Source organism: Suricata suricatta, chromosome 2, assembly GCF_006229205.1.
Source record: "Suricata suricatta isolate VVHF042 chromosome 2, meerkat_22Aug2017_6uvM2_HiC, whole genome shotgun sequence".
Lineage (NCBI taxonomy): Eukaryota > Metazoa > Chordata > Mammalia > Carnivora > Herpestidae > Suricata > Suricata suricatta.
The window spans coordinates 50,059,137-50,123,854 of NC_043701.1; the positions used below are offsets into that span (position 1 = coordinate 50,059,137).

The following is a 64,718-nucleotide window of genomic DNA, read 5'->3' on the forward strand; positions in this document are numbered from 1 at the left end:
CATTCCCCCACCTGCCTGCTGTCCCCCACCTACCCACTGTCTCCCTCCACCTACTCACTGTCCCCCCACCTGCCTGCTGTCCCCCCACCCACCTGCTGTCTCTCCCCACCTGTCTGCCATCTCCCCCACCTGCCCAGCGTCCCCCCACCTACCCACCGTCCTGCCCACCTGCCCTTTAGAGAGTGTGCCAGAGCTGGCTCAGGACCACCAGAACCTCCAAAAGGATCACCCACAGGGCCAGACTAGGCCATGAGCTCAAAGGGCAAGAGAACTTGCAAAAAGTGGGTGCCTGACAAATGCAGGCTGTGCAAGTGGCGTCAAAGGTCCAGTGAACACGATTAAGGCAGAGTACTGATGCCAGATTGCCAGAGGTGTATCTGCAAAGGAGGGAGGGAGTGCTGAGGGAGAGGGTGGTTGGGAGAGAGGAAGGGGTTCTACTCACGTTCTCTGCACCCCTCCCTTTCTCTCCATTGCAGACACACCCGTCTCGGGATTCCAGTACATCTGTCCTTTCTCATCCAACAGTTCTTCCAGAGTCTTCCATACACCGAATTGGCCGATGGCCACAGTCAGGACTGAGTCCAGCTCCCGGCCACCAGACATTTCTGCTGTGTGTTCTGTGCTCTGCTTCAAGCTCAGCATGGCCAGCACGAAACTCCTCGTGGTTGGGGAACCCTGGCTACCACCCTCCTTTTTCCTATAGTCAGCCCCCTTAGGCTACGCTGCCCAGAGCAATGCTTCCCAGAGCTTGGTCTGGGACAAGCAGTATCCACACCTCCTGCCAATGTGTTAGAAATGCAGATTCTGGACTCCAAGCAGGCCGATGGAAGGAGACATGCAGGCTGGTGAGGCGTTCCCCTTCTAAGGGGACACAGGCCCTGGACAACCGCTGGCTTAGGGACAGGAAGAGGCAGACTCTGTGAAGACACGCCCATCCTCCTGAGCCCACAGCCGTGGCACCCTCCAAGTTCCCATGTTATCAGTGAATCTTTGCTTGCTATCATCTTCTCCACCCACCAGAGCTCTGTGCCCGGAGTTCAGTAAGCACATTCAGCTAAAACAAACTGCTGTCATAATAATGATTTCAATGGTAAACTCCGAGTCAGAGATGTCCCTATGCTTGGGGGAAATGGGACCCTTTCCAGGGGCCCTGCAGCTATTGGCGAGGGAAAGTGAGGAGGGTTGGCCGTGTACGGGGGCCACCTCGGGAGAACTTTTCCACGGACACGACCACCTCCTGAGCGCTGCACATAACCTTCCTGGTACAGATTCTGGGTATTTATTTAAACTACGTTGACACCCATTGTGACATATCAGGTGCAGTGTGCATGGGAGAAAATGGCCCATGTGGCTTCAGCCCTCTCGGTCAGGGGCCATGCCTGTGACATTTGTCCCTTTGCACTTGGGGAGGGCCCCAGACCCTGCACCACGCCCATCTCTGCAGAAATGCACACGGCACATCGGCAAATAGAGAATAGCTGAGTGGAACCAGGAGTGAATTAGCTGAACTATGCTTGAAATCTCTCAACATTTCTTTAATTTCAATGTCATGCTGATTCATTTAAGGGACAAGCTCTTTGCACACCGACTCGGATGCTGCTTTATTCGATGAGATTACGCCCGTCTCCCCTTGGACCACAGGAAGTCACCTGACACACGGCAGCCAATCGGGGGGATAGGGCGCGAGCGATGACGTAATTGAGTCCTGGGCGTGAGCGGTGACGTAGCCTGGCATGACTCAGCGCCCCATCCCTCCAGCATCTGTTTGGGAAATGTGGAGAGACTGACCTGATTTGCAGTGTGTCCACGAAACAACGTCCCAAGGTCATAGGTGAGTAAGCAGCAGTGGAAACCACATGAGAGAAGATAAGGTATCAGCTGAGAGGCAAAGACGCCCTAAGGCAGAGGTGCAGGACCCAGAGGGAGAGAGGGAAGGAGGAGGGCAGGCTTTTTCGCACCTCCCCAGGCCAGGGGAGCCTGAATGACCCTCTATTCTCTGCAACTAAAGGAAGTTGGACTCACCCGGGATGTGGACTTATGCTTTATATCGCAAATACTTTGAATAACATACTTCTAAAAATTTTTTTCTTTATTTTGAGAGAAAGCAAGCAGGGGAGGGGCAGAGAGAGAGGGAGACAGAATCCCAAGCAGGCTCCCCACTGTCAGCATAGAGCCTGATGCAGGGTTGAACTCACGAACTGTAAGATCATGACCTGAGCCAAAACCAAGGGTCAGACACTTAACCAGCTGAGCCATCCAGGTGCCCCTTGAGTCACATACATTTTGTTGCCATTCATAGGGAAGGCAACATGGCTACCTTGTTTCAAATCTTATTTCTTCTTTCTGTGTAGCTGATCAATATTGGGCAAATTACTCTGACACTACAGTGCCTGGAACAAAGACTCAATAAACAGTAGCCGTGCTAAGTGCTTGCTCTTTCTGCTTTATCCCAGTATTCCCAATGGTGTGCACAGACCTCCTGGAATCCAGCCCAAGTTAACCTAACCATCCAGTCGTTGCCTGGATCTGAGGAGGTGGACAGGCTTTATAAACTGTAAAGCGCTGCCTAAATCAGTTGCCTTCAAAGTGTGATTCCCAGAGCAGCATCAGCATTATTGGGGAACTCAGGGCTGCCCCCTGACCTCCTTGTGGGGAAAGGTGGTGGGGGGAGAGGGACACAGTCTGGATTCTGATTGGAGCCCCCATGTGATAGTAAAAGGAACTCTGTGCCCTTTTCTGTGGGAACTAATTTTCCACATCCCATTTCATCAATTTGCTTGATAGTAAAAATGACCTGGGGCAATTTTTACAGATAGATTCTTTTTTTTTTTTTTTTACAAGAAAGGCAAATTGCTCTTTGCCAACCACCTGGAGAGACCTGCTGGCCACAGGGGGCCAATGCCCACTCTTTTTTTTTTTTAATAGTTTATTTTCAAATTGGTTTCCATATAACACCCAGTGCTTCTCCCCACAAGTGCCCCTCTCCATGACCATCACCCCCTTCCCTCCCTCCCCTTCCTCCTTCAGTCCATGGTTCATTTCATGCTAAGCGAAATAAATCAGGTGGAGAAGGACAGATACCATATGTTTGCACTCTTAGGTCTAACAGGAGAAACCTAACAGAGGACCATGGGGAGAGGAAGAGGGAAAGAGAGCTGGGGAGAGTGAGGGACACAAATCATGAAAGACCGTTGAATACTGAATTCAGATAGATTCTTGATTGGGAGCCCACATCACAGGAACCAGGCTCCTTGTGGAAGGGGCAGAGGGATCTACCCCAGGGCTGAAAAGATAACATCATGAATAGAACTGCAAGCCTGAGGGTGCCTGAGTGCTCAGTCTCTTAAGTGTCTGTTTCTTAGTTTCAGCTCAGCTCATCATCTCACAGTTTGTGGGTTCGAGACCCATATCTGGCTCTGGGCTGACAGGGGAGAGCCTTCTTGGGATTTTCTCTCTCTCTCTTTCTCTCTGCCCCTCTCCCACATATTCTCTCTCTCTCTCTCACTCTCTCTCTCTCTCTCTTTCAAAATAAACTTAGGAAAAAAATTAAGAATAAAAATGCAGCCCTAAAGAGCCTATTTCGAGCTGGGTAACCTGTCCGTGCATTGCAGACAAGGCAAGAACTCCAAGAACAGTCCCTCCTCCACACGCCCTGTTCCAGGAACCTTACAACCCTTGGCCCTGAGTCCCTACCCTCAGGTGACCAGAGGTGACTTTCAGGACCTCTTGTCCTCCCCCGGAGATAGGAAAGGCAGCAGACCCTGTGTTGCACACTATGCAAGGAAGAGGGTGAGCTTAAATACTCACCTGCGATGTGGAGTGCCTCACTCCTGACTCCCAGGCCCTTTGGGGTGGAACTCAGCATCCCCAAACAATAGAAGCAACCTTGGTCTCCCGCCCCCCTGGGGACCTTCTGTTTCATGGTTGGCACTCTCTGCCATGGAGGAAAGATATATTCATATAAATTCATAGGGAGTTTCTAGGTACAAGTTTATAGTAAGATGAGCAATTAGCTTTGGATGCCCACGGTGCCAGCACCCCTCGGAGCCTTGAGTGTCATTCTAGCGCTGTATACCTGGCTGGACAAAGGTAGACATCTGCGAGCCTGCTGGCCACCCCTGCACACCAGTCACTGCCAGCGTTCTCCTCCGCTGTGATTGTGCCACACGCAGCAGGCCCTCCCCTCTCACCTACACGGCCCGTTAGCAAAGTCTAAAAACTGCTCTGATGTCATTGGCTAGTCTTGAAATCATGCTGGCCATGACTACAAAATGCTCGCTGCCGAGGGAACCGGGTTCTGACAGCAGGGACACTGTGTCAGTGTTTAGAAAGCACCTGCTGCTGTCTTCTATCAGTGAGAACTGCCAGGTTGGTATCCAATCTTCATCCTGCCTGTGTTGCAGGAGAGGCTTGTTAAAGTGAAAATTCTGACTCGGTATGGTTTGTGGGCCCGCGTGGAGTAAAGTGTTTAAAAAACAAAATGCTATCCCCAAATCACAGGAGGGGGGAAAAAAAACAGGTTCAGAAATATTAGTTGACCTTCCCACAGACTTTCAAAGCTTGAAACCGGTATTTCAAACTAATTCCTCAAATCCAAGTGCAGAGTCTTCTGCCAACCGGAAGACGTGGGTGTGAGGTAACGCTGGACCACATCATGTTTTCTAGAACCTTACCAAACTGGGCTTCGTTGTCAGATTTATAACTTCTACATATGTTATAAACCCCATAAAAATTATATTTGTTTTGATTTAGTCAATTGTCTTCTAAAGAGTTTTCAAACAACCAGGAAAAAATACCTATTTACCCACATATGGATTTCTGACGCTCTCCATACCTTTGTGGAGACACTCATTTTCATTTGGTGTCGTTTCTCTTCTACCTGAAGGCAGGACTTTTTTTTTTTTTTTTTAGACTGTGAATCTGCTGGGAAGAGGGCTTTGAAAACCTTTCCACATCTGGAAGTTTTTATTTGCCCTCATTTTTGAAAGATGTTTTCACTGGACATGGATTTCTCCAAAAAGATTTTGTTTTGTTTTGTTTTTTTGTTTTGTTTCTTTTTTAGTATTTTGAAGATGTTCCAATGGTTGCAGGGTGTTTCTTTCTACCTACCTTTATTTCTTCCTCTTTTAAAATATATACAATAAGACCTTGGTTTGCAAGCATACTTCATTCTGGAAACACATTTGTAATCCAAAGGACTTGTATATCAAAGCGCATTCCAAGAACCATTGGCTCAGCTGTGATCACGTGACATTTGGTGTCATGAACCACACGTATTGCGAGACATCACTTGTTTATCAAGTGAAAATTTATTGGACCTGTTTGCTTATCTTGTGGAACACTCACAGAACAAGTTACTGGCAATCCGAGGTTTTAGTGTATTTGATGTATATCATTGTGTAAGGGCACTTGAGTGGCTCAGTCAGGTGAGTCTCTGACTCTTGGTTTTGGCTCAGGTCATGATCTCACAGTTTGTGAGTTTGAGCCCAAGTGGGGCTTTGTGCTGAGTGTGGAGCCTGCTTGGGATTCTCTCTCCTTCTCTTTCTGCCTCTCTCTCTCTCTCTCTCTCTCTCTCAAAAATAGATAAATAAACTTAAAAAAGTAACACTGTGTAAATTTAGGGTGTGCAGCATATTGATTTGATGCATTTATATACTGTAATATGATTGTCATTGTAGCAGTATTTAGCACTTCTTTCACATCACATCATTATTTCTTTTTTTGTGGTGAAAATAATTAAAGATCTGGTCTCTGCAAGGTTTGCTTCTCTGTGCCGATGTGTCCTTTCTTCTTCACTGCTTTATAGATTTTTCTTTTTCTTTTTTTAAGTTTTTTAAATTTATTTTGAGAGAGGCAGAGACAATGAAAGTGGGGGAGGGGCAGAAAGAGAGAGGGAGAGAGAGAATCCCAAGCAGGCTCCCAGAGCCCAAAGCAGGGTTCAAACTCACCAACTGCAGGATTATGACCCGAGCTGAAACCAAGAGTCAGACAGACTGAGCCACCAGGCGCCCCTAGATTTTTCTTTATCACTGGCTTTACACAATTTGATTATGATGTGCTTTTGTGTAAGTTTCTTCATGTTTCTTGTACTTGGGACTCTTTGATAATTTTTAGTCTTTTTCAGTAGGTTTGAAACATTTTTCCACCACTTTTTCTTCAAATATGTTTTCCCCTCCCTGCACCTCACCTCCCTTTCCCTGACCCCAGATGCTTGTATGTTAGACTTGTCGTGTCCTCTTATAGTTCACCTTCATCTACTTTTCCCCTTTGTTTCAGTTTCTGTCTTTCATTTTGGGCAGGTTTTCTTGCCAAGTTTTCAAATTTATTCATTTTCTGATTTGCAAAAGTAGGTGCTCTGCTGTTGTCCTATCCAGAGTTCTCTCATGTCTGCAATTTGATTTGGCTCTTTTAAAATATTGTTGGTTTGTGTTATATTAAAAAAAATAAATAAAAATAAAAGAATTTTTAGAAGAAGGTAAAAAAAAAATAAAATATTGTCAGGGCGCCTGGGTGGCTCAGTCAGTTGAGCATCCGACTTCGGCTCAGGTCATGATCTCACAGTTCATGGGTTTGAGCCCCATGTCAGCCTTTGTGCTGACAGCTAGCTCAGAAACTAGAGCCTGCTTCAGATTCTGTACCTCCTTCTCTCTCTGACCTTCCCCTGCTCGCCCTGTCTCTCTCTGTCTCTCAAAAATAAATAAAAAACATAAAAAATTAAAAAAATTGTCTATGTCCCTCCTTAGCATGCTTGATCTTTTTTTACTTCTTTGAACATATGGGATATAGGTTTAATAACCATTAACTTGTTTAATGTTTTTTTTCCTACTAATTCTATTACCTCTGTTATTATGGGTCTCTCTACTGCTTCATTTTTATCATTACAGAATGTATTTTTCAGATTCTTTGCACGAGTGATCATTTTTTATTCTGTGCAGACTTTGTAAAGTGTAGATTATTTTTGCATGCTAGATATTTTGTTTATTTTATAACTGGGTTGGATCTGTGCTTCGTGATGCCATTAAATTACTTGGAAGCAATTTGAGTCTTTGGAGACTTGCTGCAACGTTCTTAGGTCCAAAGTAGCTTTTTATCTAGGGCTAGAGCTACCTTTTTCTTTCTTTTTCTTTTCTATTTTTTTTAGGCAACAGCCCTTCTGGAGTACTCTGCCCATGAACCTGCTCCACTCTGGCCTGGGGGAGCATGGACTATTCCTGCCTCTGTATCCACCACAGATTTTGTTTCTTCTGTCCCTTTTGGGTGTGTTCTCTTACTGGCTTTGGCTCGTTTCCTATACTTATGTGTGTTCTGGTCAGTTTCCAGCTGAATTCAAGGGAAGCTGTCTGTGAGTCTTCAAGGTCCCCCTCCTGCCCTCCCCCCCCCCCATCTGCAACACTGTCCCTTCAGGCTCTGCCTTCTGTGCACTGGACCCAGCATGGTTCCCCAGACTCAGTTCTGTACCTACTCTTGGGGAGACACTGGGCTTGGCCGGAGAGTTCCCACTCCACACCCACCCCTGAAACCTCTCCAGCAGGTGTCCCGTGTCACATGTGGAGCTCACCTCATTTGCTCCTCTTCTTAGTGATTCCTGTCCTGTGCTGTCTGGTGTCCAACATCAGAAAATGCTTGTTTTCGTTTCTTAGCTCTTTAAAAGGGCAGGTAAATCCGGTGCCTGTTCTTCCACCGTGGCCAGAAGCTCAGAGCCTTTCCTCAGTTTTGGTTTCCTGTCAGCAGCGATGTTTGGGTTACATGACCCCAGGGTCCTATCAGCCTACTGATGCTTCAGCACTGTGTCTCTCCCTCGGGTACTCAGGAACTTTTGGGCTGCTTGTGGGAGCACCTAAGCCATAGGCAGCCAGCATTGTGGTTGTGCTGGCCACAGGTACGCCTTCCTCCGGAGACACCTGCCCTCCCTGGAATCCTCCCCCACTGGCACACTCACTGAGGCATGCCAGTGGCACCAATGTTTTGCTTTCAAGGATGCCTATTTCAATGATTAGAATAGCTGCCCTGTCACCTCTGAGGTTCGGTCTGGGGGCTGACTTACCCCAGGTAGCCCTCTGCCCTCCCATCAGACCATAAGAAAATGATTTCTGCAGTATTGCTGCTCTAGCCTGTCAGTCCTTAGACTGCAAGTCATCATGGCCAGAGGTGGGCTTCTCTGCAGTAAGGAGCTCCGTGGTCAGAGCCAGCCAGCGTTGACTCCTACTGTCATAGACATTTGGAAAATGCTCTTTGTGACTCCCCCTACCCACTCCCCCCTTCTGCTGTACCAATGTATGCACTTTTACTAATTTCAACTTATATTGAAATAAACCCAGACTTCCCTTAAAGTTGCCAGAATCACGTAAAGAATTCCCACATACTTTGCACACAGCTTTGCTAAATCTTACGTGACCACAAGCCGTTAACCAAAATCATGAAATTAACATTGATGCAACACTAACTAATCTGCAGCCTTATTTAAGTTTCAGAATGTTTCAGGGGTGCCTGGGTGGCTCAGTCTGGTTGAGTGTTCCGACTCTTGATTTTGGTTCAGGTCATGATCTCACAGTAAGTGAATTTGAGCCCCACATTGGGCTCTGCATGGACAATGAAGAGCCTGCTTGGGATTCTCTCTCTCCCTCTCTCTCAAAAATAAAGAAATAAGCAATAAAAGGAAATTTCCCACTAATATCCTTCCTCTGGTCCAGGATACAGTCCCAAGATCACACATCACACTTACTTGACATGATCTTCAGTACTTATGTGTCGCTGGGTCTCTCATGATCTTTGATCCTTTAGCACAGCACTGGTTAGTTATTTCCTAGAATGGCCTTCATTTGGGGCCATGTCTGATGTTTCCTCCTGATGGTTTAACTATGCATTTTTGGCAAGAACCACAGAGACGATGTCTGTTCCTCTCTGTGCCTTCTTATCTGGAGACACATGATGCCACTGTGTCTCATCCCTAGTGACATTTCCTTGGACCACTTGATTAGGAGAACTTCAGCCGTGTTTCTGCACCGCAAAGTTATTATTTGTCCCTCTGTAATCATTAAGTGGCTTGTGGGAAGATTCCTTGAGAGTATATCTTCTTTTTCCCCACCATAACTGTTTTTCTTTCCTGCTTACACACGCTTATGCTCTCACACTGGCTCTTATGTTTTCTTTGTCTAATAAGAGTCTGGCTTCCTCGTGAGAGTCCTTTTTATTTTAATGTTTATTTATTTATTTTGAGAGAGAGAGAGAAAGAGCGTGCACATGCACATACAAACAAGGGAGGGGCAGAGAGAGAAGGAGAGAGAATCTCAAGTGGGCTCTGGGCTGTTAGCGCAGAGCCTGATCAGGGCTTGATCCCATGAGATCATGACCTGAGCTGAGATCAAGCAGTCAGACACTTAATTGAATGAGCCACCCAGGTCCCCTCCGAGTGAGAATCTATTCGAAGAAGGAATACAGTGGGGGTGGGCTTCATCAGTGTTGGGTTCCAACCCAGTCCTGATGTGGGTTCTTTTCCCACCACACGCTCACTCTCTGGATGCCAAGCCCCCTGTACTCTGTTTGTCCTGGGCCACAGTGTCCACATTGCTGTCACACATGGTCCCTCAAGGGCCAGTTTCCTTTTGAGACCTGTGTCCCCTCTCCCTGGAGCCCCAGAACCAGTCATTCATCTTCTATCCCCAACTTTTTCAAAGTCCATCCTCTACCCTCCTCCTTCTTGAATTTTCCCAGGAATAAAAAGCCTGTTCCTGCACGAGGGAAAGAGGCTTACTCTCTCTCCATTCTATCTTTTCTTTTATCATTTTGGTGTGGTAGATGCCAGCCTTGTGCACAACCCCCTATCCACCTGTCCCACATGTCGGTAACTCCTCACATTAGGAGTCCTGTCCCCAGGATGGCAGCTGAGACTCGTTCTCCCAGACTCCCTTACAGCTCTGGTGTAGACTCGTAAGTTCAGGCAGACCTGGGATCTGCCGATGACATGCATTTGCAGGAGACTGTAATTTGTAGGAGAGCAAGAAAAGGCATCAAATCCCCTGCAGACCCAAAGGTCTGGTTGCTTCTAGCAGTAGTGAGCAGAGGTCCTGCCATTTGAGGCTGGTGTCAGGGTGACAGTGGGGGTGTGTGTGCTGTCCCTGCAGCCACTGAAGCTCCAGACCTTGCTCTCGAGCCTCATGGAGAATCTGCCGGTTACCTAATAGGCTGCCGTGGGCTCTGTTGGTATGTATCCCTCTACCTGACCTCCTGTAAGCCTTCCCTGGAGTTTCAGATCCTTGTCAGCACAGTAACACACACAGATAAATAAATATTAGATTTCTCTCTCTCTCTCTCTCTCTCTCTCTCTCTCTCTCTCTCTCTCTGTCTTTTGCTCCCTCACTTCCTTTAACCTCTCCTTTCTCAGCTGCTCTGAAGTGGTTCTATTCATCCTCAAAGCACGGTGGATGTTCCTGACTAGAAGGAGGTCACGTACAAGATGGGGGAAGAAGAGCACAGACAAAAATATTTCAAAGTATTGTCTCCACTATGGATGGAAATTCAGGTTTTTAGGCTGTCACAACAACTTTGATGACTTAACGGGAAAGACAGAAGAAGGGATGCCATTTTAACGTCTGATAGTTCCAGAAGAGACCATCCATTCTTCAAATGCTAGGATGAAAAAGCAAACCAAATCATCAGCAACCCCCCCACCACAAGGTGGTAACTGCAGGAGATGGTGGGTGATTACAACCTCGCTGCGGTAATTTCGCGTGTATGCGTATGTCATGTCATAGTCCATTCTCAACAGCAATGTCACTCATCGATTATATCTCAGTAAATTGGGGCAAAAGTTAAACAAGAGAGGAAAGTAACTCTCCATGAATCAGTCTCCTTTAAGCCCCAGTAATGTCCTCATAAAGTGCAGGAATAAGGTGATAAGCTCCATGCCACATGTGCGCTCTACAGAAGAGGAGGCAAGGGTGGTCAGTGTATGACAGAAGTGTCCGTGCACACACACTTACAGAATGTGCTGTGTAGTCCACATGGGGCACACGGTGAGGGGCCAGGATGGGTGCCTTGAGCACCATTGTAGGGAAAGGTCCTTTTAGACTTTATATGGCAGGTTCTTTAGGGACACTGCCATCATGTCACTTCCAGGTAGGGCACAAAAACTCTTGGGTTGCTCACAGGGCACACTGTAGTAGGAAATGGTGACAAACCATTTGTCCAATAAACACACACACACATGCAAAAGATTTTGAGCTTTTGGGAAGTTAAAAATTAGAAACAAGAGCTAAGGTAATGCCTTTCATGATAGGCACACAAGTGACCGGTGTCGTCTATTGCCTTTACCTGCAGGCAAGCTCATCCTCCAGTCTGCCGGGGCTGGTGTCTGATGTCAGCATTTGGGGCCAGCTTTAGGAACAGCTGGATGGAGAAGATTCTTCAATCAAAACTCTTGAAAAGAAGACAAGAAGATTCAGACTCTACAATTTCCACCCTCATGAAGTTATCTGGATGCGTTCTGCTGTTGTTAGCGGACTGAGGCGCCCCTGAGTTTGACTACCGGTTTGCTCAGGAAAATAGCAGGGATGTTTAGGGGCCTCTGCAGAGTGCAGTCCAGGATCAGAAGCTGTTGGCCTTTGTGGAAATTTATTGCAGGACATTTATTGACTTGGGAGATAAATATTGACCGAGTCAAAGTCAAGGTTATTACTTATCTTCAGGAACATAAATCTTGGTATTCTCAGTGACACAAAGTCAATATGTGCTTTGCTGCATAAATTCCAAAGGCATAGTTTCCCTGGAACTTCTGTAAATCTCTCCATCATGTGAGTAGCTTTTTAAAAATCCCTAGTGAAGGAAGACAGATATTCAAGTCTGATGGGAACACCTGTTTACCTCTGTGGAACTCACCGGGCAGCCCAATTTCCACTGGGATGGAATCCTTGATTCTTTCATTGGAAACATAGCCCAGACGACTGTGTATTGGCCTCTGTTATCACTGATCCCAAGGAAGAAGAATCAAGATTTTCTCATGCCAAGCAAGAGGTGAGATGAGCCCATGTATTCCTGACAACTGCTGCCTTTGGAGACATAAGATAATTGCATTTTTATATATGCAATAGAAGAACTCTTGCAAAGTTGGAGGGGAAGGAAGGGAGGAAAAGAAAGAAAGAAAGAAAGAAAGAAAGAAAGAAAGAAAGAAAGAAAGAAAGAAAGAGAAAGAAAGAAAGTGAGAGGGAGAAAGAAAGAAAAAAGAAGAAGAAGAAAGAAGAAAAAAGAAAGAAGGAAAGAGAAAAAGAGCAGAGGGTCCTAGTGGCACATGGCAGAGAAGTAGCAAGGGCCCTGCATCCTAGGATTTGGTTCTCCACTGCCTTTTCTTTCTTCTGTTAATTTTTATTTATTTTTTTTAATGTATTTATTTTGAGAGAGAGAGAATGAGCTGGAGAGGGGCAGAAAGAGGGAGAGAGGGAGACAAAGAATCTGAAGCAGGCTCCAGGCTCTGCGCTGTCAGCACAGAGCCCGATGCGGGGCTCGAACCCACGGACCGTGAGATTATGACCTGAGCTGAAGTTGGACACTTATCTGACTGAGCCACCCAGGTGCCCTTCCTCTGCCTTTTCAATTGCAATCCATGAACAAGCTTTCACCAGTCATTTACTATGGTGTGCAGAAAGAATAGAGTCTGCATCAGAGTGACTAGTAACTAAAGTATGCACTGAACCCTCTCTACAGTCTGGTAGAGATGTAGAAAAATGAAAAAACATGTTACTTCATCCCAAGAAGCTCTTGTCCAAGGAGCCCTGGGAGTGGGAAGGCTGCAAGGATCTCTCATGTCTCACTCAGCCATTGCCATCTCCTTCCTTAATCTGGGTCTTATCATTTTTAGTCCCCACGGGGAACATATCTTTAAGGGCTGTTTGATTGCCTCTTGCCTGGCAGCCACTCCACATGGCATCCCCAGCACCTTTTATGGTTCAAGGCAGACCATGCGGGACCATGAGACAGACTCTGAGGGGTGTGTGTCAGGAATTTTGTATGATGTCCATCACATGGACTGTGTCTTCTGCTTCTCATGATTAGGTGGGGCTCTGTCTGTTTGGAACAAATCCCACTGAGGTGAACTGTCCTCATTGTGCCCTGTCTGGGAGTCTGTGACATCAACATGACTTGTCACTGCTGGGGTTGACCTCAACCCTGGAATTAAGGTGGTGTCTGCTAAGTGTGTCCCCTGTAGAATTACTGTGTTTCCCTTACTGTGATCTATCACAGCAGGTGCGTCACTGAGCCCACCCACACTCAAGGGGAAGAGAATGAATGCCATGTAGGGAATACCCTACATCGATATTACCTTCTATCATCTGGTGTTCCATAAGGAAGACTTGTCTGTTCTTCCCTATTGATTTGCTTTTTGAATCATTTATCAGTACAGATTCATAGATTGTTCCAGCTTTGGCAATGGGGCACTCTTTCACGATGGCTCCCATGTTCTTTTAACATGTTTCCATCCTTCTTTTCTTTTTCAATCATGTCTACTTTTGGTACTATAAGATGCTCCAGGGTAATCTTGACTTTTCCCCGATGTCAGTTATTAACTGTGTAGGATTGCTAGGAGAGTACATGACATGAAGGACTTTTACTGTCTTGGCTTGCCCAAGACCCCTCTTCCATTGAGGAATGGGCTCCCACATTCCTTGCTTCCCTGACACGTCAGTCAGCATCCTGCCTCCTGTGGGCCTCAGGAAGGGAAGTCACAGGGCAGGAGTGTGTGGCCCAAGGTCAGCGGGGTCTCTTTTTAAATTCCTGCATTGATGCGGGGACAACACTTGTCTCTTTCCCTGTATTGCTACAGTGGGAGTCTGCTGGTGACCATCTTCCTACCTCTTGGGAGAACTTGCTGCAGAAGAAGCTAATTCAGTGGGAGGGAGAAGTGACCTTGAGAGACAGAGCACCAGTCTGCACGACGTGAGTCTTCTGTTCTGCCTTATACTCTTTTAAATGTCCCCCTCTACGCAAGCCAGGACACTCCCTCTGTGTTTTAAGCTAGTCACATATTGGATTTATATGAAGTAGTTTCTTCAGCTCATAGAATTTATAGCCCATTTGCTTTGATTGATGTCAAAATGCAATTCTATTTCCCCTGGACATAATCTTTGTGCTTATGGAGTCAAATCAAACTTTAAATGTCCTAGAGAAGGGGAACCTGGTGGCTCAGTCAGTTAAATATCTGACTTCAGCTCATGTCATGATCTCATGGTTCATGGGTTTGAGCCCCATGCTGGGTTGTGGGCTGACAGCTCAAAGTATGGAGCCTACTTCAGATTCTGTGTCTCCTTCTCTGTCTCTGCCCTTCCCCCACTTGTGTTCTGTCTCTCTGTCTCTCTCTCTTAAAAATAAACATTTAAAAACTAAATAAATAAATGCACTAGAGAAGAAAGTTTCTAGTAATTGCCTTTGATTTACTCTTTATGCAAATATATATTTTGTGTATCAGGTTTGTTTAAAAGGAGAAAGATTTTCAATGAATCTTTGCATGAATTTAAGTGCCATTCATCCCTTTAATAATTTAAAAACAATATTGTCTAATGCTTGTAAAGATGTATTGCAGTTAATGGGATGAAAGGCTATACAAATCAACATCCATAACATTATGGATGTTTTGGTCCAGTAATATCACTTGGGGATCTAACCCAAGGAATAACACAAAGCATACAGAGAAAGCTGTAAGCATCAAAGTGCTTATTGCCAGGTGATTGTTTAATAGAGAAAGGTGGGAAACAATCCAAATGTTCCACAAAAGCATCTTGTAAAAAAAAATGGTGTAATTTTAACTCTGGAACTATTACGTGAATTTTAAAAAATGTTTATTTATTTTGAGAGAGAGAGAGACCCCAAAGGCTCCACACTGTCAATATAGAGCCTGATGCAGAACCAGAAGATCATGACCTGAGACAAAATGAAGTTGGACGCTCAACTGACTGACCCACACACTGCCCGTTTTGTGATTTTTTTTTAAACATACTAAATATGAAGCCACTCAAGGAAGATAAAACATTTTTGTTATGAAATCTCCATTAGTCAGGAAAGGTTAAGTTATTATTCAGTAACAAACAATTCCTAATCTTGGTGGCTTAGCACACTGAAAATTAACTTCTTGCTTATATCACATGCCTAACATGGCAGGGGGCTTAGATATCCAGGGGCCCAGGCAGGTCTAGTCTTCATCTCCACACATGCTTCCTGTGCCTATAGCTGTGAAAAGGCTATGGCCAATCATGTGCAGGGTTTTAAAGCTTCCAGAAGAAAGTGACACATGCCATCTCTGCTCCCAATTCATTCACCAAAGCAAGTCCTATGGCCACTTCTAATTTCAGGGGGACAGAGAGGTACAATCCTAGCATTGTCTTGGAAGTGAGAAATTCTGGAAGCAATTGATGAATAGCATTGATGACAACAAAGAAACAATAACAGAATACACACTTCATTTAAGAATCTTGCAACAGCATACTCCCATTTTTCTCTTTCTGGCTTTTATGCTATTCTTTTCTTTTTTTAATTTAGTTTTATCAAGATAGAATTCACAGACCATAAAATCCACAACTTTAGAACATGTAACTCAGTGGGTTTTTTTTTTATATCCTTACAAAGATGTGCAATCCTTACCGCTGTCTAATTTCATAACATTTTCAACACCCAAAAAAACCTGTAGCCATTAACAATCACTCCCCATATCCCTCTTCATGGATGCTACTTATCTACTTTCTATCTCTGTGCTTTTACCCATTCTGGAACTTTCATATAAATAGAAGCACACAGTGCGTGGCCTTTTGTGCCTGGCTTCTTTCATCTAACATGATGTTTTCAAGGTTCATCTATATTGCAGCATGCATCAATACTTCATTCCTCTCGTGGGCAAATCATATTCAATTGTATAGGCATACCACAGGTTATTGATCTGCTCATAAGTCAATGGACATTTTCCCACCACATTTTGGCCATTGCGAATAATGCTGCTATGAACATTTGTGCGCGGGCTTTTGTGTGAATATGTGTTTTCATTTCTCTTGGGTTTATACTTAGGAGTGGAATTACTGAATCATTTCAAACCTCTATATTTACATTTTTGAGGAATAGTCAAACTGTTGTGCAAGGCAGTTGTACCATTTTGCATTCCCATAAGCAATGTATGATGGTTCCAATTTCTCCACATCCTTGCCAACACTGGTTGTTTTCCATTTTTTTGATGAAGGTCATCCTAGGGGTATGAAGTAGGTTTTGACTTGCATTTCCCTAATGCAATGAGCATTATAATGGAATAATATTGAGCATCTTTTCATGTGCTTATTGGCCATTTGAGTGAGTAGCTTCTTTGGAGAAATGTCTGTTCATGTCCTTTTCCCATTTTTGTTTTGTTTCATTTTACTTCATTTTATTTTATTTATTCATTGATTTATTTTAAGGAGGCTTCATGCCCAGTGTGGTGTCCAATTCAGTGCTTGAATTCACAATTCTGAAATCAAGACCTGAGCTGAGATCAAATTGGATACTTAACTGACTAGGCCACCCAGGCACCTCTCCTTTTCCCATTTTTAAATTGGCTTTGCTGTTGTTTTTAAGAGTTCTTTGTATATTCTGAGATGTCTTTCTCTAGTTTTGGTTTCAGGGTAATATTTGTCTCATGGAATGGCTTGGGAAGTGTTCCCTCTTCTATATTTTTATATATATGAAATATTAGTATTAATTTTTTAAGTTTATTTATTTTTAGAGAGAGAGAGAGAAGGAGGGAAGCAGAGAGAAAGGGAGAATCCCAAGCAGGCTCTACACTGTCAGCACGGAGTCCTACAGGACCTCAAACTGAGAAAACTACGAGATCATGACCTGAGCTGAAATCAAGGGTCAGATGCTTAACTGACTGAGCCAGCAGGCACCCATCTTCTTTTAATGTTTAGTAGGATTCGCCAGTGAAGCCATCTGGACTTTGCTTTGTGGGAAGTTTTCCAACTATTAATTTAATCTGTTTGTTTGTTATAGACTTATTGGATATTCTACTTTTGGAGTCAGCCTTAATAATTTGTGTCTTCCTAGGCATTTGTCCATTTCATCTAGAATGTCTAATTTGTTGGCATACAATTATTCACAGAATTTTCTTAAAACTGTTTTTAGTTCTCAAGGTCAATAGCCGTGTTCCTTTTTCATTCCCAGTTGTAGAAATTCTAGTCTGCTTTCTTTTCCTTGGTCAGTCTAGCTAGAAGTTTGTCAATTTTGTTGATCTTTTCAAAGAAGAAAATTTTGGTTTTATTGATTTCTTGATTGCTTTCCTCTCTTCTTTCAATTATTTCTGCTCCATTCTTCATTCTTTTCTTTCTTCCACTTGCTTTGGGTTTACATTGTTCTTCATTTTTCCGTGTACTAAGGTGAAAGATTTGCTTCCCTCCTTCTAAGCACTTCCTTTGCTGCCTCACATCATTTTGATGCATTTCCATTTTCTTTCCTCTCAAAGAATTTCCTAATTTCTTTTGTTATTTCTTCTTTGACCCATTAATTATTTAGGGATGTGTTGCTTATTTTCCACAGATTTGTGAATTTCTCAAATTTCCATCCGTTATTCATTTCTAATTGCCTTCTATTTTGGTCAGAGGACACACTCCACATGATTTCAATCCTCTAAATTACACTTGGATTTATTTTATGGCCTAATACATGGTCTGCCCTGGAGAATGTTTGATGGGCACTTGTATGGAATGTGAATGCTGTGGTCGTTGGGTGGGGCACTCAGCAGGCAAATGGCTATTAGGTCTGGTTGCTCTAGAGTTTTCCATTTTCTTGTTGATCTTCTGTCAGGTGTTTGATCTATTAGTGAAAGTGGGGTAGTAACATCCCCAATTATTATTGAGTTGTCATTTCTTCCTTTATTTCCATCTTTGTTTCATAGGGCTTTTTTTGTTAGGCTTATAAGCATGTTTATATTTGTTATAAAACAAATGTTTCTTTATTTTTGAGAGAGAGAGAGATACACACACACACAGAATGCAAGCAGGGGAGGGGCAGAGAGAGAGGGAAACACAGAATCCAAAGCAGGCTCCAGGCTCTGAGCTGTTAGCACAGACCCCGACGTGGGGCTCGAACCCATGAACTGTGAGATCATGACCTGAGATGGTCAGATGCTTAACTGATTGAGCTACCCAAGTGCCCCTATATGTTACATCTTCTTGATGCACAAGTCTTTTGATATAACATATCCTTTTTGTCGCTAGTAACAACCTTTGTCTCTAGTGATAATTTTTGTCTTTAATTCTATTTTTCTGATATTACCATTACTGTTATTAGCTGTTCACACTGTCCTTGCCGTACAAATTACTTCTACATATGTGATAACCCCACACACTGCATTATTATTTTAGCATATGTAGCCAGATATCTTTTAGAGATATTTAAAAACTAAGAAAAATGCCATTTTAAAAAATTTATCCACAACTTATTATTTCTGGTGATGTTTATTATTATTATGTGAAGATATATATTTCCACTTAGTATCATTTTTCTTTTTCAGGTCTTTATAACTGAAAAATTCTTTACTTTGTTTCTCTTTAGTAATTGTCTTTTTGTGGGATAGAAATCTAGATTGGCAGGGTTATTCTTCCCCATAATTTGAAAATGTCACTCCATTGTCTAGCCAGTTAGATTTTTCTGACAAAAATTCTGCTGTCATCCTTATCTTTGTTCCTCTTTGTGTAATGTTCTTTTCTCCCTTGTCAGACTTTAAGATTTTAAAAAGATATTTATTTATTTATTTTGAGAGACAGAGAGACAGAGAGACAGAGAGAGAGAGAGACAGATAGAGAAGTACAGAGAATCCTAAGCAGGCTCTGTGCTGTCAGCACGGAACCTAACATGGAGCTTGATCTCAGAAACCATTTGATCATGATCTGAGCCAAAATCAAGAGTTAGATGCTTAACTGACTGAGCCACCAAGCACCCCTAAGATATTTTTTGTATCATTGTTTTTGAGCAATCTCAATATCATGTACATTGGCTTAGTTATTTTTCATGTTTCTTATACTTGAAATTCATTGAGCTTCTATGGCTTTAAGGATGGATACATCAAATTTGGAAATCTTTAGCCACTATGTGCCCTCTCTTTGGAAGACCTCAAGGGTGCCTATGTTGGCGGCTTGTAATTGTCTCACTGTGTGCTGATATTTCAGCCATTTTTATTATTATTAATATTCTTGTTTCTCTATGTGTTTTATTTTGGAAATTTCCTATTCACTAATATTTTCTTCATTAATGCCTAATTTGCCATTAACCCATCAGTATATCATTTATCTCAGATATTATAGTTCCATTGGGACTTTAAAAATCTCTCCTGTGTCTCTATTCAAATTTTGAATATATGGCGTACAATTGTAACAACTTTTAATACCTTGGTCTGCTGATTCCTACATGAGCGAGTGTTTAGTTGCTATTGGTTGAATTTTCTCCTCATTATGAGTTGTATTTCCTGATATCTTTACATACCTGGGCATCTTGCTTAGAACATAGACACTGTGAATTTTACCTTGTGGAGGACTGGATATTCTTGTATTGTCGTAACTATTGTTCAACTTTATCCCGGGAAGAAATTAAGCTACTGAAAACTGAAATTATTAAAGACATTTCATTCTTTTAGTTCTTGTTCTTAAGATTTTTTTCTTAGATAGGACTAGGGCCGTCTTTAATTGGGAGCTCATTTTTTTCCTACTATTGAGGGAAGATCCTTCTGAATGCTTTGCTTGCCTAATGCTCCATGAGTCTTGAGGTTTCCAATCCGGCTGGGAGTGGGGAGGTGGGAAGCGAGAACTGTTCTTTTCCGAGTGAGGTCTGGCTAGTGTTCCTCCCTGTCAGTGTTTAAGGGTTCTTACCCCGGCCTCTGGTGATCTCTTCCGTCCATTCACTCACCAGGGCTTGTGAGTTCTCCCTCCCTCTCCTCCTCTCTTTCCCTCCTGCACTCTGTCAAGTGAACTCTTTGCCTCGCAGCTCTGTCTCCTCAAGCAAGGGAGTCTTCTGACACCTGGGTCCCTCCCCCTTGTGCTGCAGTTTTAGGGTTCATCTGACTTGTTTCCTGTCTCCTGGTGATCACTGTCCTTTGTTAAGTGTTATCTGGCATCTTGAAAACTATTATTTCTTAAATTTTATTATTATTGTTATTGGGTTTTTTTCTTTAATTTTTTACCAGGAGGATAAATATCGTATCTGTTACTCCATGTTGACCAGAAGTGGAACCCCCAGCATTGCTCTTTATATATTTTTATATTATAATCTCACTTAAGATTTTGTTTGAATGGTTTGTTCTGGAAAACAAAGTTTTAACACCTCTTATTTAAATCAGTGATTGCAGGAAGGGAATGGGCTGAGAGAAGAGACCTTAATTTTATTATACAAATATTGTGCCAGGAAATTCAGGTGTACCTTACCTGCATGTCAAATTCCAATTCATCCTCAACTCTTTCTCATTTAGAAATGCTTTATACACAGAGCCTTCCGGAAAATGCCTGCACTGCCCTCAATTTCCTCATTCCATCTTTGTGTCATCATTGCATCCTACTTTACTACTTACATATGTTTGTTATTGCCTGCAATATAATTCTTTGAAACCTTAGCTCTCTCTACTAGACTGCAAGCTCCATGAAGCTAAGAGGATGTGTTAAGTACATCTTTGGACTACAGACTTGTAATGCCTGGTTCATATTCATTGTAGTAAACTGATTGTCTACATCTTTTTTGGTTTCTAAATCAAGTTTATTACATAAGGAAACTGGTTTTCTCCTCTTTTAGTAGGGAGGAGGAGGAAACAAAAAAGATAAGATAGTCTTGCCTAAGGTGAATGGGCAGGAAATTGGAGAGACTGAATTGGAAACCTGGTCATGATTCTAATTTCATATCTTTCTGCTTCATCATTTGCTTCTCTTGAGTTGTACTGCGTAGTAGAACTCCCAGCACCCATGACGATGTTCGGTATTTGAGCTCTGCAATACTGTGGCCTCTCACCACATGTAGCTAATGAGGGTTTGACCTGTGTGCCTAAGGAATCAATATATAATTTTAGAATTGGAATTTAGATAGCCACCTGTGGCCATTGGCTACCCTACTGAACATTACAGCTCTAGGGCATTACAGACAGACTCCTTTCTGTTTCAGCCTGAACTGAAACATGCTCAGTAGACAGGAAGTTTTGACCCTGGGCTTTTCAGTTGTTTGGAGGACAAAGGAGGAATTCCACAAAAGGTTCCAATTGATAGTGTTGCCAGAAGAAAAAGCAATGAAAAAGCAACACTGAGCCTGAGAGAAAAAGTGGGTAAAAAGAACCACAATGAAAATGGTCCAATGAAAAGTATCTGCACAAAACAAAAAGCTTTCTTTGAAGACCTTGAAGTTCTCTATTGCTAAGTGACTTCTATAGTGAATATATATGTATTTTTATTCATATTTTATTATAATATGTTCATATTGTGCATATAATATTTATTTACATAATATAAATTCAAGTAACATAACATTATAATGTTGGGTCTGCTATAAAAAAATACCATACACTGGCTGTGTGGGCATGAATAAAAAACCCGTATTTATTACAGTTCTGGAGGTTGGAATATCAAGATCAAATCTCCTGCAGACTTGTTTTCTGTTGAGAACCTGTTTCCTGATTCACAGGCGGCCATCTTCCTCTGCATCCTCACATGGCGGAAGGAGAGTGCTCGCTCTGAGGGTCCCTCCTGTAAGGGCACTGATCCCACCACGAGAGCTCTACCCACATGACCTAATCACTTTCCAGAGTCCCCATCTCCAAATACCATCACATAGGAGGTTAGGATTTCAAGATATGAATTTTAGGATAACACAAACATTCAGTCTATATATCAAAACTCTTTAAATGTAACTATCTTATCCCACCAGCAGGGAAAAAATTCTCCCTCCAATTCAGGGACCATCTGTGTTAAATATAAGTTATGGCCTCAGTGGGGGTGGCCGAGTCATTCTCTCTCCTTCTGTGGTAAAGCTTGCCTAGCTCCTTCTTCTGGAAGGGCAGTGTGTTAGTTTGCTAGGACCACCACAAAAAAAAAAAAAGCCACAGGCTGTGTGGGCTTAAGCTGCAGACAGTTACTGTCGCGTAGTCCCAGAGTCTGGTATCAAGGTGCTGGTAGGGTTGGTTCCTTCTGAGGAAGAAGGTGTTCCATGCCTCACACTTGGTTTCTTGTGGTGTTCTGACAACCTTGGCATTCCTTAGCTGCCCGCCTTCCTTAGCACAAGGTAGTCTCCATGTGCTGGTTGCTCTACCTCCATGTTTCCCCATTTTTTTAAGGATGCAAGTCATATTGGATTAAGTCCCAACCTGAGGACCTTCTATCAGCTTGGCTACATCTGCAGATACCACATTTTCAAATGAGATACTGGGGCTTAGGTTTCCAACATCTTTTTTTTTAATCTTTTTAATGTTTATTTATTTTTGAGAGACAGACAGAGCACAACTGGGGGAGATGGAGAGAGAGAGGGAGGGATACAGAGAATCAGAAGCAGGCTCCAGGCTCCGAGCTGTCAGCACAAAGGCTGAGTTGGGGTTTGAACTCACAAACTGTAAGATCATGACCTGGGCCAAAGTCAGATGCTTAACTGACTGAGCTACCCAGGTACCCCTCCAACATCTTTAAGGGGGACACAATTCACCCCATTCCAGACAACCATGGCTGAATATGGAGAGCAGGTGGGAATAAGCATTGCTCTCCTCTATTGACCCTGCCCATTTTTTGCTCCAGAAGGTTTGGTGAAAGGCAAGGATAGGAGGGGATAGCCATCGTTTGGGGTGTCTGTGCAGCCCACATCTTTTTCCCCTACGGAGGGGATAGGGTCTCTGTATATCACATGCACCTCACATGCACCTGTCTTTTGGACCAAAGTAGATTCCTGAGAGGAACTGACAGAACAAGTGTGTGTTTGGGCATCAGAAATAGGATGAAGAGTCTAGTCAGTCTCTGAATGGAGATCTGTGAATTAATGACCTCAGGGATGGTCTTATTTGGCCAAAGGGGGTGCTAAAGGGAGCAAGGGGAGAGAAAAGCCACCCGTATTCCATTTCCTGCTGGCCATCTCCTACTTCCAGCTCTCCCTGAAGCCTGCCTAGGTGTCTTTCTTTGGCTTTGCCAATATAACCAATAGTCTATCAAATGTTCCATTTTTCTTAGCAAAAGTCATAGATGGGGAGTTTATCTTTTGCAACTGGAAGTGCTGATGTCAGTGGGTGAGGTGTCCCAAGCAGTGGGCACCTACTCAAGGGGGCGGGAGCCCATTTCACTGGGGAAAATTGCTCTTTTTCCCTCCAACACCCTAAGCAAGTGGTGGGCGCCTGTCTAGAGCACAGGTATTGCTCTATGGTTTCCACATCAGTTCCAGTGAGTAAGATGAAGCTTTGTTTACTGTCACGTCCCCACCCCAGCCGTGCTCAAATAAGCAGTGAAAACTCCTGGACCTTCGTCATCAGTTGAGGCAAATTATAAACTTCTAAGCATGTGGCTTCTCAGACATGCCACAGTTCCCTCATATAATGAGCCTGCAGTTTGTGGCAAAGAATGACTTAAGAACAAGTGAACTCACTGTCTAAAAGGGGAACTTCTATCACTATCAATTGCTCGCTGACTGACAGGGCTGTTATTTTTTTTCAGTAAGAGAAATAGCTAAAGTACAGAGAGCAAACCTAGAAATAAACACAGCTTGCCTGATGGCGAGGTTCTGTGTCGCCAAAGTCAAAGAGCAAGCTCTCGGGTAAGAAACCTCGTTCACTCCTTCTTCTTTCACAGCGAGTTTTATCATCCAAGTCAACAGGAAGGACAGCCACTGCGCCATAGCATGGCGGCTGGGATGGGCGGGGCTGAGGGGCAGCCATGATACAACACTGTCCTTGCGACAGAGGGGCTCAGAGTTGCATGAAAGGTGCTGATAACAAAGCATTAGGATTCCACATAAGGAGCCCTCCTGCGGAGGTAACAAATAGCGCTTCGTGAACACAGACAAAGGACCAATTGATTCTATAGGCAGGCATCACAGAGGAGATGACATTGGGGTCAATATTATAAGATGCATGAGAGCGGCCACACAGAGTCAGAGAGCAAACCATGGCCTTCAGAGACAACATGGAATGGGGAGATGTATGGTGAGTTGCGTCAGTAACCAGTGACCTAGCCTGGTTAGAATGAGGGCATGGGGGTGGGTGCTGGAGCAGGGGGCTGAGTCACAGAGCCTACCTGCTGGCAGTGATGAAGAGAGAAAATGCCACGTCAGGTGTTTAAATAACAGCTGGTATAACCAGGCCTATGATTTAGAAAATAATTCTGGCAGCACTGTTGACGATGTATTTGGAAGACATGGAAGGAAAAGAGATCCAGGAGCAGGCTGTTGTAGTAACCCAGGTGAGGTATGGGGACATGATGTTGAGTATATGATGATATACTTTGTCATGGTTTTCTAAAGGTAGGCAGAAGCTCATCAAGTTTCCAATCTTAAATGTTTGCCCTCCTGTGAATTTCAGATTGTTACCGGCTATATTCATAGAGGCAGCAGCTCAAGGCACATTGCAGATGGCAATCTGTTTCACAGTTTTTATGGTGGGTAACAATATTCTTGACACTTTTCTCATTAGATGTGAGCTTCGCTGTAAGATTAAACATGCTAGGCATCTGTGGCCTAAAATTACAAATGTGGAAAGCAAAAAATATACAAGAGACCATCAACATGAAACAGCCCCTTCATATGCTGTCTTCAAGAAAGACATGAGTTGACATCAACAACATTTTTGGCAATGGCTTTGCCTTCCCACTAAGGCAAGTCCCAGACTGCTAATTACCCCTGGGATTCCAACAGAAGTGAGTGGTTTCCATTAGGAAATCTCCAGGCTGAGGGCTGGCCCAGCAGAGGAGGGAATGGAGGTTTAACTACAGCAATTAGGGAATTTCCAAAGGGAGGCAGAGAGGGGTAGAATTTCACATGGCAGTCCAGACATAATGGAGACATGAGTAAGGTCAAGTGGACACGTCCAGTGGCAGCAAGCAGCAAAGATGCTTTTCTTCCTGTTGGAGACCAGGCTCATCAGTGTGGACACGTGTCACCCTGCACCGAGGATTCGTGGGTCCTGACTCTCTCCTCACGTATGAACCGTGCAAGATGGAGAACTAACTGTTCGTTTTCCTCAACTGCTCTGCTCCATGGCCAGGGGAGGACAGACCAATCAGGAATGTCTGCCATGGGGACAGAATGCAGGAGCGGCAGGACCCCTGTCCCTCTGCCACATCACCCCATGTGCACAAACAGTAACAAACATCTACCAGATCCAAGGGGATCCAGACCTGAGTAGTGAGGATCAGTAAGAAGAAATCTCAGCTGAAGAGACTCTGCTGAAGTCCCGGAACGAGGATGAGGCTTTTTATCACGTTAGGTGGGTCTGCAGGCTGCAGAGAAGGCGTAACATGGGGTGCTGGGTGTAGGATGCTGAGGGGCTGAAGGGAGTCTAGGAAGCATCTGGATGGCGGAAGGAGGAGGGACATGGCCATGCAGGGGGATCAGGTTCCGGACTGATGGAATTCAGCTGGAGATAGTATGCCTGCAAGATCAGACTTGCAGCAAGGATATTCACCACCCTGTGCACAAACACTGCCCTATTTCTGAGGCATGTTGATGTGAGGGTTCATCTCTTCTGGGGCTTGAGAGGCCTCAGGCTGCTCGGAAACCCAAATTGCCCAGGGGTGCCTGGGTGGCTTCTCCGTCAGTGAAGCATCTGACTCTTGATTTCAGCTCAGGTCATGAGCTCACGTGAATTTGAGCCCCATTTGGGCTCTGCTGTGGCAGCACAGAGCCTGCTTGGGATTCTCTGTCTCTTTTCTTTGCTTTCCCTGCTCATGTGCTCACACACACACACTCTCTCTCAAAATAAATAAATATATTAAAAAAAAATTACCCAGTATCATTGTCACGGGGCTGTGTCAGTGTGCTGAGGCGGCCATAACAAAGTTCCACAGACTAGGCGGCTTAAACAACATCTCGTCTCACATTCTGGAAGCTAGACGTCTGAGAGCCAGTGGGTAGCACAGGTAGTTCCTCGCAAGGCCTCTCTCCTGGGCATGTAGACAGCTGTCTTCTCCCCGTGTCCTCTCATGTCCCTCCCACTGTTCATGTCTGTGTTCTGATCTCTTCCTGTAAGGATGCCAGTCAGATTGGAGTAGATAGAGCTCACCTAATGGCCTCATTTTAACGACCTCTTTAAAGATCCTACTTTGAAAGACAGTCACATTCTGAGGTGCTGGGGGTTAGCATGAATTTGCAGGGGAGTGGGACACAATGTAGCCTCCCCCGCAGCAGTGACCTCAGACCCTCGTGGAAAGCCTGATGTTTAATGTCCCAGAGCTCATTCAGCATGTCCACGTCATCACAACCCTAGTTATTCTCCCCCATCTGGGAGTTGAGACTCTAGACCCAAGGTCTCTGGCAGTGTCCCGTCACTGGAAGAATGCACCTGCCTGCCCTTGGATTTCATGACCTCTGGCAACCAGTCAGCACCTGAGATCCATGTTGTCCTGACCTGCAGTTAAGGCCTACGGCAGGGGTGGGGTGTGAATGGTAGAACTCCTCTTCTCCTCTGCATATTCACATGAAAATTTGGGCCTCTCAAAGAGAAGGGGTGGGGTCTCCTAGGCAGAGTGGGCGTTAAACGTCACACAGACATGTCCCTCCAACGACCTCACTCCCATGCATCTCTAATTCCCATCTGGCCCTGAGTAACCAGCAAGAGGAAAGTCAAGCTCCTCCTCTTTGCCTTTGCTCATTCCTGCTAAGTAGGAGAATAATAGTGGTGAGATCCCAACAGCCTTTACAGCACATATTTAATGGCTTAGAGTTTCTGCTTATAGGCGGCTCCACCTACACCTTGTGGTTGGCTCCCTGAGGAAGGGCTTAATTTAGCCTGTGACCAAATGGGCAATCCTGGGTTTGTCAGCCCTGATGTCTCACCTGGAGACTGAGAAGCCCCATCTCGTCCCCTAATCTACCTCTCAAGGGAGCCCCATACTTTTCATAATTACATTGATAATTTTCTACCCTTCTCAGATCGGTGAGACCCCAAGAGGGGAGAAAGTAAAGGGGAGGTGATTTGCTCATCAAGGTCTACATCGGTTCTCCAGCCACCCTGTATTTTGTAAGTTGTTGGGAGGATTCAATTCAGTAATCATTCACAAATGTCAAGTGCCTACACTTGCCGAAGCTGGTGTAAGGTTGATATTCTGTCTGTCCTTCCCCATGTCCCATCCAAGGAGACTTCTGTAGTGCTCTAAACAAGGCTAACAGCTTTGTTCAGGGACTGCAAAGTATGAGGAGGTACTAGCTCAGAGAAAGAAAAGAGACTTGGCCTTGAACCCTCCATGGGGCTGACTGGAGACTCCAGAGCGGGTACTGTGCCCAAGATTCATGTCGCAGAAAACATGGAGGATGGAGATGACAGATTGGGTAGGAAGGAGTCCTCCTTCATTTCCACACATGCTTACCTGTCGTGTGTTCTCTATAAAAAAAAACAGTGGAGTGGTCCCATTGCATCGCCAGCTACAGCTACCTCCCCCCCAGCCCCCCTCAGTAAATAACAGCACACTTATTCCCTTACTGCCTCTGGGCCTTTACTCAAATGTCATCTTCTCCATAACCTCCCCTGACTCCATTTCCTGTTTTATTTTTCACTGCAGCACTTACCACCAGCCAATATTCCCTGTGTTGTATTTCTGTATCTTTTTCTTTTTGTTTTTGTAATTCTTCCACCATGAAAATAAGTTCCTTGGGAGTAGGGATTTTTTTGACCTTTTAATCCATTTTTATTGCTATAACCCCAGAATTCCTGGCACACAGTCAGCAACCGAAATATTAGAATTAGTCAGTGGACCCATGTCCCAAGAGGGAAGAAGCCGTCAGACCTGCCCTGCCCTAGTCCAGGCCCTCAATCTAAATGTAAGCTTAGGAAAGGCTTTCAATCTAATTGCAGCTGAGCTGGGGTGCCCTGGTGGCTCAGTCAGTTAAGTGTCCAATTTCGACTCAGGTCATGATTTCACAGTTTGTGAGTTTGAGCTCCATGTTGGGCTTTGTGCTGACAGCTCAGAGCCTGGAGCCTGCTTCTGATTCTGTCTCTCCCTCTCTCTCTCCTTCTGCCCCTCCCCTCCTCACTCTGTGTGTGTGTCTCTCTTTTTCAAAAATAAGTAAACATTAAAAAAATTAATTGCAGCCCAGCTAATTAAGGTTAAGCTTACAAAGGTTATCTGAGTCTGACACTCGTGTTAAATTGTCTCTCTTACAGCAAGAAGTGGTCTCCAGGCAAGAGTAATATAAGTCATCTACTGGGAAATGATGGTGGTGACCACTATATAAATAAGACATCAGGAAACTAACAATTCCATGTATACTCGTGAGCCAGAGTTGGGAAAAATGGAAGGGATATAAGGTCTGTCGAGAGATCCCTGAATACACATTTATGGAAAAGGAAACTTGCAAAATGACAAATGGTGATGTTGCAGGAGCAAGACCCAGAAAGAAAAGCCATAACCTCGCTGCTGGAAAAAATGTTCTTGGACATCATTGAAAAGAACCATGAACATGGAGCTAATTGGTAAGAATACAATGGAACAGCATTAAAACAGGTAGTGCCTCTGCTGGAGGATGTGTGGCATATGTATGTGATGTGTGTAAAGGAGATTTCACAGTGACTTAACCAGTGCATAAAGGAAGAAAGCTCCATGAAGATGAGGGATGAGTTTCTATTTTTTTTTAATTAAAAAAAATTTTTATTTATTTTGAGAGAGAGAGAGACAGAGTTTGAGTGGGGAAGGGGCAGAGAGAGACGGAGACACAGAATCTGAAGTAGGTTCCAGGCTCTGAGCTGTCAGCACAGAGCTGGACGTGGGGCTTGAACTCATGAACTGTGAGATCATGACCTGAGCCAAAGTCAGACACCTACCTGACTGAGCCACCCAGGTGCCCCGTGAGTTTCTCTTTTGACCGCAGTTTCTACTGTCAGCTCAGAACCTGGTATGTCATAGATAATCCATATTTATAGAATGAGTACGTGTTAAAAATCAGACTCTACCTTTCAGGTAAAAAGTCTCAGGAAGCTAGTCATAGAGGGGAACTTCCTCAACCTGGTGAAGAATATTTACAAAAAGACCTACAGCTTCATGTTCCAAAGTAAGAAACTCAATGCTTTCTCACTAAGATGAGGTACAAACCAAGGATTCTCTTTCTCCCCACTCCTTTTCAACATTATACTGGCAATCCTAGTTACTGCAGTAAGACAAGAAAATGAAATAAAGGGCACACAGATTGGGAAAGAAAACAAAACTGTTTTTGTTCCTAGGTGACATGATCAAAGAAAATCTGGAAGAATCAACAACAAAAACCTCTAGAGCCTATGTGGAAAGAGAGGCACAGAGAGACCCGGTTAGGAACAGAAAGGACATGGGTGGGCTAGGCGGTCCTGATGTTTTGCCTGCAATGTCTAGTCCTCGGGGCTTTTTGCTGGCTGGGGCGTGAGCAACGCTCACTCAATGACATGGACGAATCTGAAGGACATTATACTTGAGTGAAAAAAGCCTGTCACAGAAGGAGAAATGTCACATAAGCCTACTTATATGAGGAATCTGGAATAGTCAAACTCCTAGATGGGGTGCCAGGATGGCTCAGTCAGTTGAGCGTCCAACTTCAGCTCAGGTCACGATCTCACGGTTTGTGAGTTCAAGTGCCGTGTCAGGCTCTGAGCTGTCAGCACAGCTTTGGATTCTGTGTCTTCCTCTCTCTCTCTGTGCCTCCACTGCTCATGCTCTGTCTCTCCCTCTCTCTCTCAAAACTAAGTAAACATTAAAATAAATAAATAAATAAAATAGTCAAACTGCCAGAAACAGAGAGTAGAAAGGTGGCTGCCAGGGGCTGGGGGAGGGCAACGGGGAGATGCTGTTGGAAGTTTCAGTTACGCAAGATGAAGAGATGTCATACATTAAGTGTTCTTAGCACGGTTAAAAAAAAAAGAAGAATCACTTAAAAGGTCAGGGATAGGGCTCGAAAGTAAAGAAAATGGCAAGGCAGCCCAAGGAATTTGAGTGAGCTCAGATTTAAATAGCACATGAATAAAAGATAGGAAAATGGCATCATGTTCCACCGGGAATAAGAGAGAAGTGTGAGTTTCTAGAAGAATAGCGTCTGGGAGATTCTGAGAGGCAACAAAAGAGCTCAGGCAGAAGAATGAGGAGGGAGTGGGCCTGGAGCCCGGGGCCTGGGGACACTGTTACGATGACAAGGTGACAAGGAAAGGCAGAGAGACTGAAGGCTGACACCAATGAAAGAACTCTTAGGACCCATTTCCAGGTGGACATACTAGCACCTGCATGAAGCTAGGTGGGAGTGAGAAAGGGTCGGGGGTACCCGCCTCTCCCGACGCTGCCATCAGGAATATCGATGGGTTATGTTTGACCTGCATGGAGACTCCAATTAAAAGTGGGCCCCAGGGATGCCTGGGTAGCTCAGTCATTCGAATGTCCGACTTCAGCTTAGGTCATGATCTCATGGTCTGTGTGTTCGAGCCCTACGTCAGGCTCGCTGCTGTCAGTGTGTCTTGCAATATTAGAAAACCTGGTGACAGAGGACCTGGCTTTTGGATGACAGGTTCTGAGCAGGCCGCTGACTTCAGCTGGCATCTCCACTCCTCAGGCTCCCTCTCTCCCACCGCTCTGCTTGGCCTCTGGGACCTTTGAGTCTGTGATCCCTGACAGAACGGCACCAGGTCAGTGCATGCGTCCTCACCCACATCCAGGAGCCAGAGGACCTTGTGAATGACAACCATGAACTTCTGTGGGGGATCTTGAAGGAATTCTAGGACACCTTATTGGTGCTCCAAGGCTGAAAATAATCTATATTCTTGTAATTCTGAAGGGAGAAGGGGAAAGACAGATAGACAGCAAAGGGAGGAGGGAGAGAGGGAGGGAGAGAGAGAGCCAGCTAGAGAGAGGCAATGGGCAGTAATACAGTTCACAGATTTTTTATCAGCTTCTCAGGATAATTCTGGACTATGGCAGGAAATTTATCCCCAAACCTGACCTTCTTCTCATCTTTTCTCCCAATGATTTGGATAAAGCCAAGTAAGTTAAAATTATCAAAAACTGCCTGTAACACAAAGCCAGGCAGGGTGTTCAAGCCACACAGAGTGAAATCTTTTTAGTGGGTTGAAACCCAAGCCCTTCGCCCCTGTGTAGATAGGGACGGGCAGAGTTACAGAACAGCACAAGGGGCGAGAAAGACAATGAGGGTTTAGATCAGAGCAGGTCACCAAGACATAAATGCAAATCTGCTCTTTAGCGGCTAGATGAAAATTATAGCATCTAGAATGAGGAAGCAAAGTCCTGTCCCGGGGGACCTATTCTAACCCCAGCACAGGCGTTCACTTCAGACAGCTTTCTTCTGCTTTTATCCGAACTTTTATTATGGAAAAGTTCAAGCGCCCAACAAAAGATGAAGTTCACGATAATGAATGCCCATGCATTTGCCACTCAATTCCATGGTTTATAACAATGTGGCCCATTTGCTTTTTGCATTTCTGTATGTGTGTGAGAATACATATGTGTGTGTGCGCATTTTTTTCTGACCCATTTGAACGTAGGTTTGCAGACATCCAAATATTTTATTCCCAAACACTTTAGCCTGCATCTTTTTTTTTAAGTTCATTTATTTATTTTGAGAATAAGAGGGAGCATGAGTGGAGGAGGGGCAGGGAGAGAGGGAGAGAATCCCAGGCAGACCCCACACTGTCAGCACAGAGCCTGATATAGGGCTCGATCCTATCGACTGTGAGAACATGACGTGAGCCAAGGTCAAGTGTCGGGCACGTAACCGGCTGAGGCACTGAGGCGTCCGTCTTTGAGGGACAAGGACACCTTCCTGTGTGACCAGTCTAACTACCACAGGCATACACAAGAAAACTGACAAAAATTCTTACATATAATCTAGCAACTAGTCCACCAGAAAATTTCCCAATTGCCTCTAAAATGTCTTTCATGGCTATTTCGATCAGTTCTTCAGTAAGTGAACTAAATTCTGCTTTCTAGGTTGTTGTTTTGGGTTTTTTTCTTTTTCTTTTTTTCTCTTACTACCACCTGGCCATGAACTGGGTCGACTTTGGTGCAATTCACTGTGAATGGCAGGGTGAGATAAAGAACACTTGTGAGGAGGAAAGTGAGGAGCTCTGTTTTATAACTTTCCTACCGGCCTGGGGTGCAGAGGAGATGCCTGTCCTAAAGATATACACTTGGGAGCCATCAGCCCACGGGTGGTAGCTGCACTGCTGAGGGTGCATGAGATCATTTAGGGACTTTAGGGTCACTGTTACCATCACCACTATTTCCTGAGACACCACAATCTGCACTAAGCCCTTTTTACCATTACTTCATTTTGTTACCACAGTCTGGTGCAATAGTTATTATTATCTCCATTTTCCTGAGGAGGGAGCAGTCTTAGAGTGGCTCTGAGGTTGGAGCTCTGACTGTAAGGTGCCCGTCGGGACCGCCGTGCCCGGCTGTTCCCTCCACTGAGGGGGAGGAGGCCATGAATGGCGAGCACTCGGCAGGATCCTGACAGGGAGCCTGAGAAGGAACGAGCAGAGAAAATCCACAAGAAAAGGACTTTAGGGAAACCAAGGTGGCGGGGGGGTGAGGGCAGTGAGTCAAGTTCAAGAAAGAGGTCAGGGCACATTCCTTTTTATCCCTGTCCCGGCCACTCAACAGCCTTGTCAGCACCTCTGCTTCTCTGTCCTGTGAGAGGCCCCCCAGATAGGCTGGCGGATGAGACCCACATATAGCCTCAGTTAAAATCCAGAGTGTGGATCTGAGCAAAACACGCTCCAAGCTGCATGTGTGAGGAGAGCCCCCAGGGGCTTCTGATCCAGTGGTTCTAGAGAGGCATGGGCGCCATGGGCACAAGAGGAGGTGTGTACGGTCCAGAAGCCCATCCTCCTGGAGACTTGGTGGAGGAGGGGAAAGAGAGACACGGGCAGGTGCCAGAGGATGGCTCTGGTTGCTTGTTAATGAACAGAAGAGACGTCAGAGCATTTCTAGTCAGATAAAGACAAGACAGTAGGGGCGCCTGGGTGGCTCAGTCGGTGGAGCCGCCGAGTTTGGCTCAGGTCATGATTTCACGGTTCATGAGTTTGAGCCCCATGTCTGGCTCTGTGCTGACAGCTAGCTCAGAGTCTGGAGCCTGCTTCAGAGTCTGTGTCTCCCTCTCTCTCTGCCCCTCCCCCACTCGCATTTTGTCTCTCTCAAAAAAATAAATAAACATAAAAATTTTTTTAAAAAAGAAGAAAAGACAGTAGGCAAGAGTAACTTAGATATTAAGGCTAATGAGAGAGAGAGAGAGAGAGAGAGAAGAGTGTCCCTGGGAAGGCAGGGGTCCCGGCTGAGCAGCGGAGGCCTGCCTGTTATCCAGATTGGGAACAGGGGTAGACAGCGGGAGAGCCCAGAGTCGGCCTTCCCATGTGATGGCCTTTATTATCTTGTCCAGTGGCAGTGGAGGGACACCTGGGTGGCTCAGTTGGTTAAACACCCGACTCTTGATTTTAGCTCAAGTCATGAACTTGTGGTTTGTGGGATTGAACCCATCTTGGGCTCGGTGCTGACAGTGCCAAGCTTGCTTGGGATCCTCTCTCTCCTTCTCTGCCCCTCCCCCACTTTCTCTCAAATTTAAAAAAATCTTCTGTTTAAAAAAGGCAGGTGAGGAGCTTTCCAGATGATGATGGGGACAGTGGAGGTTGGTAGGCTTGGAATACATGGCCAAGTCCGGTAGTGGCTGCTGTGGAGAAAGGGGAGGGCGCTGGTCCCCAACAGAGACAAGAAATGGGATCAGGGCTCTGACAGAAGAGCCATTGGGAACAGGGGCCAAGGCCCACAGAGTGCAGTCTGTGGGTCATGCATATGCCAGGTTCTGGTGCTTGGGGCCGGGAGTGGGGACAGCGGGGGGACACAGATGGTACCCTTGTCTAGATGTGGGTACACAGCGGGGGTTGGGTGTGGTCCAAGGAGTTCAGGATTCAGGGGAGGGAGGATGTTGAGGCTCCAATCTGTGGGAGATGACAGGATGGCGGGAAGCAAAGGCAGTGAGGACTGAGAATATGGGGGGTAAGGGATGTGGGGAGAGGAACTGAAGACCCCCTCCAAGTGGGGACAGGGACCTAGGAGGAAAGCAGGAAGGGACTTTCTACCATTGGTATAAACCCAACAGTGCCAGGTTTCTGAGGTGCAGCAGTAGAGGTCAGGTCCAAGGAGTGCCGATGGGTGTGGGCTGTTCAGTCGGGGGGAAATGCAGGTCTGTGAGTGAACAAGGTCAAGCTCTGGGATGCTCCTTCCTCCCTCCTTCCCTATGGGGGGTGCACATTTGAGAAATATGTGTGGGGCCATAACCTTCAGTACTGGCTGGCTGGCTGGATCAGGGCAGGAGGGGGGCGTAAGAGTGAATCTTTGTGAACCATAACCTTGGGATTGATGCAGCCGGCACCTGCACACCCAGGTTTGGGCAAAGAGACAGGTTGACAGGACAGAGATATGGATGGGTAGGCTACACTTCATGGAGCAGGGCGAGCCCACCAGCCCAGGGACAAGTGGCTCCCCAGGGGAAGTGAAAGGCTCCTGCTGCCGTCAGGTGACGAGGAGAGACAGCCTGCAGGCTTGTCAGCTGGGAGGGGTGCAGCATGGGTGTCTCTGACAGTGTCTGACACAGGGCAAGCTTACGAGTGGGGCCAGGGCTGGTCCCGGGGGAGGGGGCCAGGGGCCGGCTCAGGTGCAGGGTCTTCTGAGCAGGGACGTGCATGGTCACCACAGAAGCAGAGCCTGGGATGGAGGACAGGAGCCTGAGGTGTGTGAAGGTGGGCTGGAGCCCCAGGTGGGCCTGCTGGTTTCCTGCATCATTTCCCCCATGGTGGAAATGTGCTTCTTGTTTTTATGTGGCCTCCGTTATTTTAAAGTTTTTAAAAATATTTTTTAATGTTTATTTTTATTTTTTAGAGAGAGAAAAACAGTGTGAGTAGAGGAAGGGCAGAGAGAAAGAAAGGGAGACACACACACACACACACACACACACACACACACACACACACACACACACACATAGAATCCAAAGCAGGCTCCCGGCTCTGAGCTGTCAGCACAGAGCCCAATGCAGGGCTTGAACCCTATAAACCATGAGATCATGACCTGAGCTGAAGTCAGACGCTCAACTGACTGAGCCACCCAGGTGCCCCCATTATTTTGCTTTTAAAATATTACATTTGGGGGGTGCCTGCATGGTTCAGTAAATTAAAGTCCTGAGTCTTAATTTCGGTTCAGGTCATGATCTCAACAGTCATAGGATTGAGCCCCATGTTGGGCTCTGGGCTGACAGCACAGAGTCTGCTTGGGATTCTCTCTCTCTTTTTCTCTCTCAAAATAAATTAAATAAGCTTTAATATAAAATAAAAATTTAAATTTAAATTAAACACCATTTTTTAAATTTGAGGGGAAAGTAAGTAACTGACCATAAAATAATTCCACAATCTTGATTTATTTCGGTGTATTTACTCTCAAAGTTTTCAATTTTTAAAAAATTTATTTTTTAATGTTTAAGAAAGAGAGAGACAGAGCGTGAGCAGAGGAGGGGCAGAGAGAGGGAGACACAGAATCTGAAGCAGACTCCAGGCTCTGAGCTGTCAGCACAGAGCTGGATACGGGGCTTGAACCCACAGACTATGAGATCATGACCTGAGCCAAAGTTGGACGCTCAGTGCCCACCCAGGTGCCCCATCAAGTTGTCAGTGTTTAAATGCCTGAGCTTAATTCTGTCATTTAAGGGTGCTTTCGATTTCCCCGTCCAAGGAACTGATGAAAATTTTTGCACATTTCTGCTTACAGAGAGGTTTCCAGCAATGCATCCTTGAGCTGTGTTGCTCTCTGCTCCTCCCGCTCAATCTGCTTCCCTTCCTGGATGGGCGTCACTGGTCGGCTGTCAACGGATGGGGGTATGCAGGGTCCCACACTGTCACTGCACGCCTTCCGCCACATCTAACCGGAAGCCACGTTAGCAGAGAAGGAGGTGGGCGCAGAGTTACCCAACCTTTGGCTTAGCCCCCAGCAGCTCCAGTATTGCTCTGTTGGGGCCCTTACGCGCTAGATGGGACAGCTCATTCCCAGGAACACCAGGGCTCAGAAGGTGGTGGGAAGGCATCCCATGGGGTGTCAGGACTGGGAGATTGACCATGTCCAATGCACTGTCCCAGGATCCTCAGAGAGGCCTCACAGGGACCCAAAGAAACCCCTAGCCAAAAAAAGGCAAGATGGAGTGTGAGTGAGGGCGGCGATGATGCGATTATGAGACTAATAACAAGCCTAGCCATTTGTTGCTTTTTGACGGCAGCTCTAGAGAATGCTGATTCAACAGACTTCAGTCTAAAAGCTCAATAAATACTCATGGTAGCCTTGCTGTGGGCCAAATAGCAGGCTAAGAACTTTATGGAAGATCCCACTTAAGAGCTCATCGAAGCACCAATGGTGAGAAGTAGGCGTTTCCTTCCATTTCCCAGAGTGGGAGGCCGAGTCCTGCACTCCCCGTGACATAGCGGGGGCCACGCTACTCCACAGGAGCACTGGGACCTTGTAAGCGTCTCTTATAATTACTCCGGTATTTGTACATCGTGCTGTGAGAGGGAGCTTGTCTGAGTCAGAGCTCTCATTCTATGAGTGTCTGTTATAGGGAGAGAAAGAAAGACTGAAAGACCGAAAGACCGAAAGACAGAAAGAAAGAAAGAAAGAAAGAAAGAAAGAAAGAAAGAAAGAAAGGAAGGAAGGAAGGAAGGAAGGAAGAAAGAAAGAAAGGGAAAGAAAGAAAAAGGAAGAAAGAAAAAGGAAGGAAAGAAGGAAGGAAGGGAGGGAGGGAAAAGGCAGGCAGACAGGGAGAAAGAAGGAAAGAAAGAAAGCAAGAAAGAAGGAAAGAAAGAAAGAAGAAAGGAAAGAAAGAAAGAAAGAGGAAGGGAGAGAGGGAGGAAGGAAGGAGAGACAGAGGGAGGAAGAAAGAAAAAAGCAAGAAAGACAACTTTTCCTCTTTCCCCCTGACAACTTTTATAAAGAAAACAAGACAAACCAGTTTGCAGAACTTCCACTTGACATGGCCTGAGATAACGCAGGGAACTGGGCCGTAAAGTAGGAGCGAACACAAAAACCATAAACCAGCTCACACAGCCTGTCCTGGCGATCTGTGCTGCAGGGAACAGACCTCAAAAATGACCCGAAATCCATCTGCACAGGCATGTTTATAGGACACGATTTACAAGCTGGAACGGACCCAAACACCCAGGCATGACTCATGCACAATGGGCTCAGCGTTTCCTAGTGTACAAAATGCATTCACACTTGATCTTTCGGCCATTGAAACACCGCACACTGAGCAGCATATGCAACCAAACATTTACTCCTTGCAGTCCCAGAGGCCGGGAAGTCCAAGATCAGGGTGCTGGCTGACGTCTGATGGGGGCCCGCTTCCTGATGGCAGCCTTCTGACTGTGTCCTCACTTGGCAGAGAGAGGAGAGAGGAAGCAAGTTTGCAGACTCTGATAAGGGCACGAATACCATCATGGGTTCTACCCTCACGACCTCACTTAACCCTAATTACCTCCCAAAGTCACCACCTCCAGATACAACATGCTGGGGGTTACAAGCTTCAGGGGGACACAGAGGCAACATTGCTATGTGCTTTGATCCTCTCCAAGCCCCTTGTCAAGTGCAGGTCAAGGTCGAGCAATGTCCCCTCCTGGTCTCAGACCTGAGGTATACCACAAAGAGGAAACAGAGGGGAGAGAAGCCAGTGTATGGTGCACTCATGTTGTCCCTGCCTGTGTCAGGGGCTCTCCGAACTCTATTTTATTAGGTGACCACTGCCCAAGGTAGCACCCTGGACCTGCCTCTCAACATAATGCTCTCGTGTGACATCTGGTGATTGTGGTCCCCTGCACCCTCGGCATTTCAGGATTGTGTCTTTACACATTGTTCCCTGTGCCTGTGACACTGGGCACCTGGTTAGTACCTCCTGATGCTCAAAGCCACCGCCCAGACAACACCTTAGCCTGAGAGCTTTCCTTGTAGGACATCTTCCCTTGGAAGGAAGCCCTGAGCATCTTAGCACAGGGACCTGCAGGAAAGCACAGCCACCCGGGGCCCCATACCTTCCAGAATCGTGCTTATTTCCATCCCCTCCTTTCCAGAAGGGATGATCAGGATCAATTCTAGAATGTCCCCTTGTCCCTGCTGGCCTGGCCACCTCCAGAAACACAAGCCAGCCTCAGCAGCTAGCACACCCGAACCCTTGTCCCCACCGCGCCTGGCTCCATCCTCTGCGTCCTTCTCTGTCTTCCTGGATGCTTTCGGGAGCACACAGGGACTTCATTTTACATACAATCCACCCCAACAGCCCCAGCCCAAACCCCTCCAGCCCAGACACCTCCACGAGAGTCCAGAATTCATAGAATCGTAGCGTCTAGTTGATTTCTGTGCTCAAGCTCAAAACCAAACTAATGTATCTTCTCTAACTTCGGTTTTCTACACTCACCCCCGATGGTCATGGTAAGTGACTAGCTGATTATCATAATTGTTCCTGCAGTGTGCGTGTGAAGGGGGTCACGGCCACAGGTGGCCCGGGTTCGAATCCTGGTTCTCCCATAAGCTGGCTGGGAGACCTTGGGCAAGAGCCTCAGGAAGAGATAATGCTGGCACCTTCCTCATGTAGATGTTAGGAAGATGTAACTAATTAATATACAGGCACCACTCAGGGATGTGTCTAGCACCTCGGGAGCATATAAATAAATTCACGATTATTTTTACTGTGACATCTCTCAGACCCTGCTCTGTTAGTTTCCAGGGGCCGCTGCAAGGAACTAGCACAACTCTGGTGGCTTAAAACAACAGAAACGTATCCCTTCACCATTTTAAAAGCCAGAAATCAGAAATCAATGTGTGAACAAGGCCACACTCCCTCTGGAGGCTCTAGGGAGAATCCTTCTTGCTTTTCCTGGTTTCTGGTGGCTCCTGGCGTTCCTTGGCGTGTGGCCACATCACTCCAGTCTGTACCCGTGTCTTCACATGGCCCCCTCTTCTTTCTCCCTATGTTCCTCCTCTTTGTGACTCAGGAGGACCCAGGATTCAAGATGAGCTCATCCTTAATCACATCTGCAAAGATCCTTTTAAAAATGAAGTTATAATCAGGGGCACCTGGGTGGCTCAGTTGGTTAAGTGTCCAACTCTTGCTTTGAGTTCATGAGTTCGAGCCCCACATCGGGCTCTGTGCTGACAGCTCACAGCCTGGAGTCTGCTTTGGATCCTGTGTCTCCCTCTCTCTCTGCCCCCCTCTCTTTCTCTCAAAAATAAACATTAAAGAAAATGAAGTCACATTCACAAATTCCAGGGATCAGGATGTGGACTTATTTTGGGGGGAGGGGCACCATTTGACCCACTGCACCTGTGAGCAATCACACCTGGTCTTTCAGGACCTGCCTTAAAACTAAGACACTCCAACTGTGCCCCTCCCATGCCGAGGGGAAGCCAGGGCCCTCACTCTGCCTGGCGCATGAGCGTCCGAGCCCCACCAGCCGCTCCTCACTCCTGCCACCCAGTGCGTTCCTTGATGAACCTTAGAAATAGCAGTAGGGGCGCCCAATGGACTGAAGCACCTGGGCGCCCCACTCTTGGTTTGGGCTCAGGTCATGACCTCACAGTTTGTGAGTCCGAGCCCTGGTTCTGCACTGACAGAGGGGCGTTTGCTTGGGATTTTCTCTGTCTCTCTGCCCCTCCAACATGTGCATGTTCTCTCTTTCTCGCTCCCAAAATAAGGAAAACATTTTTAAAAACCTAAAAAATAAATTGGGAGCCACAAACTCCGAGCCATCCAGCGGGAATGTTCTTTCCCCTCAGTGCCCCTCTGGCGGGCCTCCCCCACCTCACACCTCGTGACCCTGCTCATACTACTTTGAAGAAACAGAGGCAATGAGGTTGCTTCCCCCTGACTTGACCCCCATGCCTGGCCCCTCAGTGACCATGAGTGGCTGGGGCGTCCCCAGCCTCCTAACCACTTACTCCATCCTCTCCCAGATTCTCAGGGACTTGCCTTCTTCAATATTTGCTTCTTGAGCATGAATCATGGACACATCCCTTGGTAATGGATCCTAAACAACCTTTAAACAATTCCTCTTTCAATCCTCCACTTCCCTCTACCACCTACTCACTTGCCGGCTACTCTGCTGGAAGCAGGTGCCAGCACATGTGGTCTCTGCCTCCTAATCACTGCAGATGAGCTTCCACGCCCCTCCCCCACAAGGTCACATGTGCCTCCACTTCCCCAAGTCCACATGGCCCCACCTCAGGTCCTACCTGACGTGGTCCTCCACAGCCTTGAGGAGCCCACCCTTCTGCCAGGAGAGCTTTCTTCCATGGCCTCCACAACGTCACACTCACCAGCCTCTCCAGTGGCCCCTCTCCTTCTCTGTGGCCTCTGCCTACTGCAGTGGTCCAGTGATCCACCCCAGGCCATCCCTGGGGTGCAAAGGACAGAAGCCAAGAAGATGCCACGTAAGAATTTTGACCCTCAGAATCACGTCAACAACTTCTTGTTTGTCAAGCAAGCCAAAGCCAATTCTGTGCCAAAGGAGAACTCACACTGCCATCCTACACCATGCGAGGGTGTCTTTTGGTCTATAACTCTTTGGGGGAAGGAACAGGGAGCAGTGTATCAGAGGAAGAGTCCTTGCTAACTGATGCAAAGAAAGTGATTTAATGTTTCTGGTCTGTGGCTTCCTCAAGCGTAGGCTATCTTGAGGTTATTTTATAGAAAAGCTTACATACCAGCTCTCAGATTCCTGAGTCTGGTCTGTTGCAAGCTCACAAGGATTCCTTTCCATTTTGTTTCACCCATTTCATTTTACCCTTCAGATCTGGCCTCAGCTCTGTCGAGCTGCAGACCGGATCACCTGTTCTGCCAGGAGGCACGTGCTCATGGAGGTCGGAAGGCTCATGGCGGCTCCTGCATGTCCCCCCAGTGAATGGTGGGGTGTCTTTTGATGTCACACAGATGCTCCTTTAAGGGAAGGGGAGTGAGTGGGGGTGGATGATGGGAGCAAAGCAGAAGCAGAATTTGATCATGGGTTTGCATCTTGGTGTGGGCTCAGGTCATGACCTGTGTGGGTCTATCCACTTCTATTCCACAACCCCCCAACCTGGAGAGTAGGAGGCATGGGGAAAGTCTGAATACCGCCCCAAACATCTCCCCCAATGCCTCCTTCACAGGCTGAGTTTTGACCACTCCAACTATTTGCCGTTGAAATTAAGCAACAAAGCTGTGCATGACCTTGATATTCATCTCTGGGCATTAAGCAACATAACCATCTCTGTCCTGGGCACTGAGTGCACAAAGACAAGGAGAGTGAGGTCTCTCCTTATAGACAGAGAAAGGGTGGCCAGCGGTATGTGCTGAGCTTGTAAATTATGCCTGTACCTCTGATATATGGAGGTGTGGCTAATGAATGTCAGAGTTGTCACCTAGCCAGTGATCACGCAGCTATCGGGGGTCGGGAAAGCCCTGCAGAAGAGGTGATATTTAAGCTTGTGATGGTAGTTTTCTGGGTGGCACATGGATACAGAATTGTTGGTGGCATTCCTGAGCCCTGAAGACAGAACACAAAGAAGCCGGCCTCCCACGTTAGGAGGGCAAGGCAGCAGTGATCCAACAGCAGGAAGGCAAGGGAAGGAGTCCCGGGGTGTGTGTGTACAGGTGTCAGAACAAGTCTGGACACTGAACTTGGAACATGTCTTCAGGTGGCCCACTTAGCACTCTTGGTGCATGGATCTGACCCATCATGGGAGCCAGAGACTCAGACTTGCAGACCCTGGCTTCTAAATCCAATTCTTCCACTAATAGTCCAGCTCCTCTGCTGTGACCTGCAGTGACCCTGGGTGCTGGGTCACACCAGGATGGTGTGTCCTGGAATCTCTTTCCAGATAGTATTGGGTTAGATTTGGCCAAGAGGGAAACTTGTGAGGGATTGGAAGGGCAGGAGTGAAGCAGCCGCCGTTCCTCTGAGAAGATCATCCTGTTTGGTCGTGGGGTCAGGCAAGTGCAGAGACATCCTGGGGCCCCATCTGTGAGGTCGGCGCCCAGCCCTCCTCCCTGCCCACTGGCCCTGCTGGCCCAGGGTGGCCCAGGCTCGGCAGCGGAAATCTGTGCAGTCAGGGGGCTGGGGTTCCCATGGGCACGTGTTCCCTGCACCTTCACCAGCAGCCCCTTGTGCCCCTTGCCTTGTGGGCTGGGGGTGGTAATGGCCTCTTGGATTTCCCTACAGGCTCCCCCTGTGTCCCCATGCCTGTGCCTAAGGCCCTTTCAAGCCTACATGTCCCCACATTTCTGCGTATCCCAGTTGGGACTAATCCCAGTAACAAATGCTGTGTTTCCATAATGCCCGGAACAACCCTGCATCCCTGGCCCGCACAGGCTTACATCTTCCCCTGTGAGCTGAGGGACCGTTTCTCCTTCTGACTCCCTGTCCTTGGTCAGCTGCAATGCCTAGTCCAGTCCTTGTACCTGATGGCGTGTCCTTCCAGATTTGAACGACTGCGACTTCCTCCTCCCTCCTTCAGAGATGCTAAAGCAGAGGTCTGGGTAGGGCTGGAGAGGCTGTGTTCACTTCCCCTCCTCCCCCTGCAACTGCTCCCCATCACGCATCTTTGCCGCTAAGGGTGCCACGCCGTGTTGCCTTGCACTCACTCTGTGCCCACTCATGTTTGTCTATTACTGTCCGCCCTCCTTCCAGATGGTTAACCAGACCAATCAGCTTGCATCCTCAGGAAGCCATTGCTGGTGTGCAGCTGTTGCAAAATATGTGAAAGGAGAAAGAGAGGTTGGAGGAAACCGTGGAGAAGATGCCCCAGCCCGTGCTGGGTGACAGAGGTGGGTCTGACTGTGCGTATGCCTGCGGGGACGTGATAGAGAGGAAGGAAGGGCATTCATGGTGCTAGGACATTTGTCAGAGTCTGGGGTCAGATGCAGACAAGGCACATCACCTTCTCCATCCACCATCCCAGAGGCCTGACTTCATATGTGGGGAAAGAGGACTGGGGGTGGGGGGTGCTCGTGTCCCAGCCTGAGCCCAGGAGCTCCAGACTGTGGGGCGGTTACCCAAGGCCTGCGCGTATCCCTCACCCAGCCGATGGAGTGGCCCAGGGGCACAAAGGCCCTGGGGCAGACAGACAAACGGCTCATTTCAGACAAGTCAGAGAACTGAGTCACTGGATGTCTGAGGGGGACCCCACATCACACAGGCGCTGTGAGGACTTGGAGGTAGGGATAGAGCCGGCTTCTGATTCTGCCTCTGTCTCTCTCTGCTCCTCCCCTGCTTACACTCTGTCTCTCAAATATAAATAAACATTAAAAAAATTGGTGGCCCCTAGTCAGTTAAGCGTCCATCTTTGGCTTAGGTCATGATCTCACGGTTTGTGAGTTCAAGCCCCGCATTGGGCTCTCTGCTGAAAGTTTGGAGCCTGGAGACTGCTTCAGGTTCTGTGTCTCCCTCTTTCTCTGCCCCTCCCCCATTGGCACACTATCTCTGTCGCTTAATAACAAATAAACATTAAAAAAATTTTTTTAAGGATAGAGTTTTTGTTAGGGGTGGTGACTCATTTCACGTTTTCAGAATCCATTTCCCTTAGGCGTCAGGTCAGAACCCCTTCCATCTCTGTGCCCACAGTGTGGCCAAGATGTGTGAGTGTGTGAGGTGATCATGGAATGAGCCTCAGTCTTGGGATTAATGTGGCAGAATGTACGTTCTTCACATCTGCCAGCAATCTTTGTTGGAGTCCTGACACTTGTCACCTTGGGCGCCTGGGGTGTCTGGTGTGTCCCTCAGGAGAGGCTCTGGGGGCCATGACCAGCTATGTGTGTTTGGACTCATCAGCTCTGGAAGAGACAACAAGCTGTTATGTGTGGACCAAGAATTGGATACTCCCCTTCTGGAAATGTCCATTTCTGGGGAAGCAGGCATGTTTACTCTTCATATTGGATTTCTTCCATCTGCTCCTCCAGATTTACTCTCCTCTCCTCCACACCGCTCTGTGCCCTGGACATGCAGAGGCTGGGCCACATCAGTACACCTTCTTGCACCAGGATTCCTGCCTGGCTCACACCTGCCCAAAATCAGAGGGGGAAGGAGCATGGAGTCAGACATTTTTCCCCAGCTTCCTCCCTTTGGCGCCATCTTAAGCTGGCTCATTTTGGGGGTGATTTGGTGCCATATGCTGCTGGTAGATGAAAATAGACTACTGCCACCCTTCAGCCCTACCTGGGCTGGAGCTAAGATCAGGGAGAAGGAACATTTTCCTCAAGGGCAGAGCTGTGGGCAGAACATGGCTATTCACTACATAGGGTGAGATACAAGGTCTGGATCCTATGGTGTACAGATGTACACAGATACCAACACCTTGGTAAATGGGTTTAGCTAGTTGGCCAGGGCCTGGGAAAGAGCAAGACTGGAATACTAAGAGCAAGGAAAGCTGGGCAGAGCTCCCACAGTGCATGCATATCTTCATAACTCCCGCTGACACCCACCAGAGATCATGTGTCCCAGGGAAGCGCCCAACCACAGCTGCACAGGATGGTTCACACTGGGCTTGTCAGCCAGGCTCTGTCCTTGACCATCCCTTGCTGTGCTGTGGCTCCCCGTGAATGGAGTGGCCATGAGAATAGAGTTAGAAGCTCTGAATGAGCTCAAAAGCATGAGCTCTCTCCCAAAATCTCACAAAGTCTTAACCAACAACAGCTCAAGCACAAAGCCCACATTGCCAGTGGCAATAGTTAGTGCTGGCATTCAAAGATGCTGTTCCTTGAGGACATGAGGTTGTCAGGTAGTGAACAGTCAACGGCATGGACACTGTCTACCTTGGAGAGGAAATCAACTTGTCTCCAGTAGGATCCTCATTACAATGGATGTGAGTCTGCCTTCCTCTAGTGTCTCCATCAGCATCACTAACTGAAGACTTAGAGAGTTTCTAATTGTATGATATGATATCCTGTACCAAGGGCTATGGGTTGAATTGTGGCCCCTGAAAGATATGTTGTTAATCCCCACTATCTGAATGTGACCTTATTTGGAAATCGGGTCTTTGCTAATCAAGTTAAGAGAAGCTCATACTTGGGGCACCTGGGTGGCTGAGTTGGTTAAGGATCCAATTCTTGGTTTTGGCTCAGATCATGATATCATGGTTTGTGAGTCTGAGCCCTACATGGGGCTCTGTGCTGACAGTTTGAAGCCTGCTTGGTATTCTCTCTCTTTCTCCCTCTCTCTTGCCCTTCCCATGTCTCTCTCTCTCAAAATAAATAAATACACTTAAAAAAAAGAGGAGCTCATACTTGACTAGGGTGAGCCTTAATCTAATATGGCAGCTGTCCTTATGAGGAGAGAAGATGTCCATACACACATATGGGTGTCAGTCCATGCGAAGACAAAGGCAGAAACTGGAATGAGGTGTCTCTGTGCTAAGGAACACCAGGAACTGTTGACAAGCAACCATTGTTGGCTGGGAGAGAGGCTTAGAACAGATTCTCCCTCAGAACCCCCAAAAGGAGCCAACCCAGTTGACCTCTGGATTTTGGACTATGAGGGAAAATTTCTATTATTTTAAACCATCTGGTTTACTTTGTTATAGGAGTTCTAAGAAAAGAACATACCAAGGAACCCATTTAATAGCAAAATAAGTGCAACAAGAAGCACATGGCCACAGGATCCATTGATCCATTGATATACCTTCTCCCCAGAAGCAACTGCCTGATGGCACAGAGAGATGACCTGTGAAAAATCCAGCCAAAGGACAAAGCCCTGTGTGAATGGTTCACTTTTCTCCAAGACTGATCCCTGTGCTGATCAATGGCCAGTATATGGGGCTATGTTTGTGATAGTAAAAACCCGTGCATCAGGAAAGTGAGAGGCAGAGGTGGTACAGACCCCTTCACCATCTCTTCTGGGGCTACTCTCTTGAAGTCTGTGCTTCCTGCCCCTGTAAACTGAAGCTCTTGTTGCGTTAGAGATCCAGCTTCCAAGTGTGGCCATGCTCCCGCAAGGAAAAGAGACACAGTGAGGAGTCCCTGGGACTGGAGGGAGCAACCATCATCTGGCCACTTTGGGGTCCAGTAGACTCGCAAGAAAAGCCAGAACTTATGGCCCATATGGGGTAATTTTCCAGGATTGGGGGGTAATTTACCAGAACTGCTGCCCCACCATGGGGCAGGGAGGACTGTGTGTGGAATAGCCACTCCTATGATGATAGCCTTTGACCCAGAGAATGGGAGCTGACAGGCAAATGTGTCTCCCTTCCTCTCCCCAGATGGACTTTCCTGAGACACAGTGATACTTAGAGCCTCACTGAAGATAGTCTGGAGACTGAGGGAGCATTTGCCCTTGATATGGAGTCATGGCCAGTTTAGGAATATCTATCCTCTTGCCCCCACGGCCTCCCACCCCAGCCAGCCTCACTCCTGCCTCACAGGCTGGCCATCTCTAATCATATGCATTAGATTTCTTGGGGACCAGACCATGACCCTATAAAATGGCAAATGGGACATGCCAGCTTGGGGAGAGAAGATGCGTAGGAGTTGAGTGTTCTGTGCAGTGATGCAAAATCCACTTTTCTTCTCTTCCATATTGGACTAATACTTCAGGAGTAAATGGGACACCATATTATTGGCTTCTTTCCATATATCTTGGCCACTTTTCTCTCCCTTGTCCTCACCCAGACTTCTAGGATACTGTCTCCAACCCAAACTTCGGTGACACCAAGACTGTCCTTGTCTGGAAGTTGATATAACCCTCCCTTAACAATGCAGGAGGCAGGGCTGCTTGTGGGAAATGGCATCACCTCAAGGCCACTGTGGAGAGGATAGTCTTTCCAGAAGCCTGTCTGGGACCCACAAGGGGCAGCTGGAAGCCAAAACTCCAGGACAAGTTGTGGGGCCATCAGCTCAGGCAACCAAGGTTTCCTTCCTTCAAAGCCAATGAATGTTCTGGTCCACGGAAAGAAGTGCCTTTCTCTTCTGGCCCTCCTGGGTGGGGGATCCAGAATCTGACTCTTATGATTCCTGTGACCCCATTAAGCTTCCTAGCCACTACTCTTCTCTGGATAGCCTTCACAGAGCTGACCTAAGCATCCAGGAGATGAAGTGTGTAGAGACCCTGGTACACCTAAATAACTTAATAAATGTTAATGTCCCTTCTCAAGCAGGCATGGGGCTGAAATGTCAAGGGGCAATCATCAATCGTAGGTGGAGTGTGACCAGAAACTGTGTGAATCCTCACACGTTCAACCGGATGGTGTCTGCCTCCCAGCATCATCGTGAAGATGAACACAGAACATTCCGGTGCATGAGCCCTGTAGTTGGTTGAGCTGACCGGGTTCCCAGTGGAAAAGATTTCAGTTCTCCTCTGCCACTGGGCCACGAGGCATCACAAGAAGCCATTGGAAAAAGGTTTGGGGGATGGCACCTCAGCCTCTGGAGCAGGGTCACAGTGAGTGGCTGGCCGGGATGAAGTTTAGAGCTGGACATTGTGGGACAGATCGTAGACCCACAGACTGCCAGCTGTGTGACCCTTGGGGGAAGTGATATAACCCTTTTACCCTAATGTCCTCATGTGAATAATGTAATAATCTCTCCCTGAGGAGGGGCGGTGAAGATGAAACACCAGAGCAGACCAAGTGTCTTCCCAGTGGTGTGGAGGTATATGTAGAGTTTCACAAAGACGGTAGTGCAATTTGGTTAGTGGGGAGGGCAAATGAGCTGGGCATGAAGTTTTTGCAAAATCAAGTACAAGGAAATGAAGATCCCTCCTGAATCCCTTGGAAATTTTTGAAATTTATGGTCAGGGGCTTTGCACTTCCAAATTTACTCTCTAGTTCCTGCAAAGCTGAGCTGAAGAAATATGGTCTCCTATTTAGGTCCTGCAAGTATTATCAGGTATTCACAACATTGTGCACACATGCACCCTCCGAGATGGGCAAAGATGACAAAAAGTTTTGTGATTCACAGGTTTCCTTTGGCATCCGAGGCCTTGCTGACCCTGGAGGCACACTGCCGCTCCCAGGGCTGGCCAATTCCTAGAGGTAGCAAAAGATTCGTCTGTGAACACACCTTCCCTATGGAGAATATCTCCAGCCACCTTCTTTCTTTTTCAGATTTAATTTATTTTAAGACAGGGGGTGGGGCACAGAGAGAGATGAGGAGAGAGAGGGGATCCCAAGAAGGCTCTGTGCCATCAGTGCAGGGTCCCATTCGGGGCTTGATCTCATGAATCACGAGATCATGACCTGACCTGAAGTCAAGAGTTGGGCACTTAACTGACTGAGCACCCCTCCAGCCACCTTCTTCTTTTTATTTGTAAACTTTTTATTTTTAATTTTTATTATTTTTGAGAAAGAGAGAGAGAACAAGCAGGGAAGGGGCAGAGAGAGGGAGACACAGAATCCGATGCAGGCTCCATGGTCTGAGCTGTCAGCACAGGACTTGGTACAGGTCTCGAACTCATGAATCAGTTCGGCAGGATGAGGGATACATGAATCAGGAGATCATGATCTGAGCCGAAGTTGGAGGCTTAACTGACTGAGCCACCCATCAGAATACCCCCTCCAGCCACTTTTATCAGGCTCTTACCCTCTGGGCCATGATGCACCCCCACTACCGCTGTAATCACCCCGGATCTATGTGCCAAACAACAGGACAGCCCCTGTGCCCCAGGGCCCACTGAAATTCTTCAGACTAGCCAATTCTGAGCCTGCCCACACCGCCTTACCCGTTCCTACCCATGGAAGCCACATTAGAGGTTCTTGTCTACGTTTTCCTGGGCTTCCTCTGCCTCCTGCCTGATCCTGTGATTCCTCCTGTGACCCAACATACCATGCTTCCTGCTTCCAGGAAATTGTGAATATAAAGGTCTTCCTTACTGAAGGGCATTTCCATGTCTGCCCATCTTACCATACCTGATTAAAACAAACCCCAGATATCCCTAAAATACCTTAATTAGATTCTCTGCCCTTTAGAGACAGAAGAGCACACGCGTAATTACAATGAAACTAAGAAAACCATCCTGTGGCTAGACGTTTTAATCACATGCTGCTCGTGAGTGCCAAATATCACAGCTGGGCTTGTGGGCTGCCGAGACCCCCGCGCCCTTCATCACCATCCATTATCACTCCTATGCTGACATGTATTGATGGCTTCCTTAGCCAGCTCTCCCACTGGCTGAGAGCTTTTTGAGGACAGAGGTGATAAGAACAAATGGCTTGTTCCTAAGGGCTCGTTCAGAGCCCACCACTCATTACAACTGGAATACATGCTTGTGAATCGAATGCTTGAACGATCATGGCTCCAGAGCCCAGAGAAACGGGTCACTGTGGTTCTAGATGAGGTAGGGAGAGACAGCCTTTAACCCCAGACTTGTTCCATGCCGATGGGTTGTACTCATCTGGCAAGTGTGTGAAAGCGTGTTATTCCTCAAGTACCGAAGTTTGCAGATGATTAACTAAAAACAAGCATGGCTTTACAGTTCACCCTTCTGTTGATCCTATTGTTGACCCACATCTCATTGTTCTCTCTTGAATTATAGTTGCTGCTTCTGGAAGCTTGTCTCGCTCAGGGGAGCGAGCATGTCCCATAAGCAGATGCCATCAGTCACATTGCCATGGGGGTGAAAGGCTGAGAACCATTGGTTTAGGGACCATGACTGCCATGTTCTTCATAACTGAGATGGCTGTGAACTGACATGGTAGAGAGCCACAGAAATCAGTGCCTATCATCTTCATGCAGAGCAGGCCACTTGGACACTGTTGCTCTTCAGCAGGGCATTTCTTGCGTCATGTAAAGTGTCACTATTCTTGTCAGTGTTTTGTTGGCTCCAAGATAAACAAGGAAGAGAATTCTGAAATTGATTAAGAGATTGGCATCAGCGCTGTGCACTTCAACAGGTGCCCACGTGGGACTTTCCGTCCGTGTTTACTTGCCAGATCAGCCCTTCGAGTAAGATGTATCCTGAGGACATGCGTCTGAGATCCTCCGGGAGTGGTCCCGGTGGATTCTAGACCCTGACAGCTAGCAGCCACCCTTTAGAACAGTTGCTTTAAATTACAAACGGCGTAACATGCCAACAAAATATTAATACTTTTGATTCCTCTGCATTCCTGTTATTATTTTATGTTGGGAAACAAAATTCAAATCTTACTTGTTCAGTAAATGAGTTACTACAATTTATTGATATTCTATGCTGGCCAAATTGCTTTTTGTTTAGGTTTTACGGTGACTGCGTTTGTTTCAAGCTCTTAAGAACACAGCTCTTACGGCAGAGAAAACTTGTAATACAAAGGGTTTGTGTCCCTGCTGGGAAATGTACAACTGGAATCTTACCCTCCCAAGATCACGCTGACCTCGTGTGTACTGAATAAATAATGATGTATTTCTCACTCAATTCATGTTTCTTTTACTTGTTTATTCAAGGAATATTTATTGCATTTATCGACAACCCCCCATGGCTCACTATCTTTGCCACTACTCATTGCTGAAGGGAAATAGGGCAGTGATTCTCAATTCTCTGTAGGGAAGGGTTCATTATAATTTTGATCCACTGCAGACCAGTATTTTAAAAAAGCATGAAGGGGGGAAAAAGAGTTAGGGAGAGGGAGGGAGGCAAATCATGAGAGACTCTTGAATACGGAAAATGAACTGAGGGCTGAAGGGGGAGGGGGAAAAGGGAAGGGGGTGATGGACATGGAGGAGGGCACTTGTGGGGAAGAGCACTGGGTGTTATATGGAAACTAACTTGACAATAAACTATATATAAAAATAAAAAATAAAATAAAATAAAATTATTTTTCTATTGAGTACATTTTAAAATGGGAAGTTTTGGTATATTGGATTAAATAAAACATATTATTAAATTAAAAAAAAGCATAATATGGAGGAGCCTGGGTAGCTCAGTCAGTTAAGTGTATGATTTTGGTAAAGTTCATGACCTCAAAGTCTGAGTTTGAGCCCTGCATCAGGCTCTGTGCCGACAGCTCAGAGCCTGGAGCCTGCTTCAGATTCTGTGTCTCCCTCTCTCTCTGCCCCTTCCCTGCTCATACTCTTTAATATAAAATTAAATAAAAATTAAAAATTAAAAGTATAATAGAAATGAATTCCTGAATAAATAAAAAAAGACAAACAAACAATATACCCTGACTTGTTACTAGATGCAACAGACATAAAATTACATTTCAATAGCTGTCTTTAGAACAAACAGAACAGAACTTCTCTAAATGTTCCTGACCACTCTCAGCTCTATTTTTTTTTGAGTTTACTTATTTATTTTGAAAGAGAGAGAGAAAGTGAGCAGGGAAGAGGCAGAGAGAGAGAGAGAGAGAGAGAGAGAGAGAGCGAGCGAGCACAGGGGAGGGACAGAGAGAAAGGAGAGAAATAATCCCAAGCAGGCCCCACACCATCAGTGCAGAGCCTGACGCAGGGCTGGAACTCACCAACCGTGAGATCACAACCTGAGCTGAAATTAAGTTAGACGCTTAACTGACTGAGCCATCCAGGCCCCCCTCTAGGTATTTCTCTCTGCAGCTTGGTAGCAGACTGTTCTGGGACCAGTACGGGTGCCCGTGTTCTGAGGAGCCTGGAACAGACGTCGCTTCTATTGACTTCCTGTGACAGCAGATGGTAAGGCTGTGCTCCAGGCCACACCCAGGGAGCCATCTTTGGGATACTTGACTTTATCTGATTGGGCCTCAGTTGGAGTGAAGCAAACATTAGACACGTTGTCAGGCATGAACAAGGCCTGGCCACTGCAGGCTTGTTGTCACAGGGGGTTTTGTTGTGGCCCCTGGGCTGGTTCCTGCAGGTGGGGGTCAGGGTTCTGTTTCTATACATGTTCTGTCCACTGTCTACTTGCATATTCAGTCTCAGCAAATGTGGTGGAGGGAAGATTCTGGCTTAAGCACCCCCAACCCACCAAGTTTTTGTTCCTTTTTATTTTAGTTTTTAATTTTTTAAATGTTTATTCTTTGTTGAGAGAGATAGAGAAAGAGTGGGGGAAGGACAGAGAGAGAGAGGGAGATACAGATTCCGAAGCAGGCTCCCGGCTCTGAGCTGTCAGCACAGAGCCCAATGCAGGGCTCAAACTCATGAGCCGTGAGATCATGACTTGAACCGAAGTTGGATTCTCAACCAACCAAGCCACCCAGATGCCTTTTTTGTTCCTTTTCAATTTTTATCATTCCCCCAAACATCAATTGCATTGTATAACAAGGGGAAAAAAAGCTCATTACCTTGATTACAATGCTTTCAGAAATACTTTAAACCCCACATTATGGTTTCTTGAACTTCCCTGCTTGTTCCCTTATTTAGAAGAAACCAGTAAAGTTCAGTATAGAGGTTGCACAATTGAGAGGTGACACACATCTGGGGATAGAGAGGCTGGCGTGGGTCTAAAATCACTGCCTTCTCCGATGTGGGGAAAAAAATACCCCACCTTGCCTGATGGACCCACATAATTTAGAACTCAACAATAAATATGTTATGGAGTCACTGTGGCCACTTAGGACCTCTCTGCCACTCCCCATAAGCGGACAGAAAATTATTGCCAGAATCGACTGGATCTACCATTTTCCCAGCACCCGAGAAGGAACAAGAGGTGAAGTGGGGGGTGTAGGGGTGGGGATAGCAAAGGCCCATGGGTGTGAATAGTGATAGGACTTCCAGGAATGTAACTTTGGTGTAACCAACTGGAGTCTACAGTATGTGGGGAGAAAGGGTGAGTCTGACAGGGCCTTCCAACAGGAGATGCAAAATTGGGCCGAGTGAAGACATTGGAAGGAGCCTCAGATTATTCCCAAAGGGATCATGCTTTCAAATGTCCCTGGAGTTGTAACTGCCAGTTCCTAGGAGTGTTTGAAGTATTTGCCAAGTCTGTTCTCCAATGTTTCAATCCATCCCAGCACCCGGCGGATGGGTTGTGAGCCCCCACTAGCACCCTGGTGTTAATTGATTCACATCTCTGTGAGGATGGGCAGGAAGGGTACTGTGTGGTGAGGAATGGCATGGGTGGAAAGCGTGATATCCCATAGAGAACCAGATAGGGTCAAGGACCGGTGACTTTATATAAACTCACTGTGGTCCTTTAAACAAAAAAAGGGAATTAATTACTAAGTCCAGCTGGCTGGAGACAGCCTTGGTGCAGAGTACATAACCCATTAAAGAAACAAAAGCCCTTGTAAATAACCTTAAAGACAACCGAATTAGGTTTAATTCAAATAGATCCTCTTTATCTACTCAACAGTGCGTTTTGAAAACTTCAAGACTGTACTTTAAGAATCTCTGATAAACATCCTATCCATGGAGAAATGCAAGAGGACTTCACGATAGATGACTTTTTCTATTTTTTAGCCTTTAATTCAATCATGCTTAATCAGGACCAGCAGCAGAAGGAAGGAGGTTTTGGAGCCCCATGTGCCTGGGCCTTGTCCCCATGCCTCCCTTTGGTAGCTGGTCAGATAAACCAGCCTCTCTGAGCCACCAGTGTCCCCTTGTGTAAAATGAGGACAATAGGGGACTCATCCGTAGGGATCCTGTGAGGGTCATGTGAGGTGATTGTGCTGCATGCCTGATGTCCCAATACGTTTCAATGATTCTTGTTAAGTAAGGCTCACTTTGTTTTTTAAGATTCTCTGCTGGCTTCCTAGTTCTGAGGTCCAGGCTTTCATTTCTATGCTAATATTCTTTTTACCACTTATAAAAGAGGTATGTCTGAATCCTTCTACATCATTATGAAAACATGGCTCACAGTGGAGTCATGTGGGCGGGAGCCAGACACTGTGTCTTTGTTTGGTCATTGAGTGATGTAACCCTTGAAAAATCCTCTCTCAGATCATTCTGTTGGGAACAGTTTCCAAGCCATTAAAATGTTATTCTTCCGAGCCTTCCTGGGTTGATAGCAGGGGAATGGAGACAAAATGCAATGTCACTTGGGTGCTGCCGAAAATGGATGGAACGCTCCTCAGCAAGGCATGGCGGACAATCCGTCAGGAAGGTCTAGGCCAGGTGCGGTGATGCACCGAGTGCAAGCCTCAGTGACAGGGAGCAGAAGGCAAGTGTGGGAGTGTGGGAGCTCCCACTGCCCAGACACGGCATCTCCTCCTTCTTCAGAGAGTCTTGTCACATGAGGGAGCACATGCTCTTCCGTTAGAATGGGGTGAGCGTGGGAAGGGGTTTCACTGACTGTCACACGGAGAACCACAACCACCACCCGTGAACCTGGTGGAGGCAGAGCTGAACCATGTCCCCTCTGTGAAAGGGAAAGGGGACTTGTTAACTGAACTTGTTATGTCCATCAGGGTCCTATTGGAGAAAGAAAACTGGTTGGATAGATTATAGATAGACAGAGAGATAGATAGATAGATGATTGATAGATACATAAATATAAAGATAGATACGTAGATATATAGATAGACATAAAGATGGACAATAATATATAATTATATAATATACAATAATATATAAATTATTATAAATTTATAACTATAAATAATATAGATAGATACAAGGAAAGATACATAGGTAGATACAAAGATAGATACATAGATACATAGATAGATATAGCGATAAAGATAGATACATGGATAGATGCATAGTAGATACAAAGATAAGTGATATAGATACAAAAAAAGATACACAGATAGATACAGACAGATAGGTAGGTATATACAAAGATAAATGGTATAAATAGATACATAGATATATAGATACACGGATGAATACAAAGTGATATAGAGATACAAGGGCGAGTGATATAGATACAAAGACAGATACACAGTTGATAGAGATGGATGAATAAATACACAGAGTGATGATGGGGATGGATAGATGACATATGAATGACTTCACAGATATATAGGTAGATAGAGAGAGATGGCAGATACATATATACATTTAGATAAACTATAGGAACATGATTGATAGGTAGATAGATAATAGAGATAAAGATAAATAGATATAAACAGGTGCAAATAGACATTGATAGGAAGCCATCTTTTTCCGAGGATCATTGACATACAATATCATATCCATTTTGGGTCCGTCACAATGACTGCATCCTTTCTGCATTGGCAAAAGAGCCCCACTGGAAAGGCCTCTGTCTCCATGCCAAGCTGCTACAACACTACCGACCACATTTCCTCTGCTGCATGTGACAGCCCCGCGACTTATTTCTGGAATGACTGGAAGTGTGTAAGTCTTGTTCCCCTCAACCTACTTCTCCCATCCCCCCAACCCCTCCTCTCTGGTAACCACCAGTTTGTTCTCTGTTTTTATGAGTCTGCATCTGTTGGGATGTTTATCTTTTTTTTTTTTTTAGTGTTTATTGATTTATTTTGAGAGAGAGAGTGTGTTTGTGTGCAAACAGGGGAGGGACAGAGGGGAAGGCAGAGAACCCCAAACAAGCTTCATACTGTCAGCACAGAGCCCCATACGGGTCTCGAACTCACAAATCATGAGATCATGACCTCAGCTGAAACCAAGAGTCAGACCCTTAACTGATTGAGCTACCAGGTGCCCTGTTGTTTTCCTTTTTGATTCCACGTAGAAGTAGACCAATTGAAAACTGACCATGATACTGAGTTTAGCAAGAAAGTTCCTGCAATCCTATAAAACTAACATTCCTGCCCCAATCAAGCCACCCATTGACGTCAGTGGCACCACCAGAATTCTGGTTTTATAGTTTTGTTTTGCCTTTTTCTTTTCCTGGTTCCTCAATTATACTTAAAAATTTTTTTCTTTTAAGTATTTATTTTTGAGAGAGAGAGAGACAAAGTGCGAGTGGACAAAAAGCAGAGATAGAAGGAGACACAGAATCCGAAGCAGGCTCCAGGCTCCAAGTTGTCAGCATAGAACCCGATGCGGGGCTCGCACTAAAAAACCGCGAGTTCATGACCTGACCCGAACTTGGACGCTTAACTGACTGAGCCACCCAGGTGCCCCTTCAATTATACTTTTCAAATAGCCAACAATTCCTATGGATTGTGCTGAGAATTATCACTTGTGTCTCCCTTTTTCTCCAGCGCTACTCTCCAGCCTCATGCAGAGCCTGGAACCCCAACACCATGGCTCTCTCACGTCTGCTAACTGGTGTCTACCCTGCTCTCGTTAATTTTGCACCAACATGTAATGAAGCACCTTTCCCCACAAGGGAAATCTACCAAGTCCAAGTTCCTGACCTTAGCATGCCCAAGCGTCTCTCCATCATCACTGACCTGGGGCCCTGGGGCGCATGGTCCTCAGAGACCCCCTTCCCTGGCTGCCCAGGGATGCATGCTAATCTTCCCAGCCCTCTGTCTGTGCTCCTGGTGGTTCTGGAGATCGCTTCCTATAAATCCCGGAGCCAGAGTCTGTCCCCACTCTTTTTCTGTCTCTCGCTGGGAGCTGAGGAGTGAGATCAGCAGAGGGAACACCTCACCGCGAAGACAAATGTGAGTGTCAACCAGACTCACTGACAGCTCAACAAAGAATGTCTGGCTGGACGTGGGGACGGAATGATGGAGACTTTTCTGCCAGGTAGTACCTAATGAAATTGCTGTTTTTCTGGGTAATAGAAAACAACAACAACAACAACAACAGTTGATCAGCAGCAGTTTCATGTAGGACAGATGAGTCTAGAGGCAGTCCATGGAGGAGGTTGGGGTCGGGGTGGGTGGGTGGAGGAGATGGGGAAGGAAGAAGGGTGCTATCCCCTCGTTCCCTTCCCTGCTGCTGAAGCAGAGGCCACCTCTCCTGAGACAGTGGGTGTGAATGCAGGGACATCAGTGGTGGGGTCGCAGGCAGGTGGAAATCTCTAAGCTGTGGTGCAGGTGTGGGGTGCAGTGATGGAGGGAGACCGCCCAGGTCCTTGGAGGAACGGAGCAGGCAATGTACTGGGGTGGGGGTTTTGTGGGGGAGGAGACTAAACCAACAACACCCAGTATGAATGAATATTGGTTTTCCCTTCTGGAAGTGGTGGGGGGTTAAGATGGTTCTTATTTACTCACTTTCGTCATTTCTTGCTATCGACAACACTAAGCAATTAATATCCTAGTACCTAATCTTTGTTCATATTCATGATTATTTAATGTGGGGTTTTTTTGGTTCCTTTATTTTTTTGAGAGAGAGAGAGAAAGAGAGACCATGGAAGGGGCAGAGAGAGGGAGACACAGAATCTAAAGCAGGCTCCGGGTTCCAAGCTGTCAGCCCAGAGCCCGATGCGGGGCTCTAACCCATGAGTGGTGAGATCATGACCTGAACTGAAGTCAGATGCTTAACCTACTGAGCCTCCCAGGTGCCCCAGTGATTATTTCCTTAAAATAAGAGTCTGGATGGGGTGTCTGGGTGATTCTTTCGGTTAAGCATCTGACTCTTGATTGCAGTTCAGGTCATATCTCATGTTTCCTGAGTTTGAGCCCTGCCTTGGGCTCTGTGCTGACAGTGTGGAGACTGTTTGGGATTCTCTCTTTCTCTCTCTCTGCCCCTCTTCTGCTCATGCTCCCTCGCTCTCTCTCCCTGACCAAATAAATAAACATTAAAAAAATAAAAAAATAAAATGAGATCCTAGAAACGGAATTGCTTGGTGCAGTCATGTAAAACATAAAAGGCTATTGGATACGTATTGCCAGTCACCCACCAGGGGGGTCCAGGGACATCAGCTTCACCAGGAACCATTGGTGAGAGGCCCGTTTCTTCATCTGTTGGCAACAGTATCAGCATTTGTCAATGACAAACAGATCCTAGTTTATTACTTTTTAAATTATGTTTTACAACATCAAGCCTGGCTAAACATTTATTGTGGACATCTGCATTTCCTTTGTGATTCTGCCTTTTACAATAAAGGTAAATTTATTTAACAGAAAACATGACTCCACCTGAATGCTTTTTGGAACTCCAGAGTGATTAGATCAAGCAAATAAGATTGTTTTCCTAGATGCTGCCACAGAAAATAAGATTGCTGAGATTGAATTCGTATTGATGTTGTGACGAGGTCACTTGTCATTCTAAGAATGCCTCCCTCTCTTTGCGTTTGGTTTTATTGCAGAGAAAGCTCATCAGGAAGTTAGATTCACCAGTTAATGTATGAAACATGCTTTACAACCTTGTAAAAATCCCCTGCTTCACACCATTTTATTAGATCATTTGGCCCATGTTCCAATGGTATGTATTAAAATACACAGAGGGTGAGGCTAGGAGAGAGACAGAGAGACAAAGAAAAAACACAGAGAGGCAGAGAGACAGAGAGAAAAAGAGCAATTCTAAGAAACAGAGCATTTCCTTAGACAGAAAATCAAATCCTTGGCCCGGCCCATATGACAGGTGGTTCTTGTAGAACAGGATCCTTCCTGCCTAGATTCCTAGTTTGTTGTGGCAAGGAATATTCATCATTCCTGGGCTTTATCCATCAGTACTGGCTTTTAAAGTCCAGCAGTGAAGTCTGTAATGGCCCAGATAGGATAGTGAAATTACAAGAGAAGGAATTGAGCATGACTGACTTAAAGGGATTCCCCACCCCCCTTTAGGGATCTGGTTATGTGAATGCCAACTTTCCGAAAGGATAATCTGTCTGTTGATCTGAAGTTCCAAACACAGAACATTTACTCTGCAAACTGCAGAAAAGGATGAGTAGGATGGAAGAGACCCGAGTAAATTTTTTGCCAAAGTATAAAAATATTTGCATAAAATCATCCAATGTCAATGCTTTAAAGAAACAATGGATTTTGTGTGTGGTGTTGGGTTATGGTAGGCTAGGAAAAGCCTTGGGGATTTCCCTGGGGTTCAAGGGGTGCAGAACATGGAATGCCTGAACCAGCTGTTCAGAGCTTACTCTGGGGGTCAAGGTCATCCGGATTCAGAACGCTGGACAGGAACAATACGGAAGGTTCATACTCTGGCTGGGATAAGAGATGACGCATCACCCAGATGTTCACCAGTTGAATGACACAGGGCTCTTCTAAGATGAATCCGAAACCTTGACTAATTTACCTATCATAGACTGTAGCAAAATAAATGTTTTTAACATTCTGGAACCCACGGTGGGAAAAGGTTTATCATTTTGTAAGTCAAGGGAACATTTGCTTCATTTATTGACATAAAACATTTTCATAATAGAAATGTTAAGGGATTGGACCAGTCTAGTTCAAAATTAGTCCAAAGGTGGAACTTCTGAGGTAGGTAGTTTTTGGAAGGACGAAGTCACAGGAATGTGTAAAATAAAAGTAGTGAGCTTACCTTGCCTTCTCCTGTTTTTCTGAGAACGAGAAGAGTTTCTAATAAGAAAGAAAGAACAATACTAGTATAATTTTTTAAATGTTTATTTACTTTTGAGAGAGAGAGAGAGAGAGAGAGAGAGAGAGAGAGAGAGAGCAGGAGCAGGGGAGGAGCAGAGAGAGAGGTAGACACAGAATCTGAAGCAGGCTCTAGGCTCTAAGCTGTCAGCACAGACTTGGGGCTTGAACTCACAAACTGTGAGATCATGACCTAAGCCAAAGTCAGACGCTTAACCAACTGAGCCACTCAGGCACCCTGAACAATGCTAGTATAGTTCAGCTAGCACATAGGTCCCTAAAAAATTGGATTTATTTCTTGTCTGCTCTGGAGATGAGTAATCACAACATTGGGGGCACCTGATTGGCTCAGTTGGTTAAGCGTCTGACTCTTGATTTTGGCTCAGGTCATGATCTCATGGTTCATGGGTTTGAGCCCCACATTGGGCTCTGTACTGACAGTGTGGAACCTGCTTGGGATTTTCTCTCTCTCTCTCTCTCTCTCTCTCTCTCTCTCTCTCTCTCTTTGCCCCTCCCCACTCACTTGGACTCTCCTCTTTCTCAAAATAAATAAATAACTTCAAAAAATAATAATCACAACATTGGTGGCCTCAGAGAGCATGTCCCATTACCTCAAGAAATACAGAAAGATGGGATGATGAGACCCTGTCTCCTGTCTAGAGCACTCAGGGGCAGGAACATTCACTGGTCACATCTTTCAATTATGTAGCCAGGACATTTGGGGAAGCCAAGGCAAAAAAGGCTGCCTAAATTCAAATGTCGCCACACATCCCAAAACAGTAGAACTCAACAACAGACAGGTAACACCACACATCTCACACCTTCTGCACTTCTATCGGCACACACAGAAAACAGAAGGCACCACAACTTCATCCTTCCTGAGTAGAAACATAACCACCAGTTTCTGGTGGAGCTATTTTCTTAGCTTGCAAACCAAGACTTTGCAGAGACCAAGACAAGGTCCTGAAAAGCTGCCCAACAGAAAGAAGAGAGAAGGCAGGGCTACAGTAGAGCTACCCTCAAAGAGCCAAAATTAAGAAATAAAACCCTCCCCAGGGATGCCTGCATGGCTAGTGGGTTATGCATCCGACTTCAGCTCAGGTCATGATCTCACAGTTCATGAGTTCAAGCCCCGTGTCGGGCTCCATGCTGAGGCTTGAGTCCACTCTGATTCTGTGTCTCCCTCTGTCTCTGTCTCTGTTTCTCTCTCTCTCTCAAAAATAAATGAACATTAAAGAAACACAGAAAGAAATACAGAAAGAAAGAGAACCCTCCCCAAACCTGAAAGAGAACGTGATGATTTCAGGGCACTGGCCTCAGGAAAAGGACTTAGGGGGACATTTGAGACCTAAAGAGACATCTTGGAAAGGCAACACTTCCTAGAGATAAGGGAAGGACAAGGAAAGGGAGAGGCTACCTTTGAAAACTGAATTTTGGGGGCACCTGGGTGGCTCAGTCAGTTAAGCCTCTGACTTCTCAGGTCAGATCTCACGTTCGTGGGTTCAAACCCCGTGTCAGGCTCTGTGCTGACAGCTAACTCAGTCTGGAGCCTGCTTCTGGTTCTGTGTCTCTTTTTCTTTCTGCCCCTCTCCCTCTCATGCTCTGTCTCTCTCTGTATCAAAAAGAAATAAAACATTAAGAAAAATAAAAAAAAAAGAAAATTGAATTTTGAAGGACAAAACAAGCAATAGGCAGAAAGTTTAGATCTTACAAGACAAAAAAAAAAAAAAAGCAAAGTAAAACAAACAAACAACAACAACAACAAAACCCAACCCATAACCAAAACAAACCAGACCAAAACAAAGAACACCAAAAAAGTCCACGGATATGTAACAAAATTCCATCATTGTTTTCCAGAAAAAAACCATACCTTGAAAACACCTTCAGTTAGGAATGTCAAAAACGTCCTAAACCACCAGCCCTGTCTCCTCAACACAGAGGTGCAAGCCCTCCTCGTTGCTACAATGTCACATCAGAAGAAAATGCAACAGGAGAATTACTTACATTTATGAAAATACACTCCTCTGACTCCCCCCAATGAACCCCAACACAAAAGAAAATGTGTTTCAACCCTGCAAACTGAATTATGTATCCCCAGAGAAGTGTTGGAGATACGCAGAGATGCTCATCTGGAATCAGAAATTTAAAAACTAAGAATGCAATGCACAGAACATTGGAAACAACATGAGAATTATTTTTTATTGTTTAAAAAAATTTATAATGTTTATTTTTGAGAGAGAGAGAGAGAGAGAGAGAGAGAGAGAGAGAGCAGGGGAGGGAAAGAGAAAGAGGGAAACACAGAATTCAAAGCAGGTTCCAGGCTCTGAGCTGTCAGCACGGAGCCCGACTCAGGGCTCGAACTCACAAACCGGGAGATCATGACCTGAGGCGAAGTTGGATGCTTAACTGACTGGGGTGCTCTGAGAGTTTTGGGAAAAGAACAGAAGAAAAAGGTAATATAGGTAATAGAGACTAAGTTTAAGTACCTAAGGAAGGAGAGATTCAAATAAAAATTACATAAGGACAAGGAAGAAAAACAGGAAGATAGCAAAGATGAAGAGAATAAGACAAAGAAGGTGGGAAGGGGGTCAGAGAACCATTGAAATGAAAGATGTAAAGAACATGCACTTACATATGCAATTTAAGTCCCCAAGAGGGAAAGGTAAATAATGGGAAAGAGTTATTATTTAAATCTATAACCCATAAAACTTTTGAGAAATGAAGGAAAACCTGAATTTTCACGCTAAAAAGACCCAACAGGTACTTGAAAAATTGAACCCAGACCATCAGCTCTGACACATATGCTAATGAAATCATTTATTAAAACATAAAAACGAAAGCCAAGCCTCTGGGACAAGAGACCAAATAACTTCAAGGACAATAGAATTAGAGGAGTAGCATGCAGCTTAAAGGGAAAATCCAATAAAAGCAATAATGGAGCTGTATTTTTAAGAAGTCAAGGAAGAACATGCAAACCCTGTATTTTATATTCACCCAAGCTATTCCACAAATAGCAGGATTGTAGAAAAGGGTTGAAGCATGCAAAGATCAGCGAACACTATTTCCATAAAGTCTTCTTGGCTGACCTCTTAGCAGGTAAACTTCATTCAACCAAGAGATAACCCAGGCAGGCTTTGTAAGCTGTCAGGAGGTGAGCATTTAAAACAGTAAAAAAAAATTTTTTTTTAATTTTCTTTACTTTTGGGAGAGAGAGAGAGAAAGCATGAGTGAGTGGGACAGGGTCAGAGAGAGAGGGAGACACAGATTTGGAAGCAGGCTCCAGGCTCTGAGCTGTCAGCACAGAGCCCCACACGGGGCTTGAACCCACGAACCCTGAGATCATGATGGGAACCAAAATCAGACACTTAATGGACTGAGCCACCCAGGCACCCCGCATTTAACACATTTTAATTGTAAATCTAAACCTAAATCAGAGGGGCTGAGAAAGGAAAAGGAAAGAGGAGAGTATAATAATCTCATTGATTGTTTAATAACTGGGATCAAATGAGGGGATTAAAAACGGAATAAGCCAATTAATAAAAGTTTAAGCACAATACAAACCTTAAGTCGTAAAACTGTGTCCAAAAAAAGGTATAAAGACAAAATATCATACAAAGAAACAACAAGCATAATATGCGATGCAATTATAACCAAAATAATATGACAGAGTTGAGACCAAACATAATTGTCCTATTAATACATGTGAATGGGCTTAATTGACTCATTAAAAAATATTTTAACCTTGGCTCACAAAACAAGATACAAGTCTGGTACACAAGAACCCCTCCTTTATCACCAAAACAGGGAGTGACTCAGAAAGACTAAAAATAAAGGGATCTTTTTTTCCTACCAGGAAACAAGAGTGCCAAGATTACAATCATGATGTCAGCAAAGTATAATTCAAGTCCAAAAGCATGAAACTTGACTAAGAAGAACACCACTGTTCACAACATCTACAGGCCAAGGAACATAGCAGACACCTGTATACAGTGGAAACTATAGGAGGTCCAAGGCAACAGGAACATTCTAATATGGGAGAACCCAATTCTTGTTCTTTAAAAAGTTTTTTTCTAATTTTATTTGAGAGAGAGAGAGAGAGAGGAGAGAGAGAGATTGAGAGAGAGAGAGAGAGAGAGAGAGAGAGAGAGAGAGAATCCCAACATTCCACATTCAACATGGAGCTCAATGTGGGACTCAGACCCAAGACCCTGAGATTATGACCTGAGCTGAAATCAAAAGTCTGATGTTCAACCAACTGAGCCACCTGAGTGCCCCCAAACAGTAGACTTTAATAAAAGGAAGACCAAGTGGAGAAAAAATAAATGAGGACACACAAGATCTAAATGAATCAATACATGTCATTGTTTGCATGTCATTGTTTATATCCTTATACTAGAGAGTAAACCTTGCAACATACAACATTGACCAAAATAATCATACATTGGGTTATAAAGAAAACACTATCCAGGTCTGTTAGATGGAACTATTATAGCACTGTCTGATCTCAAGGCAACATGATCAGTCAACTATTGGGTGAAAGGGGAAATGTGAACAGCAAGTACACCATCTCTCAAAATTAATGACCATGAAAACACCCCACAATCAGTTATCAAAGAAAATTCATTACCTTAAACACAAATATGGAAAAAAAAGAACAAAAATGAATTTATTAAATTTTCAACTCCAAAACTTAGAAGAACAGTAAGTTTCACTAATTCAGAGACAAAGTGGGGAAATACAAAGCTCAAAGCACAAATTAATGAGGCCAATAGAAAAGCAGTAGATTCATCACTACAACAAAATGTTTATTTCTTAAAAAATGAATAAAATGGACAAAGCATTAGCCAGCTTCATCAAAAAAAAGAGAGAGGAAGGAAAGAATAGAAAATGATATGCAAAATATGAAATAAGAGAGAAAATGACATTGAAATGGAAGACATTTTTTTAAAAATACAAAATATGATTTTACAAACCTCTTTAGAAAGAAAATGGAAACCTAGATGGAACTGATAGATTTTTAGGAGTAAACAGTTTACCAAAATCATACCCACTGGAAACAGAAAGATCAAACACATCAATTTCTTTTTTTTTTAAATTTTTTCCCATAATATTTTATTGTCAAATTGTTTTCCATACAACACCCAGTGCTCTTCCCCTTAAGTGCCCTCCACCATCACCACCACCTCTTTTCCCCCTCCCCCTTCCCCCTCAACCCTCAGTTCATTCTCAGCATTCAATAGTCTCTCAAGTTTTGCATCCCTCTCTCTCCCCAACTCTCTCTCCCTCCTCCGCTCCCCCTGG

The 64,718-nt window shown here is 45.5% G+C and overlaps 3 long non-coding RNA genes across 3 annotated transcripts; 2 read left to right on the forward strand and 1 right to left on the reverse strand.

Moving 5' to 3' along the window:
• The first annotated feature begins 27,086 nt into the window (after nt 1-27,086).
• Nucleotides 27,087-50,521, forward strand: LOC115306094. The gene is made up of 6 exons (XR_003915175.1): nt 27,087-27,172; nt 28,313-28,621; nt 29,106-29,196; nt 35,931-36,111; nt 42,863-42,999; nt 50,372-50,521. It is a non-coding gene; the product is annotated as an uncharacterized LOC115306094 (long non-coding RNA).
• LOC115281025 lies at nt 43,726-45,544 on the reverse strand. The gene is made up of 3 exons (XR_003904032.1): nt 45,454-45,544; nt 44,096-44,231; nt 43,726-44,004 (listed from the first exon to the last, which is right to left on the reverse strand). It is a non-coding gene; the product is annotated as an uncharacterized LOC115281025 (long non-coding RNA).
• Nucleotides 50,522-54,228: 3,707 nt separating the features above from the next.
• LOC115281028 lies at nt 54,229-56,499 on the forward strand. Its single transcript, XR_003904033.1, has 3 exons — nt 54,229-54,310; nt 55,231-55,344; nt 56,175-56,499. It is a non-coding gene; the product is annotated as an uncharacterized LOC115281028 (long non-coding RNA).
• The last annotated feature ends 8,219 nt before the right edge of the window (nt 56,500-64,718 follow it).